The following is a 72,089-nucleotide window of genomic DNA, read 5'->3' as shown; positions in this document are numbered from 1 at the left end:
TAAATTGCGATGATGTAGCTAAAGTTCTAAGCTTGCCCGACTAAATTCGCCATTACTAATGTGAAAGAGAGTTCTGACATAATTGGACCTCCATGCTTTTTCTCCATCTATACAAGACATTTCGTTGGTAACATTATCATCCCGAGGTATACTGCGCAACTTTCACGGACCGTACGGTACACGATGGCATGCTATGTAGTAACCGATGCTTGCCTATATATATTTACATTAACATGTTGAACGCACGCGAAAAATGTTGGTTACATTTTTCGGGCAAGTCGTTACAGCCCCCAAATTAAATTGGGCTCCTACGCCTATCACTACACACATAGACAGTTTGCAGGCTGTTCATCCTGGGAACGCCATTTCCATGCTCACTGATATGATATGATTTCTGCTGGTTGCTTAATTACAAATTCGAATAAGTGAAATGAGACTGAAATAAATAACTTTTAACGGTAAAGATTAAGGATTTCAGTTGTTAGCAACTCTTATGTCGTGTCTGCGAGAAACCTATCACAACCCCAAACTTCTAATACATGAGAAAGGACAAGGATGAATGTTTAGTGAGGGTGGAGGTTTGAATTTGTAAAAGAAGGGAGCAAAACCATAAAGACTTAGCAAAAGTAATGTAATTTTTTTACGTCACTGCCGATCGCTTGCATTCTGAATTATAATCATATCCCGGATCTTCACCACCTGGGGGAATATTATCGTTTTTGCTTTAGTTTTATTTTTACTTTTTTTGCAATGCAGTGAATAGTTTAGGTCGAAATAATTAAATGTTCACAGAATGTTTTGCTGTGGGGTTTCTCGTAACAGGAAAATGGAAATACTGGAAAAAAATGGGACCATTGGCTGGTACAACGGTATTATCGTACAAGATTTTGCGAGCCAATGACGTAATTTTATATGAGATTAAAAAAAAAAAGAGATTAATTATCGATGTTTGTTTGAGTGTAGCTTATAGACTTTCTTAAGCATTATTGATTGTACGTGATGCAATTGAAAATAAACTTGTAGAAATATTAATAAAGACTTTAACCTGTGAGAGTCTCTGATATTCTCATCTAAATCGAAAGGTTATTTATCACATTCTGTCGCGAATGAATGATGAATAATGACGGTGTTCAAACATACTAGGGTTCTGCCAAGTAACGATCCACGTAGTGTTTATATAGGGGTTTAATAACCTTTCTGATCATATTTTTTACCTCTCATATCAGTGTATACCTAGCTGTGATGAAGTATCTAGTTAATATAAAACCAATGCCTTGCGCTGCATCGCACAAAGCACTTCATTCTAATAAAATATTTGTCATATTTCTTGTGTGTATGCACATTAAAACGTACGTAGGCTCATTTTCACATTTAGATGAAAAAGTTAAATTTATATTGAAATAATTCATCAATCAATCATTGTCTACTGTAGTCTGTAATTATAGATAAATTGCATATCGTCAAATCGTACCATGGAAATGTTGGTATGTTGCAGAATCGAAGCAGACGTTTCATATATGCAATTTTGACCGTAGACTGAATTCCCAAATGCTATTTGCAAAAGTAGTATGATAAATATTTTTCAGTCCATGACCAGGATTGCATAGTGGGTATGTCAAATTTAGCATTTGCGTAAAGAGAACAATTAGGATCATCAACCGCATTTACATTATAAAGAAAAGTATTAGTAACTATTAACAGGCGCGTATCCAAGGTTTTCTAACCCGGGGGCGCGAATTACTATCTAAGCGGAGCGCCACCATCGGTTGGCACGCAACGTACAAGAAAAATTCTGGTTTTGATAACCCCCAGATCACCGGAAATGGCACTTCTCGGGCTTGAAAATGACCAACCAGATGTACACTTTTGTCTGAGAACCAGGTATTTCCCAATAGTTTTTTTTCCATCCATAACCATTTTTGTAGATTGTCACCAGTCACACATCATGTTCGACCTCATCGCATCTCTCGTGGATCATTGCTTTTGTAGGTGACTCTACGTCGCGGCCCACAATACCCGTCAGCCCCATTTTCAAGGTTTTAAGCCCATTATTTGTTCAGAATTTGAATAATAAATTCACTTCATTAGATTCCCATAATGCTGCACATAACTCATCTATGGACAATCAATATAGAAAAACCTCCTTCCACCCCTTACAAACCGGTCAAATTGCACGAGTTGAGGTAAGTATGATGAAGAATGTTGGTCAGGGAATTTTCGAAAATGCAAACACAATTAATTTATTGGTGTACAAATATTATAACCTCTTATTACGGCTACTATAAGAATTCGTTGAAGGAAAAGAAAAAACTACCAAATATTTCGGAAACCGAACACTACACACATAGACAGTTTGGGGGCTGTTCATACTGGAATGCCATTTTGATGCTTACTGATATGGTATGATATCTGCTGTTTGTTTACAAATTCGAATAATTGAAATGAGACTGAAATAAATAACTTGTATCTGTTTGATTGTGCAATGCCCCACATTCTTTTCATTTCGAAAGACGCACATTTTCAAGAACATTATACACTGAAGGCTTCGATTCTCTATCTGCCTTCAGTTTAGGGAAGATCTTGGGATTTTCATACCTAGATATCGCTACATATTGCTAGATATCCATACAGTTCAGTGTCCTTGGGATTTGTTGGGATTTTTCGGGGCCTGATCTTGGGAAATTGCAAAATCGGGAGTGGTCACACTCCATGTAGGTCAGTGCACGACCTCTGAACGTCACTAATACACAACCCGATCACATGTTATCAACGAAGTGGCGTGTAGCCGGATTTTGTCAAGGTCTTGGTACTACGGGCGAAGGTCATTAATTATCGGGAGATTTTGCTAAGATTTGGTCGTGTAAATGGCTTATTATTGTTAAACCGTTGAGGACTGGTAAACTGATTTCAAGTTAGGCAATTGAGAGCTTCCTTTATGTTTACTGCCCCCCCCCTCCCCCCTCACTCAAATAATGAACCATCATCTTTGTTGTCATAATCATCTTGTCCTGTCAGATTGTCATCCTTTAGGGAGACATCTTTACAGTCTAGGAGCTATGTGACGGAATAAATATGTGTCACTACAAATCTGTGTTTTTTTTTGTATTCACGATAGTCTAACTAGACCTAGAAGCATCGATGAGTTCACTACAAGGACACATATTGTAACTGTCTCAGCATTAGGGGCTACAGGATTATTAGGACAACAGAAGGCATTCGTTGAGCCACATTTGAGCAATTATCCCAGTTTGCTCCACTAAAGTAAAGATATTTCCTTTGGCAAAACTTATAATTCCGAGCTCTGAAAACTAGGTCAACATCTTTTTCTATTTCATCTCTACACGTTGTGTACTGGGTATGATGTTGTACTCTATTTATAATTGTTTATGCAAAAATTGGTACTTTAATTGCTGCACACCTTACACAGGCGCGTATCCAGGGGGGCGTTGGGGGCGCGCGCCCCCCGGGTATGAAAAAGAGGAGAGGAAAAAAAAGAGAAGAAAAAAGGAAAAAAAGAGGGAAAAAAGGAAAAAAAGAGGGAAAAAAGAGGAGGAGGAGAGAAAGAAAGGGAAAAGAAAAAGAAGGAGAGAAAAAGGAGAAAAGGAAGGAGTAAAGATAAAAGCCAAGACACCGGGAAGAGAAAGAGGAACAGTGACATCATTACAGCGCTGAACCCTATCATATACACATGGTCGGGGAGCCAGTGACGGATCGAGGATTTCGGAAGGGGCGTGCGCCTCACCCTACCCCTTACACCGACAACTCCATTTTTGACGTTTCCATTTTTCCTCTCTTACTAATGTATCTGTATATATATATATACTATATATGGTCTATCATAACGCGTGTGTGTGTATGGACGCCTTAAACAATTGTGCTATGAAACCAACTGTGGCTGGTCTCGAACTCGACCGAGTCGTCGGGGAACATGACGCATTTCGGGAATAGGGCGACCGCCGCCCCCCCCCCCCAGCATATTTTTTTTTTTTATGATATCGCTATAGTAAATTCGAAATAGAAAATGCTTAGATGCAACTTACAAGGCATGGGAAATGTCATTTCCGGCGATCTGGGAGGCATTTTCGGCCAAAATTTTCTTGTACGCTTCGCGGCGCTACGCTTAGATAGTTCGCCTACAGGCTTCGCCCTCCCTTGGCAAATTATTCGCTACGCGCCTGTTCGAATTTGTAGAGCAAACAGCAGATATCACATCATATCAGTGAGCATGAAAATGGCGTCTCAGGATGAACAGCCTCAAAAACTGTCTATGTGTGTAGTCAAAGGCGGAGGCGCTCAATTTGATTTGGGGAGCTGTAACGACTTGCCCGAAAATATAACCAACATTTTCGCGCGCTCCGCGTGCGTTCAACATGTTAATGTCAATACCATATAAGCAAGCATCGGTTATTACATCGCATGCCATCATGTACCGTACGGTCACTGAAAGTTGCGCAGTATACCGCGGGATGCTCGTATAAACAACGAATTGTCCTATGAAGATGGAGAAAAAGCATGGAGGTCCAATTATGTCAAAACAATTATGTCACAGTGGGCACGTGCCCCCGCCCACTTTTCCTTAGGTTCAAAATGTGCCCTTTTTCTACATAAAAATTGAGGTGTCTCAAGTTAGCAAGAGAGCCAGGGAACCAGAATGAACACTCGGTAAGGGCTGTTTCCGGCTATCTGAGGGGTTTGTAAAACCAAAAATTTTCTTGTACGCTCCGCGCCAACCGATGGTGGCGCTCCGCTCAGATAGTCGTGCATACAACTTTGCAAATCCTGGCTACGCCCCTGACTTTTAATGAATTTCTGTGGGTCAAACTCAAAGATATTTCGAATGGAAAAATTGTTGAGATATTAGCAAGAAATAAGCTCTAATTCGGAAGATTCCTACATTAGCAACTAGCATGATTTCACATCATTTTGTCTCAAAAGAAAACTTCCTTGTTTCCCAATTTGCTCATTGGATATTGCAGTGCTAGTATGCATATTTTCCTTGAGGGGGGAGGGGCGTTAATGGAGTGATGTGTAAACGCAAATAAGATAATACAATAAAAGTTATAAAGGGTACTAAATATCAGTCAAATTGAAATTCTGCAAAGTGCCCTTTGATGTCGGTGCCATACCACCCCCCCCCCCAGATTAAATGTGCTTCCGCCGCCCTTGATGGTGAATTAGTCGGCTAAGCTTAGAACTTTATTTCAATTACCAAGGAGATGATTTTTAAACTATTCATTTCATTTAGCTACATCATTGCAATGTATTTTTCTTTCAGTATAGGTGCCCCAAAAATTCTCAGCATATTGCCCGAATTTTCAGAAAGAAATATTTCGTTAGCCCCCGCCCCCGCCCCCGCCCCCACCCCACCCCCACCTCCTTGACCTATGTGTGTAGTGCTCGGTTTCGGAAACATCTGGTATTTTTTTCATTTCCTTCAACGAAGTTTTATAATAGCCGTTGTAGGAGGTTTCAATATTTGTACACCAATAAATTAACTGTGTCTGAATTTTTCGAAAATTTCCTGACCAACATTCTTCATCATACTTCCCTCTTCTCGTGCAATTTTGACCGGTCTGTTAAGGGTTGAAGGAGGTTTTTCTATATTGGTTGTCAGTAGATGAAATTTTTTGCAACATTATGGGTATGTTTGAAGTGAGATTAATCACGAGAAATGTGAATTTTGAAATTCTGAACGAAAAATGGGCTTAAAACCTTCAAAAGTTGGGCTGTCGGGTATTGTGGGCCGGGACGTAGAATCACCTACAAAAAGCAATGATCCACAGGAGATGCGATGAGGTCGAACATGATGTGTGACTGGTGACAATCTTCAAAAAGGTTATGGATAGGGAAAAAACTATTGGGAAATACTTGGTTCTCAGGCAAAAGTGTACATCTGGTTGGTCATTTTCAAGCCCAAGAAGTGTCATTTCCGGTGATCTGGGGGGTATCAAAACCAGAAATTTTCTTGTACGCTGCGCGCCAACCGATGGTGGCGCTCCGCTTAGATAGTAATTCGCGCCCCCCGGGTAAGAAAATCCTGGATACGCCCCTGCCTCAAGATGCACTGACTTGAAACTTGGTAGGTCTGTCTGACTTAGGTACTAGCGAGTAACAGAATAAAATGTGAGAAACAAGTTTTGATGTGGGGGGCAGAAGATAATGTGTGTTGGTGTGTTTGTATTCTGACTGAGACTTGAACAACGGTTTTCCAAGTCCTTAGACTTCGTTTTAAAAATAATCACCACGCCCTCAGAATTTCTATTGTTAATGAGTGTTGCTGAGGTTAGGTTACGTGGATTGAAACAATGTCACTAGTTGACAAACAATACAGAACAATAGTCATCGGTAGTTCAGACAAATGATTAAAATCAACGAATCTCAAATCGAGACAAATAATGGACAGATGGCGTCGCAGCCTTCAATCAACAATGAGAATTAATTAAAGTATCAATATCTAAATGGATCAGTTACACAATCATATTTAGATTAATTAGATATAATTAGTTATTCCACATGAAATGTGTATAGTTATGGTAATGGTAACGTATAGTTATGGTGAAGTTATGGTAATTTCGTTTCAAGTGAAGCGTCATACAACCTGCCCATTATCAATAGTTTCCCGTTTGAAAGGAGTTGGTATTCTGAATCGATTCATTTCAAGTCAAATGGTGGATTTGTAGTCTTATAGACATCTGCAAATTATCGGTTCACTTTAATATCACATTATTTACTGCTTTGGATATTTCAAACACCATCCCTACTACCAAGTCGCCTACTGTAGCCTTTAGTTATTAAAGCCTAAAATGTTCCATTGTCAAGTGTGATTGCTAATTTCTATCAGTACCATGGGAAACCACTCAAAGTTGTCTGGAAGTATACTAGTACAGTACACTAGTATGATTTAACACTTCTCAATGTCTGGAAGGACACTGGTAAACTACAGTAGTATACTTTAACACTTATCAATGTCTGGAAGTACACTAATACAGTACACCAGTATAATTTAACACTTATCAATGTTTGGAAATACGCTAGCACACTACACTAGTATAATTTAACACTTCTCAATGTCTTGAAGGACACTGTTACAATACAGTAGTATAATTTAACACTTCTCAATGTATGGGAGTACACTGGTAAACTACAGTAGTATAACTTAACTCTTCTTAATGTCTGGAAGTACACTACACTAATAAAATTTAACTCTTCTCGAAGTCTCTCAATACTCTCAATACTCTAAGTGCGAATAAGAGTAAGTATTAACCCTGTCCTTTTACGTCATGTACTAGATTTCCGAAGTGCATAGAGTCCCAGTATAAATCCACGGGGTGTGTTATAGAGACTACGAGTACTAACATATACGTTTGAATACGAGTTCAAGTGTGACTACGCATGTACGAAACCATGAAAGGTATTGTCTGTATACCTGTATACAGCGTGAATGTAGTTTGAGTACAATCATTATGCCTGATATATGTTTTCTTCTTTTTATGTCTTCCTTTCCCAGGCTGCAGTCAGCGCTGTCCAGTAGAATTATTCAGCGCTGAGCCAAGTAACGTTAATATGCTGGAAACCTCATGACGAGTGTCTTATAAGAATTTAACAGCGATCTTACTATTATGATACTTGTTGCGTTTGGTAAGGAATGCCTGTAATAGCTTTATCGTTTTGCTAAATAGATTGGTCAAATTGTCTAAGCCATGGAAAGGTGGAATTCACAGCTATGTATCCTTGGTGCAGGGGTGATTCGATACAGTATGCACCGTACTCAGTATTATGGGTAATCTACTTTATTACATATTTTTATTATATATGTCGTTGACTGTATACCGGATTTCAATATTTTAACGTGTGATTTGAAATGAGGCAAATTGTTTCTCACTTTTCAATAAAGCTAATTATGTAAATAACTTGAACCAAATTAAGCATCTTTTAGAAAATATAACCTTGTGTCACCAAAACCATTTCAACTTATCATCCTTGTTTCATCAACCCAAAAATATATAAATAGAAGTAAGAGAACGAAGAACATACAAGCACCCGTCGAATTGGTCTCGACTACAAGTCTCTCATAAAATGGAAGGGCGTCCCCAGTCATACGGTACAGGGATATGTTAGTGAGATCATGACATACAACAATTTCACACAAACCAAAAAAACCTCGCTAATCGATCGACTGGATAATCCTTTCCATTTTCAAGCTGATTCATAGGTTTTATAAATCACAACATTTCAGTTTTGTGTATTTCATGTTTTTCTTTCCGGACAAGCGCCCTCTAACCAGTTGAAAATGCTATCGAATTGCCCGTTGTTACGTGTAAAGGTTCTGATGGATTAGTTTTGAGATTATTTTTCTCGTAATGTCCTCATTATACTTTCCTAATGTCTTTATTTCATTCTTTTCTTTTCTTGGTTTCTTTTAGATTTATAACCATCAGTAGCCCACATGGGCGTCAATCCAGGGGGGGGGGGGACGGGGGGACACGTCCCCCCAACATTTCGATGGGTGGTGGAAACAATATCAAATGTCCCCCCCCCCCCCCCCCTCCACACACACATTTGGAAAAAGAGTAATGATGTGGCTCTATTAGGTTCGGGCTTACACATCTCAGGATTCATATCATCGAATATCACTCAATGTTGCTGAATGGAGGATTCCACCCATATCTCGTGAGTTGGTACCCTGAGCTCTCCGACAATCTTAAGCTTAGTCTGCCTTTCTTTCGAGGCCAGTTCCAGTTGTTGTCGGTTGAAGGGAATAGACAAATATTCAAGTCGATGAATCCAGCGGTACGGGCTATGTCTGGTGAAGTCGAAGCTCTCTTGTGGTTGCTCCTCGTCTCCTCCGCCAGTTCGACGGGAGCCGAGTGATCTTTTAGTGCTTTGAGGCGTTTGAAGACAAGGCTACGGAGCACCATGACTCAGCATAGGCTGAACCATGTGATGGTGTGCCATATTCACCGCGGACGTCTAGCCCAGTTGAAGCCTGAGGAGTTAGCAGAGAAGTTCGTTGGTTCCTCGGATTACAGACGCCGCATCTTCGGGCGATTCCAGTAGAAAAATAGTGCGCTCCGTCATTGTCATAAGAGACAGCACTTCATAGCTAGAGCCAAAGCTTGTACATAGTTGTTGTTTAGTTGTAGATGGTGTTTCAAAGACGGTGCCCGTTCCCTAATATTGGGGAAATGAAATAGGGAGCATATTCCGTGGCAGCGCATTCCATGTTACCTTGTTGTTGAGTGAAACGGAGTTTACTTCACAGTGAGAACACTGGGTACACGCAGGGACGTCGCTAGAGGGGGTTGTGGGGTGTGGGGGTGTCTCACCCCAAACTTAGTAAAACTGACGTTAGTTTGAAAATTTGGAGTGCGACAGTCGGAATTTCCGACTGTCGCACTCTAGTTTATCTAGGCCTATTCATTTATTCCTGTGATTGTGACCTAAAAATTGAAAAATTTCGGTCAAAATTGACCTTGAATCTGTCATATTTACCACGTTTTCCTTGCCACTTTGAGCAATTGTATCTCGCGATCCTTATACTCCACCGTGCAAAACTTCGTATGATTTTGAATACTCCAATCAAAAAATGCCTAACAGAACTACCGTCATAGGCGTAGGAGCCCAATTTGATTGGGGGGGGGGGGGGGGGGGGGTTGTAACGACTTGCCCAAAAAATATAACCAAAATTTTTCGCGCGCTACGCGCGCGTTCCACATGTTAATGTGCATATCATATAGTCATGCATCGATTTTTAAATCGCATGCAAATAGCATACGATCATTTCCGTCTTATTACCCTTCCATATTGGTTAGAGTTATTTGGAAGTCGTTAAAATATTAATGGTAATAATAATATAAATTTTGCTACTGAAAAACACATTGCAAATTATCTTTCTTTCAGTAGGTGCCTGAAAAATTATCAGCATTTTGCCCGAAATTTCACAAAAATATTTGGTTGGGGGGGGGGGGGGGGGGCTAATAAACTTGTGAAATTAGTGCCAGTGGGTACAAATGTATCGAAAAAAAGTTCAGAACAAAAGTGCAGTTACGATTGGGTGTCTGACACTGACCGTATCGTAGACGAGTAGCGCGAGGGTGGGGGCGGGTGTACAAATCAGCAGTCGGAATTTTCTGGCTCCAAAACCCATCCAGTTGGATTTTCAGCCACTACACGCTCTCCCCCCCCCCCCCCCCTCTCAATCATCAGGCCTTAGCTACGTTCCTGGGTACACGGTGGTTACATAGTATGCTCCGACCAGAATTCTACCGATTACCAAATGCAGATCCACCTAGCAACCGAGGTAACTTGCGTGAGTACTCCAACGAACAACCACTGATTAATTTGGATGCCTTCATCACTTTAGCCACCACTCACATGGGACCCAATTTAAGTCTTACGATACATGCGCATGTGTGAGGTCCTGAAAACATAATTAAAGTGGTTTTCTTGCCATCCTTGTTTCAAATTTCATAGAAATGAATTCTCGTGGGGTGGGCGACTACGGCCCGCGGGCCACATACTGCCCGCCAGTGATATTTACATCATCACAAAAACGAACTAGCTGCCTAGAATTTATCTGCACTTATGATGCTGTCAGGTAGGTCTATTATCACCATTAATTATCAATTGGACTGCATTGACATTATGTTTCTGTGAATACAGATTAGTACACACAGGTCGTTGGTTAGGTGCGGCCCTGTCAATTTGTCGCTTCTAAAATCTGGCCCATTCATTCAAAAAGGTAGCCCACCCCTGCTATAGGCCTATATCTGAGGCCCTGGGGTCATTCCTTGACCGACTTGGTGCAATATAATGTGCCCATTTCGAAGTAAATTTATTCACAGATTGTTAGTTGTCATGGGTTCGAACAATTGAGAGGTATTCTATCCTAAAACATATGGCAAAATGGGGTTGGGGTTCCAGTTCGCCGCATTATTTGTCAACTTGCACTGGGTTCTAATGTTCATGTCAATTGGAATCATTAATAAAAGAAATAATCCACCAAAAATGAAGGTCGCATGAACTTTATTGCAGATTTCCTGAGTGACGAATTTGCTATTTTCACCCTAAATCACGCAACTAGATGGCTGCTATCCAGCCTGGCAAGTGCCATCTCCAGCGATCTGGCAGGTATTGAAATCTGAAATTTTCTTGGTACGCTGCGCGCCAACTGATGGTGGCGCTCCGCTTAGATAGTACTTACGGCCGAAATATTTGAATCGATTACGTCCCCCCCACGTTTCAAATCGGATTGACGCCCCTGGTAGCCCATACATAATGAAACTTCAAGATTGGCAGTTTGGTTTAATAACTATGTACATTCTTTATATACGTTCAAGTACGTATCGAAATAACATGATTGATCGTGGATCTTAATTTTTGCAAAGAATCCAACTACCACCTTGAGCTTATATGTCAGTGCATTCATTAGGTCATATTCAGAACTTTGGTATATTTTTGGCATCGCCATTACAGAAAATAAACATTGTAATAAATAAAGAAAATATATAAAGAATTGAATCACATGTGTGTGTTAATTGATGTCACATTGAAGCTCAATATAGTCTTGCGTTAAAGAACATTTAGTCTGTAACATATCCCAACAATGGAATTACAATTTGTCTGAACTGTTTATGCAATGTGTTCATAACAGTTATCTCGATCACAAAGACCAATAATGATGGATGGATTTGTGTCTCCTATAATTTATGCCACAAATTTGCATGTTAAAAAAGGGGGGGGGGGGGGGATAAACAGCTTACTCCAGTGTAGTCTTACTACAGTGTAGTACCACGAATTCAACACGGTTGCATGATCACAGATGACCAGTCAAAATGCCGAAAGGGATATCCATTTATGCGCCACTTATGTACACTACCATCCGCACTGCCATGTACTTCTTTAGAAAAGCCTCTCAAGTTAGACCCTGGGAAAGACTTGATCCACTTTCAACCCCAATACCCTCTGACCTATATATTGAGACTGTAACCACGTGATCACGATGGCGTACCGTAAAGTGAGGTACCACATGTAAACATGTACATAAATTGATATTAAGAAATATTAATACATATCAGCAAAAGGTAGGCGGGGCCAACGCTATAGGCGTACTAGGCGGGGGGGGGCAGGGGGGGCAGACTGCCCCCCCAATTTCCAGAGGACAAGAAATTCGGGCAAAAGTCCTGAAAAATTCGGGCAGCCTAAGAGGAGAAAAAAATATAAATATATATATATATATGCAGTAGCTTGACCGAATCTTTTTCAAATTTTTGCCCTAAAATTCCATGGTTGTCTTTATTTAGCATCATGATGCCCGAATATTTGCGTGTAACACCACAGTAAGCGCAGCTCATCTGGGCTACCACGCTTTTTGCACGATCAATTTTTATTATAACTAGTCAACTGTTTACCTGGACATCCCCGACATGAGTGTATATAAGAAACATTTTCTTTTTCATGGGTGGTGGGGGGGGGGGGAGTGCCTACAAGCCTAGAAGTACAGGTTTATCATATTCTTTGTTATATTTTATACTTTTTTGTGAGACAAATTGCAGTCTCACCCGACACAGCGACATTATACCGCCTACGTGTCGTTGAACAATGTATGTTTTTCTGGAGGTAGCTGACTACTGTGTTAAAATAATAAATACGGTAACTAAATAGGAGCTTAAAAAATATACTGTCCTATTTTTTCCCCTTCAAAGTGATGTTACCATTTTTCCTTCTTCTAATTTACCAAATTTTTGGGGAAGTTTAAATTTCTAAAACGTGAGATTATAAAATAAAGAATGTTTAGATGCAACTTGCAAGGCCTCAGAAGTGCCGTTTCCGGCAATCTGAGAGGCATTTTTTGGCCAAAAAAGTTCTTGTACGCTAAGCGCCAACCGATGGTGGCGCTCCGCTTAGATAGTGTCACGGGAACTTTCGGGCAAACAATTTCTGCCCTCCCCCCAAACTGAAATGGTCCCGCACGCCTATGGCCAAAGCCCCACCTCCATCGTCAGTCAATCCAAAAACGAAAATTCGAAAGTATTTATTAGCACAACCTTTTCATTTAGAACTAATTTTTGCGTTATTTACAGTATAAATATGCCACAGAATGCACCATTTGAGCTCTAAACGTTGATTTTGTATGTGTGTGTGTGGTGGTGGAGGGGGGGGGGAGGGAGATGACTTCCTACGTGGGAGCTGTTTTCAGCGCCCCACAGCCACACCCATCATTCGTAACAAGTTTGATCCGTCTATGGCCCTTCCATAAAAAGTGTTCCTCTCTCTTCCCGGTGTCTTGGCGTTTATCTTCTACTCGCTCCTTTTCTCCCTTTTCTCTCTTTCTTCTTTTCTTTTCCCTTCCTTTCTCTCCTTCCTTCTCTTTCTCCCAATCTGTTTTCCCCTTTTTTCTTCTCTTTTTTCTCTCCTCTTTTTCTTACCCGGGGGCGCGCGCCCCAACACCCCCCCCCCCTGGATACGCGCCTGGTTAGGCATGTTACTCACCTCAAGAGTGCGACCACACCTGATGGCAAAGTTCTAAGCACTGAGGTATCAACACGATCGGTATGCATATTTTGATGAAACCAAGGGCGTAGGAACCGGGGGGCTGGGGGGGGGGGGGGGCGCCAGCCCCCCCAGTGAAAAATGTGGAGGGGCGGAAGTATCATTCCGCCCCCCCGCTTCGCAAGTCAGAAAACCCCTTTTTCATTTCCAAATGAGAAAAAAATCTCATTTGGAGCACCAAATTGCATCTAAGGTCAGGTGAAAATACAAAATTAAGTTTACAAAATGGAGTGGGTGTTGAAGTGTGCTATATTGCACCAAATTGCATCTGAGGCCACCTGGAAATGCAAAAAATTCCAAAGGGGAGGGGGACACCCCCTCCCCTTAAACCCCTCCCCCAGGCCGGCCATCAGTCTTCAGCCCCCCCACTCAAAAGTACCTTCCTACGCCACTGGATGAAACCGCAATGGTACACGACAGGTAGCCTTTCGAAGAACTTCCACGATGATTTGCCAAACACAACGCATCGCATGTTATGGGAGATATAATTGGATCAACCACTTCCACAATGCAAAACATTACGGTGAAGAGAATGGACCCTCGTAAGTTAAGTTACCATCCAGGGCTCTGGGTACGTGCCCAACAGATTTGTGGAACACGTCAAAAGTACACCCGTAGTCCGTATTAAAGTAGAACGATAGTGACAGAAAAAAATCTCTTATTTTCTATATAAGGTAGTTTATATGTTACCAAGCAACAAATTTTTTTAATTTTCCAAATAGCACACCGGAAAGTTATTAAAAAGGGAATTAAAACATCGTTTTTCGCCTCCGTAATTTAGGAATTTGCAAACACTGCAACCAGAGCCGTATATAGAGACGGCTCTGACTGCAACGACCTTGAACAGCCCTCAGGTCAGTGAAGGACGTCACTGTGATGATCTTTTCTGTTGTGAACTGTTCAGTACGGAGCTGTGCGTGCATTTCGTGTCAGCATAACTGTTATTTTCCGGCGTAATGTTCAAGACATAAATAGATAATGAATATCATAGTGTTTCTTGATTTCTTCACCACGTGTTTACAAGTTTTTTTTTACGAAATTTGCGGCGATTTCGCAACGATTCCCCAATATCCGAAGAGGTAACTCGCAAGCTGACCCAAAGTAACGTAAATCTCCCAAGATCACGTTTTTGGCGGGTTTTATACAGAGTGATGTATGAATGTGCTCACTTACCAGTCAAACTGGCACAATAACAATAATGATGATAGTCTCAAACGTAGATTAGTATAACATCCGAAAGAAAATCCAAAGTTCTAAACAAAGTAGATTCGCTTGTATGCACTAGGCCTACTGTAAAACATAAGCGTTCCTTGTTCCGTGCGTCATTAAATCAAACAGGAAGGTTTCATTGAGCTTGAAATACAACCGCATTTGAACTCAATCGAGTTGTTAGTCTAGCTCGAACAATTTTCTCACTACATGCAATGCCTATTGCGTTTATTCACATGCATGCCTCGTGGTTTGGGCTTCAGGAGGAATCGTATTCTAGCCCAACATCACGTAGGTCCGCAAACGGTACTTTCACACTGTGCAAACATAAGTGACAGTGTGCGCTACCGTAAGTAATACTTACACGATGTTTTGTTTCGCTCGAGCATACACACATTTCCTATTCATATTACATTTAAAGTGGTTTGGAGGGTATGAACCATGGGCGTCAACAGGTGGGGGACGGGGGGGGGACATGTCCCCCCCACTTTCAAAAGTGGAGGGGATATCATATCATTTGTCCCACCCACTTTTCAGAGTAGTTATTAAAAAAAATCACATGCATATGCGCGATTTTCTATTTAAGGTCAAGAAATCTGGACTGCCTGGGCCCCTGCTATCTATCACTTGCACCGTCATTTATCTCCCATTCTCCCAATATCCTAAATCTGCCCATTTAATTCGTTCGGGGGGGGGGGGGGGGAGACCATTCGAAAGTGTATTGAATCTTGCACACATGTTGTTTGTATGGGTTCCAAGGGATTAGGTAAGCCATACAGGTAGATGGTGATGAGTTACTATGTTCATATCACTACCTCCAGTCCCTTGGACTGGACGGACGAATAGGGGTGTTGGGGTTAAGTAATTAAGGCTACATGTATTCGCCGGATATGGTAGATCTTTATTGTTGAGTGCCGGCTAGGCGCTACACACGCTCTGCGCGCGGTGCCTTTTTCTGATTATTATTCTTAAAGTACCTGGGCACATAACAACTGACATCTCGCACCTACATGCATGTATTATATATACCACTCCACTCATCCCGGAGGTGACGGCGCCACTTTTTCAATATTTCGTTTGAGATGGACGCTGTGTAATTCGTCTCCCTTGGTGTCAGAACGGCATCTTTCTACCAGTACTTTCTGTCGGAATTTAGTTTTGTGAGACAAAATTTCTCCTCACAGATCTGGTTCTGATGTAACTAAAAACGACTCAGGAAGGCCGTCTCCTGCGATCTAGGGGGTCTTATGTACCCAAAATTTTCTGGTACGCTACGCGCCAACTAATGGTGGCGCTCCGCTTAGATAGTATAGTGTCCCCCTCACTTTCTGAAACCTGCTGACGCCCATGGTATGAACACATCTCTGCCCCAAAAAACTCTGCCTAAGCGACGTCCATGCCCCAATTGAAATTTGCACGTGGATTCTCTCCTCACATAGTCATTAGGTTGTTCACGTCTGACATGTCTTCCAGTTCCAACACTTACTGTTGCATTTATCGGGATATATATAAATAATGCGGCATAAAAGCATCAATCTTTCAAACTTTTATTACTTTAGTGACCTTGCCACATGCAAATTTCAATTGGGCCCGAGAATCATCTTCTGTGAAGTGGGCAGAACAAACTTTCACATTCTTGCCATGAGAAACTCCTGGTGCGATGAAGTCTTTCCTGGTTCTCCTCACAAATCGTATCCAGAGTTTCCGATATCTCTCACTACTTTTTCCGCTTGGAAAATTGAAAAAACTGATTGTAGAGTCCACATTCGTTCTGTTGCATCCCCCTACAACGAAATTTCTTGGATTTTGCTAGTGGTTTACGTTGTTTGTCGAGTCCAATATAGAGTAGGTTGCAACTAAACTTACACACTAAGTGCACACTGCTGAAGTACACTACGCCGAGCTCACTTTGTTATCATCATAATGACGTCACATGTCACTGTAGATCACGTGATCATCATATCGCTGTTCGCGAAAAGCCCAATTTTTGTTTAAAAAATCATCGAGCTTAGGAATTTTTTTTAAGCCTTTCCCAACATCGGATTGACTTGAATTTTCACATGTGTAATATGGAAACCAACTAGAATACTCTTGAATAAAATCGTATATTTTCGTCGATGCTGAAAAATCACTATCGTTCATCTTTAAACAAAGGCCAGGAATACGCTTATCATAGTTTAATATCTTTCGTAAAAACGAGCTTGGCGAGGTCAGCCACTATGTACTCCTGGCATTGAATGGGCACTTGACTTGCTTCTTCCGTCTTTCTATTTTTTTTTTTTTTTTTGGGTTGACTTTTTAATATTTAAACGCCCCCATTTATTTATTCGACTTCGTTTAGAGTCCAAAATTGGATGTTCAGAGGATGATGATAAAGTTCCACGTCCGTATAACCATTAGCCATACGTATTGGGAACGCTGAAGCCCCCCCCCCCCCTAATTACAAGACACGAGTCTCTCATGAAGCGGACCGTTTCGTGACAGGGACTTTTTTTAAATTCTCTACCGCATTGACTTGACAATATATTCAGCAGTTATTACATCTGGCCTGTAACTTCAAGTGACTATCCACTAGTATCTGCCTTAAATCTCTATTACATATATATTATTATATATGTACAATTCTTTTGTCACGGTCAAGCTCCATTTATTAATTTGATGGGCATCAGGACGATGATGATGGAGTTTGGGGTCAATGGTCTTCATGATTTTTGGCTTCTTTGTCTCAAAATAGGCGTAAGTTTTGAATACAGTTAGAGAACATAGGCTATGTACTTCGTTCCTGCTAAACAAACTCGGCAGTAGCTACTGTGATCAGGTATTTAAGAATAGCGCCCTCTCTTAGACCCCTGTTTTTTGTTTTTCTTAGACCGTCTGTGTAGTAGGTCACTAAACTACTAAGTGGTTTCCATATGAGCTCAAATGAACTTAGAAATGAATATGTATTACATAAAATTCCTCCTATGATCCATATAAATATGCATATCTGGAACAACATAAACAGTAAAACATTCAACATTTTGTTTGCAAAGAGTTTTGTGAGTGTTCTTTTTAGGAAGAAGAACAAACAAGCAAACAAAGCTGCCAAGAGAATAAAAAAACAATTTCCTAACTACTTTTCTTTTTCTACCAATTTTCTACAAAGTTTCATGCAAAACTACTTCTGGACCACTTCCTAACAACACTTACTTGTTAACTACATAAACTAGTAATTTCAATCAAAAAACACCAACAAATCAACTCCCACTTGCCATCGTTTCATCCCCTTTCCTACATTAGCAACTTTCCCTTTACAAAATAAAAATACAAAATACAAATTAACTGCAAATAAGTCAGGTTTTCAGAATATAATCTCCATTCATCAGGTTTACTATTTCACTCTAATGTTTCATACAGCCACTTCATGGAATAGTAAAGTACCAAATGAATAGGGTGTGTCAGTAGACATGTATTTAAGTGATGGAAAATTTAAAACAAGCTTTACTGACCACAGGGTGAGCCTTTGACATAAAGAAGGAGTACATAAGAGAAACATTTCCATTGGTTCCAACTTGGCATGTATCATGCTCTTTTCCTATAAATTGCATACTTATGTAGGCCCACCCAGCAACTGACATGATGGTGACACACATGAGTGGGAAGGCGAAGGTGCACAGTCCTCCTGTGCTCTAGCCTGGCCATGGGCCTTTACTTATGTGTCTGAATGTAGATATATTCCTATTGACATTATGTTTGTGATGTGGGATTCATGTGATCACTCATGTGGGCAAAGATTTGACCTCCAAAAGTCCCCCAAAAACTGACACAAAAGTAAACTTGAAGCTAGAATGTAAAGCCAGGTTCATCATCTGTGGCAAAAACATTGATATGAAAAGTATGAAGATTTAGCTTATGAACTTTCAATAGTCATAAATGTGAAATTTTGTGAGTTGCGGGTGCAAAGAGAAATTTTCCAACCAAAGTTTAGAGGGTCATTCTGCGGATACAATATGGAGAAAGGAGCTGTATAACTATGTGTTCCCTGAAGCTGCAATGATCCAAATGTAAAATGATTACTTGAGAACTTGATTTGACACTGAACAAACTAACAAAAATGAGGGCAGTCTTTCAGTAGCATTAAGTGTACAAACACTTTAATACAGTGTTACAAATAGTAATGAACCTTGTTTACTGTTCAATTGGGTGAATTGTTTCTTAATTCCAACGACACACAATGATGGCGGAAAAGGGGCTAAGCCACCCACTTCTGTGAAAAGGTCCCCCTTTTCATAATTAGAAGTTATCCTTTTGTTCTAAATTTTGTGCTATTTTTGTCGTGAGAAAGTGCTCGTGTATTTAGTAAAGTCATCTTGTCGAGAAATTAATAATACAACGTGACAAAATAAATGGCTGTTTTAGATGAAAAATCAAAACACAATAGTAAATTAAAAATGGCTGTTTTGTTGAGAAAAAAAAAATATTCAAATGGGGGAATTTGTGGTACAAAATGCACTGAGGGTCAATTCTGTCGAGGCATTCTGATGACAATCTTGTTGTTTGCCCCTTCGAATCAAAGTCACATCTCCCACTGCCCTTCAAAGTTTAGTGTGGGCCTCAACCCTCTTGATCCCTCCATAACTGGACCCTCCTCTGCCAACTTTGAATGTTCACATCCACAGACTGATGTAGAAGTTGAGAATCTTAGTGATGTGCAGTGCTAGATGAACTCCCCTGTAGCACTAAGACACCATGTGCTCCACTCCCACCAACCAATTGCCCCCCGCCCCCCCACCCCATCCCATTTGACATTTGCAGGAACAGTTCAAAATTAGAAAGTTGGTATGTTTTGCTGGGGAGGGATCTCAAAAGCCCCTTGACCACTGGGCCCCTAGTTAATTGCCTCAAAGGACCCACTGGATAATACAGTACTAGTATTGTTAATAGACAATCAATTAGAAATTACAGTATCTATGTCCATGATGTCATGATATTACATACATAGTAGAGACTGTATCACAATCCACTCAAAACTAGAACCCATAGAAACAAATCCACGTTGTTACTCATTTGTTGTTCAAAATATGGTCAGGACAATTCTTTTAACTGTTTGTGTAAGCATCACATGGCCTGACTGTTGACTATGCCATGCATTCATTCAATGAAAACTAACAGGTTTACATTGCGCGTCGAAAGCCACTTCTCCATTCTTTTTCCTTCCTCTTGTCAGAGCTTCATCACCCTTTCTAATCCTCCTCCTCCTCTTCATCTGGAATATTAGGGTCTCTTCCACGGGCGGGTTTAAGCAATAGAGTTCTGTAATCGATATTCTTTCCTCTTAGTTCTTCTGGTAGAGGCACAACAGATGGACACGGTACTTGTCCTGGAACCTGGCAAATACACTCCCTGGCAAACTCTCTTCCGAAATTAGCTGGATTTGTCTTCTTCTCCCTAGCTTTCCTTTCTGCAGACAGAATCTCTCTGCAAAAAGTTTAAGAAATTTGACCAAGGTTTATTTATCAAATTTGTAGACAAGTGGCCTAGATATCTGGTACACCAGGAGGGCTTTGATTAGTTGACAATGTGTCGTTAGTTCATTTGATAACAAGAATATATTTCACTTTGTCTCAAACTATTGGGATTGAAGGCAGTTGTTTTACACACTAACCAGCCATATGTGCATATGGGGAAATGCCACATCTAAGTGTATAGCTCACACTAAGCGCGGTTATCGGCCATATGTGCATACCAGGCATGCTATAGCTAGAGTATAGGTTACAGGTCTTCTTGGTGGTTTCTGGCTCTATCAGTTCTTTGGGAACAATGACATTTTATGCCCAAAAGTTAAAGATACAAATTTGGTCGAACTAACATATAGATCTGTATGGAAAAGGTTACTGCCTTACTTGGCATATTAAATACTTGGCGCATGCCTTTGATAAAGCTGTACAATATGCATAGGAAGGGGGTAGCGGAAGCTGACCCCCCCCCCCCCGCCCCCTTTTTGACAGCTTCTCAATATAAATTGATACATTTAAACAATCTAATACTTATGTGGCCAGAGGCAATTTATTTTGCAAAATGCAAACAAGATGCTTCAGAAAACATTTCATTTTCAAATTTTAAAGGAGCTGGCTATTGAGGTACCACTATAGAAATACTAACAAAGGACACATCATAAATCGTATTGTAAAAACAAATTTTGAAAAGTTATCTGACTCACTCTGATTTTCCTAAAAGTTTCTTTACATGTTCTAAAATGGATGTATTGGATTTACTGTCAATATCTATAAGCACCTCATCACCATCATCTGAAAGATCAAAAAGAAGAAAATATCATAAACTGTTCAAGAATCAACATAAATTCTCCACCCAACAGTAAGTTGAAGAGTTACTCAATAAAAAAGAGTGCAATAGTCAGTTAATGTCTACAGACATCTATGGACAGCATCATCCTAATCACTCTAAAGGCATTAGAAATCATGAAAATTGCTGCATCTCACATAAAAAAACATGAAAGATTGCCCATTCTTTTGTCAAGTCTTTTCTTAATTTCTAATTTGATTTATGAATAAAAATTAGCTAATTATGCATATTTGATGATGTAGAGGGATTGACTGCCTAATTTTCTGTTATGTTATTACTTTGTTTTTACAACCTTCATTTCAAGGACACTGAACACAGCTTTGTGGTCTAAGGCAAGTTTTGGAAATATTTATATAAAAAAAGGAGGAACATCTCATTGTGCAAATGATATATATGGGATTGTATTTAGGGGATAACTTATTCAGGCCTAAAATAAGGAATTTTGATGAGGGCAACACTCCACGTCATAATTTGCAAATATTTAATAAGATTCCCAGATTTATCAGAGACTTCAAATGTGTACTGTATATCTTGGACAGAAAAGGAGCTTTTCAAACATTTCAACAGATTTTGAATGAGTTTATGAAACACAACAAATGTACTGAATATGAGGCTAGTTGGTCTAGGTGTCCGCTGTACTTTAAATGAACAGAAATGAGCAAGTGGTTATTCCAGAAAGAAAAACACTGTATAACGATTACTTATTGTGTTTATAGGGCTATTAAACCGTAAAACTCATTTTAGTTATATTCATCTAGCACCAGTTATATTCATCTAGCACCAATTATATTCATCTAGCACCAATAGTATTCATCTAGCAGCATTTATATTTATCTAGCACCAGTTATATTCTACTGACATAGCACCAGTTATATTCATCTACTGTAGCACCAGTTATATTCATATAGCACTAGTTATATTCATCTAGCACCAGTTATATTCGTCTAGCACCAGTTATGTTCATCTATCACCAGTTGTATTCATCTAACAACAATTATATTCATCTAGCAGTAGTTATATTCATCTAGCACCAGTTATATTCATCTAGAACCAGTTATATTCATCTAGCACCAGTTATATTCATCTAGTACCAATTATATTCATCTATCACCAGTTATATTTATCTAGCACCAGTTATATTCATCTATCACCAGTAATATTAAACTACCACCAGTTATATTCATCTAGCACCAGTTATATTCATGTAGCACCAGTTATATTCATCTAGCACCAGTTATATTCATCTAGCACCAGTGATATTCATCTAACACCAGTTATATTCGTCTAGCACCAGTTATATTCATGTAGCACCAGTTATATTCATATAGCAGTAGTTATATTCATCTATCACCAGTTATATTCTTCTAGCACCAGTTATGTTCATCTATCACCAGTTGTATTCATCTAGCACCAATAATATTCATCTAGCAGCATTTATATTCATCTATCACCAGTTATATTCTACTGACATAGCACCAGTTATATTCATCTACTGCAGCACCAGTTATATTCATCTAGCACCAGTTATATTCATCTATCACCAGTTATATTCTACTGACATAGCACCAGTTATATTCATCTACTGCAGCACCAGTTATATTCATCTAGCACCAGTTATATTCATCTAACACCAGTTATATTCATCTAGCACCAGTTATATTCATGTAGCACCAGTTATATTCATCTAGCACCAGTTATATTCATCTAGCACCAGTGATATTCATGTAACACCAGTTATATATTCATCTATCACCAGTTATATTCATGTAGCACCAGTTATATTCATATAGCACTAGTTATATTCATCTATCACCAGTTATATTCATCTAGCACCAGTTATATTCATCTATCACCAGTTATATTCATCTATCACCAGTTATATTCTACTGACATAGCACCAGTTATATTCATCTACTGCAGCACCAGTTATATTCATCTAGCACCAGTTATATTCATCTAACACCAGTTATATTCATCTAGCACCAGTTATATTCATGTAGCACCAGTTATATTCATCTACTGTAGCACCAGTATTCATATAGCACTAGTTATATTCACCTATCACCAGTTATATTCATCTAGCACCAGTTATGTTCATCTATCACCAGTAATATTAATCTAGCACCAGTTATATTCATCTATCACCAGTTATATTCATCTCCCACTAGTTATATTTATCTACTGTAGCACCAGTTATGTTCATCTATCACCAATTATATTCATCTAGCACCAGTCATGATCATTTAGCACCAGTTCTCAATTCTAGTTCTCACATTAAGGTGCTGTACTCAACTTCTCAAGCATTGCCTTTTATATTTTTGGTGTCACTTATCTGAGACAAAACAGTTCTTTGAGGCACATATTGAGGCAACATCTCAGCACATGTTGAAAGCAGTGGAAACCAACATTTCGGTTTCTTGAACATTTTTTGGCACTTTCTGAAACCTGGGCAATACCCATGTTACTGTCAACTTGTCAAGCAAAAGATGGACAGGATTCACGCATTAGATAAAAATGAACCTTGACATTGAAAATCTAATCAAACACGATACTCTTGTCTGCAGAATGAAGACTATATTTTTTATAATCTCTCTAAGTATTGATCTATTTTACAAGTTAGTTTAATGACATAATGCATTATGAAATCATTATTTAAACGATACTTGATCAATAAATGTTTATAGCAGATCACAACAACTTTTTCCTATTTTGACTTTTGAAGTCTCTTGATAGAAAACAGCTTGTGTTTGATAGCAAAGCGTCTGTTATGAAAAATAAATCATTTGATAACAGATAGGAAGCATAATGATGTGTCTTAGTGATAACATCTAGACCGGTGGTAATTTAATGTAACAACATGAACTAAAACACAAGTTGAATTGTTCTACTCTTAACATCATGGTAGGGCATGGGATGGAGTTCAAAGGGTTAGGGTTAGAATAGACTTTATAACAATTACCAACCATTATTACACATTTAACCACTGTTTACTACAAAATAAATTAGTATTAACCCATCCCTTTTAGGTATGGCATGTACAATAAATGTCCTAGTTGTATTTTATGAAATATTATATTTTACTTAATTTTTCATCTGTACTGAGATACAGAGAAAGTGTTTACAAGCTTGGACATACAAAAACACACACACTATTCGGAATGCATACAGTAAAAGTAGATCACCTTAGCCTTCGTAGGTACTTTGCTCTCAGGCAAGTTACCAAAGAAAGTCCCAAAAAATGAAGAATGGATTGTTATCAGAGTATCATCCTTTGAATTAGAGTTATAAGAATTTATTTTATACATCAACTTTTTTAGATTTGTGATGGTCAATGTTTCATAGTTTTAAACATTAAAGTGGAAAATGGATTAACATTATATGTTTCATTTTGTTTGCAAATTTATGGAACCTGCAATACTATTTCTCCATTCACCACATTTTTGGTTCCATCCAAAAGTGAGATCTACTACTACATATAGCTAGACAACAATATAGATATTTACAGAACAAATTAAAGTTCCGAAAGAGGAAAGAATTTGAATGTTTCGTTCTTACTTAAGAAACAGCGAATAAAAGGTGATGGTGTGAGGTTCTTGAATGTTTGCATCTGAACATTCTGGTTCTTGTACTGCAACTGTGGTAAATTGTAAAAAACAAAATCCCTGTAGAGGAGACAAAAAGAAAGAAAAATCAATTACCTTAATTAACATTAAACCAATCTCAGAAATACTATTCAGCATTAGTATGAATATTATACACAAATTTCGAAAGACTCAAGAATCATAGGATCAAGCTGAACTAAAACCTAGTGACATAGGCTTCAGACTGCTGTACTCCGTCAGCTTAGCTAGATCTACTGTACGTATGGGATCCAAACCGTGACTTTTCACGGTACCTTTGCATTTCTACATAGCCAGGTATAAAAGCCCAGTTACATTCAATCTGAGGCAGAATGTGGCAGGAAAGGGAATTTCCAAATTCTTTCTTCGATCTTCATACTTAAAGGGTGTGAAGACTCGCGCACAAAGAAATGTCTCATGCCGATAATCTGACTTAGTTTCGAATGAGGTGCAACCGAAGTGTTAGACACCACCATCGATCCCAGAAAATACACACACAGCTTGCTACCGTCGGTAATTAGACACTAGTGTACAGTCAGTCCATACAGCTGCGGTCAATACCCACAGCACAGTGTACAAACGATACAGCGATGGACATCTCAGGTCCAGCTAAAGATAACAAGGTATCACGTTTCATTTCTGTCTGCATTTTGTAGCGACAAGCAGAAAACTTCACTTGCAAGCAACGGAAAGTTAACTTTTCAGAGTCTTCAATGCCTTTAATTGAAAGCTGTTTGTGGAGTGATCGAAATGTATCCATTATTCATTTCTATGTTAGTTTGCGCTTCAATGACCTAATATTTCAAGTTGAATTTGCTCATTAACACATACATGTCACATACCTTAAAACACTGTGACAGACACTTTATGTGCATCCCCAAATCATGAATAGATGCTCCCAGTGTTGTGTAAGTTATTTGTAAATTTGGCAAAATTATCAAGATATATCTTCCAGCATCAAATGGGCTGTTTATACAAGTTTACTACAACGTTAGGAATACATTGGGATCATCATGTACTTTATGTATGTCAAGCCTAATTAAGTACTGTTCAACGTAGCCTTAGCTACAGTGTATTGTGTAAGACTGCAACTTAGCAATTTCAATTCCACTGTCTTGTAATTGTGCACAGTAAATTGCTATATTTGTTAAAATCTCTTTGAGTTGGGAAAAAATATAGACATTCTTGTCACAAAATAAGAAAGATACTCTTGACAATGTTGGAATATCAAGTTTTCGAAAGAGAAAAGCATGTTTGTATGAAGATAAATAATCTTAATTCGGTAGGAGGTATATTAGTATAATTTTATAAAAATAATACATGCATACGTACAAGTGAGTTTATGTAACAGTCAGTTAAAACGTGTTACACCAGTCATATTTAACCTACATGACCGGGATCATTATTGAACAGAAAATTGGCTGAATACAGGCAGCCTACTGTAAATAATATCCCACCTTGTATGTCTTCATACTTGTACTCTTGAATTTTCTAGAAAAGATAACTGTGCTTTTACACGGCCTCATTGTGTGTACAGCTACTCGGGAGATTTGGAGAGCACTGTAAGATTTAGGGCAAAACAACTTGTGGGGCCTGCAGTACTCTGAATGCTGTTGTACAGTACTCATACCACAAGTTTGTGTTTTACAAATAAAACTGTTAAGCTGTAGGCCCTACATAAGAAAAATTGACCAAATTTTTGGCCAACCACTACATTTCTTCTTAGATGGATTCAAGTTGCAATCATTCACAAACTTGGTTGGCCTAGCTCACAAAGTAGGCCTAGGCTAAGCGGCCTAGTGTCCATCTTACTTAGGCCTAGGCTAGGCCATAAAGTCAAAGTACTTATTCATTTGGATTACAATGATTGCATAGACTAGATCTATATGGCAAAGCTAACAATCTTTCCTTTGGATCTAGCCTACACAGACCCAAGTGACACGTTTGTATGCAATTCTTTACAACATATAAATACCTGGCACCCTTGTGCGTTTCTCCTAACGTATTGTAGTTAATGGTTACAATTTTCACTGTGTCTCTTAGGTAGACATTTCCCCTTTCAAGATACCGCAACGTCCTTCTCAACGGAAACTTTCCTTTCATAGGCATTATTATCCTCTGTTATTGCTCAAACTCTGATAAACATTCGATTTTTAAGTAAGAGACCTATGGTCCACCAAATTGTGTCAATCTTGCGAGATTAATACGGTTCTCGTCCATAAAATCTCTCATGCATGTCGTGGAACTACCTTTGAGGCCAAACTTGGAAATGAAAGGTGAACAGATGTGTAACAGATCCTCTTCAGCCTGTGCGCAACCATTTGCCATGTGCCCTGATCACTGAAGTAAAATAACTTTATTTTATTTCAATGGGACTTCAATTGAAGTTAGCGATCAATAACAACACACCAACCAGGAACGTGATTTCGAAAAGTCTAACACACTGCTTGTGTACGGTGTTTGAGTGGCATAGCTTTGACAGAAGATAATGTGCTCTTTCAGTGTAAACTATATTGACCAATTGAAGTAGTGGAGATCTATTTCAGGTGTTATTTAGTCTATCCCTCTCTCTTTATTTATATAAATATATTTTTAGGCTTGCTGAACCGTTTCGACATCATGAATGTAAGCCTGACGAAGAGAGAGTATGAGAAAATTATGGTTACCTTTAACGTGGAACTATTACCATAGTACGGTAAAGTTTAAGTACCATAGAAGTGTTCATTGTGTGTCTTCACATAGTAGGTGGAAACAATTTCAGAGTGGCGTGTTTATATGTATAGCTGGTAGAATTAATTTCGTTCTTCGAGCTACTAAAAACAATATGTTTGCGGATTTAGCATGTACATGTTTATGATACCAGTGGAAATTGACAGTGACGGTGAAAGAGGGTTAACTATTGTGCATGGTGTTGAGGGGGGGGGGGGGTTGGAAGAAACATCACAGCTTGTGAAGGTTTTGAATGGGACATTGTGACTTTGAGGCGGCAAACCACAATGTCACCTGAAAACGTCAAGAAAAAAAAATATATTATTTGTGCATCTGCACCATAAATTGATGTGTTCGAACGTTTTTCAACAATATGGCAATTTTTTAATTCCAGCTCTTTTTATGTTGTTGTAATTTCTCAACCAATTGTAATTTCATACAAAGGCTACTCTTCTTTACCAAAACAAAGCTCTACATTATTGAAAGAGGAATTTTAAACTTTTCAGGAAACTGGCCCGAGGAGCACGTCCCACCGCGTTGTCCCAGGCTCCACAGCGTGACCAGCTCCGCTACCCCTGGAAACGACTATTTTCATTCAGTTTTAAATTGACAATTCGACATCTCCTATACGAGTCCATATCAAAGCGACGGTCAATTCCAGCTGTATTGTCGAGTTGGCATATTAGAAGCATGCATGAAATATATAGGTCGTGAGGCCGGTTCTAGCCTGGAGTGTCTGATCGGCCAACTAAGGGTAAGGTTTCTTATCCCCGGCTTTCCCTTCTGAGATCTGAGGTCTCCCCTCCACCCACCCCAACTTTGTCCAAGGCCTCTGATGCATAGATAAAAGAAATTACCCCACCATATCCGTTTACATTTTGAGCCAGAAGAGGTGAAAGGTTAGCATAGTACTCCCAAACCTTCTGCTAGCTCAAAGCTGTTCTATAGATAACTTATGCGCAGACGAAGTACGCATGACGTTACATTTTTCTATCCGGTTGTTAAGTTATTTTGTTTTCGGTCATCAGACCTGTCTCATATCCTGTCTAGTGGTGACATCATTTCCTTTCGCTGGTTGTCCACGTACCGGTATAATCCAGTATATGCTTCAACAAGAAACATGTGAAAGAAGAAGGACAATCAATTTTGTAGGCCTATATTTATTAAATTAAAGTCACAGTATAGGCCCAATTGTGCATGGTGCTATAAACAACATCGCCCACTGACTGGATGACCGTAATGTCCGACTTGCGAACAAGTAACTTAATTACACATAGGTTAATAAACGTTACCAGTTTTATACTATTTTGCTTTTTCCCTCTTATATTATATAAAAAATGATTTAAAAGCAGAAATATGAACATCTATCAAATTTTAGCCTGTATTATTTATTTTGAAACATGGTTGATGACATGTCATCTCATCACAGGTATTTCAAATTGTCCAGTCCTGACGATAATGGAAGGGTGGAAGGAGATACAGCCAAGGCCTCGTGTCAATTGTCTCCAGAGCGCATGATTTTAATGTTTGAGGAGGGCGGTGTGGGGACAAATTAAATTTCCCCAGACTGATTTATTTAAGGGACTGAACTTTTGTGGAAAGGCTGCGGGCGAACGCCTTTGTTTATATATGCAGGGATCCTGCCCTGGGTTAATTGAAGCAATGTAAGATATGTTGTGGTCCTTCCAAAAGAAAACAAACTTTGGACATCAAATGGCGCATTCTGGGGCATATTTATACTATAATTAAGATCTTTAGACTCAAACTTGTCCGTTAACATTTATGAGAGGGCCAGATGCGAATGAAGTATTTAATAAAGGCTAGGTGATGACGTTGTGTAATTGAAACCGACTAAATTGTATTAAAAATTCTGAGGCATATTAAGACTAAAAATTAAGTCTATATAAGAAATAACTTAACTCTTAAATTTTAAAATCCACGTGTTTCTTATGTTAGGCTACACGGCAAGTAAAATCATTCTAAAAATTATACAGCGGCTGCATGAATATAAAGGCCATCGTCAGATTCGACCTCAATGAGATAATTAACGGTCTTGTTTCAACTGATTAGAATGTCTGGGGAAAATGTCGATGGTTGATCCTCTTGTGAAGAGCTAGAGTGTGCTCGAAACCTTCCTTTCATTGCCATGCATCTATAATAAGCTGTGGAGTTAAGCTAAGAGATGGCATTAGACAGCATGTTAGTCTTGGTATATTCTATGTAGTCTAACACAAACAAAATGGCGGAAGGACATTTTAGTGATATCAATATGTCTACATCGTAAGTCCGGTTTATTCAGTATTAAAATATCCATAATCTCTGGAATGCTCCTTTAAGGCTTAATTGCTGATGGGATTGGTTCCCCAGTGTAGATCTAGTTGCCAATGTTGATAATCTAGCCGTATCAAACAAAATTCTAATGACTCAACCAAAGCAATGTTTCTTCCAATTTCATATAAAATTGAACAGTATAGCACCATGTTGCTGACATTGAGCACCATTCGTGATTTACCCAGTGACTATACTGAAGTTTCATACTGTACTGCGAAAGTTGTTTGGACCATATTTAGTGATTGTTAGGTTGTTGGGTATCTGAGAAAAACTAGTGCCCCAATAGTCAGTTCGTGTCTGACTAAAGTAGTCTATCCACTTTAATTCATGAGCCTCAGATATTAATGTGGTAAATTCTCAAGAAATGTTTATATAGGTTACTAAACTAATAGCAGTGTTTCTAACGGTCTATAAACTATCAAAATGACTTTTGTGCCAAAATTCAACCATTGGTGACCTCAAGGTTCATGCAAGATTTCCTTTTGTTTTGTTTTGAATTGAGTCTTCAAAGAAGAATCGGGGCTTTGAAGCCGGAAATATGATTTCACATTGAGCGGATATATGGTCATGTCATTTCACCTCAGAAGGGAATGTCGTCCTTCCAGGGCTGTCTTGTGCAAACATCCTTTAATTCACGATAGAAGCAGACATGTTTTTGTACTAGGACATCCAGCAAAAGACTCAATTGTTGGAACTAACTTTGCGTGTAACTGTATAGACTTCCGGTTCGTTTACTATACTGAGCCTACAACATAACGAGTTAACGAGAGATATTGAAATGATTTGTTATGCTTGGTGTGGTTCTGAACGAGGATAAAACTACAAGAACTATCAATACCACACCTTGGAAAGTGCTTTCTTCCAGTATGATGATGAGGTTCACCCAGGGGCTCGGGGTTGGGCATGAGTCGTAGGGCGTATATGGGGTTCTTTAGCTGTAATAAGGGTCTCATGCCGATTGGCGAGATGTGTGTCCATAAATATTTTATCAGGTAATCAAGTGTTTCCCCATTAAATTTCCATCTTTAGAGCGGTATGAATAATTTCTAAACTGACAAAAATATTTGAATTTTGTATAACAATTTACACAAACAACAAAGAAAGTTAGTTTTGTCGATTAACATAACTATTAAACTGTTGTTCGTGGGAAACCAGTAAAACTATTTTGTTCCCTTTCTCTCTTGTTTCCTGTTGTTTTTGTCTTTTAAGAGGTGCTAAAATAATTAGCGGAGCAGATAGCTTTATTTAGTTTTAGCTCCTGCATGTGGGAATCTTTTCTTACATCTCGTTACATGAGAAACCAGCAGAACCACTACGGAATCAAAACAAAAATAAGCATTATATAATTAATAGACAAACGATGGAAAAAAAAAGATCTGTGAAAGTAATTATCTATTGCAATGATTCACCGGATGGAAAACAATATGAGCTAATGAGTTTTGGGAGAAAATTGATACTTATGTACACTAGAAAGGGGCCAATGCTCTTAAAATATGTGATGGTGTAGCATGTGAAGCACTTGTAATTGCGAAAATGGACTGAAATAGCCCTTGTTTTATGGACTGATCGAAATAGTCCTGAAATGTGAGTTGATGAATTTTCCAATTTCTCTATTTCCATCCATATACATATTCCACTATTATGTCAATTCTTTCCTGAAAGTTGTATAGGCCATTTGAAAATGATATGGACAGTCATTCGATGTCGTTTCAATGTTGTAACAAATTACTTTAATTACATATCATAAGAACATTCAACATAACAAATATACACATCCAAAATGCGCTGTATAGGTCGAAATGTTAAATATAATCAAGCAAACCTCTGGTAGAGTTTAGTTAAATGTAGCCCTATACATGAAGAAAGAAAAATCATATGATATTTCAGACACCGAGAAACCTAGACTTTCAATGAGTAGGTATTTCACCTACGCTTCGACAGATTCCTGTAAAATGTACTCATCATTGCACGAATTGTATGCAGATTCACTGAGGCTGTACGCATTTTTCAGATGCTACCATATGTAGTTCAGCCTCCTCTGTACATTTAAGGTAAAATGATGACTTAATGTAACAAAATTAATTTTTATATGTTAAGAAAGCATATTCCGAAGAAGAAAAACGAAATTTCGTCAGTCCATGTTGTATTTGGTAACGGGGTGTTGTTTATTTTCTTCTACCAAGATGTCAGCAGTGATGTTGGAATAAAAGACCACATAGTCATGACGAATATGACGACGGAACAAGATATTCTGCAAATGTAGTTCACTATTGTATTGCGCAACTCACTTCGGTATTCAAGGGCGGCGGAAGCACTTTTAATCTGGGGGGCACCAACGTCGAAGGGCACTTTGCAGAAATTCGATTGGACTGATGCAGCCTGATATTTAGTACCCTTTATAACTCTTATTGTATTATCTTATTTGCGTATACACATCACTCCATCAACGTCACCCCCCCCCCTCAAGTAAACAATGCATACTAGCACTGCAATATCTAATGTGCAAATTGGGAAATTGGAAAATCATTATAAAGTCCAAGTCCCTGCACACGCGATCGGTACATGCATGAAAGCAAATGAAATATGTCAAAATACTGAAAGAAAAATAATTTTCTATGTGTTTTTCAATGGTAAAACTGATATTATTATGATCATTATTATCGTAACGACTTTCCCAATAATTATAACCAATTTGGAAGGGTTATAACACGGCAAATGATTGTATGTTATTGGCATGCGATGTAATAACCAACGCATGCCTATATGGATATGCACATTAACATGTTGAACGCGCGCGTAGCGCGCGAAAAATGTTGGTAATATTTTTCGGGTAAGTCGTTACAGCCCCCCCCCCATTCAGATTGGGCTCCTACGCCTGTGGTAGTAAACATTTAAAACTTCCCGAAATATTTCATTCGACGTGGGTTTCGCTTTGTAAACTCTTTATTTATTTAGAAATTTTTATGTAGAAAAAGGGCACATTTTTAACCTGAGGAAAAGTGGGGGGCACTTGCCCCCTGTGCTCCCCCGGTCCCGCCGCCCTTGTCGGTATTATATGCCTATGTACAATAAAGTATTAGCAAGAATGAGCTTAAACAATGTCAGATCTCAAATCTCACATTCTGAGGATAATTCTAATACCCTTGTTCTGCATTGTGTCGCAAATCTAGAATTAGCAGGAGTAGGCTATATATATATATATATATATATATATATATATATATATATATATATATATATATATATATATATATATATATATATATATATATATATATATATATATATATATATATATATATATATAAATATATATGCTAAAAGCAAACCCCGTACCGAAACATTGACGTACAAAACTCGTCAAACCAGTTCCAAAAGGGTACCATTGGTCACTGAATTCCACCCTGGTCTCCCACCACTGGCTAATATCATTCAGAAGAATTTTCACCTACTTCAAGGCACCGAACGCCTGAAATCAGTTTTCCCAGAATTACCTGTCATCGCTTTTAAAAGACCCAGCAACCTACGGGATATCTTAGTTCGGGCATCCTTTCGGGATGACACCCCATTAGGGGAAAGCAAAACAGAAACTACAGGATCATCGCCCTGTACACAAAATTGCAAAACGTGCTTACTTGTCGATTCGACCGGGGTCTTTCAGAGTAACCAAACCAAACGCACGTTCCAAATTCGGCACAAAATTAACTGCCTATCCAAAAATGTCATTTACCTCATCTACTGCAATATTTGTAACTTACAATACATTGGAGAGTCAAAAAACACTCTTAGAATGAGAATGACACAACATAGATCGGCGATCAAAACAAAAAAAATCTACCAACCTGTTGCAAATCCCTTCAATCTCCAAAATCATTCAATTGAGAATTTGCGTGTTATTGCCATTGACAAGAACGATTCTTGGACAGATAAATCTAGGAAAGCGAAAGAAAATTTCTGGGAACTAAACCTAAAGACCACGACACCATTCGGTTTAAACATCAGAAACGATTTGCCGTCCCAGATAAACCAAAACAATTCCTTTACAATTACGACGGAATCGGATTAAAACAATCCGACAAGGATTAAAATAATCCGAATTTCCAAAACTTCTGCTCAATTCAGCAGAAATCAGTAAGTCGCTTTGCCTTTACAACCACGCCGACATCTTCTCTATAAAACAGTTTCAATTCCTGCTACTCCTTGTCACTTCCGGTGATCATGCACTGAAGAAGAGCTAGTTTTGCTCGAAAGCTCTGCAAAAACCAAACATTGGCTGTTTTACTTCCAATCACTTACCTAATTCAATTATTGTATCTCACTCGAGATCCAGCCTTTCTCTAAATGCAGCATAGTTGTTTAATATATGTTTATATATATATATATATATATATATATATATATATATATATATATATATATATATATATATATATATATATATATATATATATATATATATATATATATATATATGCATATATACATATATATATATATATATATATATATATATATATATATATACATATATATATATATATAGAACATATCTATAATATAGAACCATATGCATATTAAGTCATCTTTAATGATAACTCTTTCCTAACGGTTCCTACTTAGCGCATATATTCGTGTTTTGTTTTTGTTTTTTTATTGAAAACACTCAATTTGCACACACACACTGTTCTCATTGAAACAGTGTTGCCGTAAGTCATCAAATAGGGAACAAAAGTTTCCCAAGGACACCTTTTCTTTGTAAGTGATCTTATCGTAGGGTAAAAATATACAAAATGTACGGTACGTGGTTGGCCTTGACCGTGAATCTTGCTATTCATAGAGTCACCTTGAACTACGACAGAGTATTGTTGTTGTCCTTTTGCTAAGTAATGCTTCCTGCCGATAAACTTGTTGTGTATACATATATAGTATGAGTAAGAATTCCATAGCAACTCCCTGTTCTTACTCATACTATATATGTATACACCAGGGAGAGTTGTTATGTTCCATAACAACTCCCTGGTAAGAATAATATAAACTTGAAGAAGAACTCTATTGATCCTTAACTAAGGAAACTATACTGCTCGCAAGGCAATAAAAACATAAAAGGTTAGGAAGTCAAACTAAAAAGAAAGAAAACATGGAAAAGCAGCGGCAAGAAAACAAATTAATATTATTATAAGTTTTAATAGCCCGAGGAATGAAAAATGAAGGATAGTGGTTTTTAGTAGCAATTACCGACCTGCCTATTGAAAGTGGGAAATATGCACCCTTGATGGCAGGTTTTTTTTCTATACATTATTGGATTTGGTATTACAAAATAATATTATTACTCTTTTCTCTTTTCTCCCATTTTATGAGAAAATTGAAAGAGCAGAAAGTAAGGGCTTCTAACTATTCTAATTTTCAACTATTCTGTTAGTTATGTAGAACATGTACTGGTGTTTTCAACTGTAACAGTCTGTCCAAGGTCACCATTAGCTGTCAGTAAGATGATATCATAAAAATAGTATATTCGTAATAGTCAATTGTATCAGATTATAGGTACCGCACCACAATTAGAGTAGTGTATATACATCCGCTCGAAAGCTTAACCATTGTCAACGTAAAGGGTTAAAGGTACCTTAGGTAAAGCTTGTTTAAGCATGTTATCAGTTACTGTCATCGTTTGTTCTCCCTTCTTATGAAAGAGCATAATTTAAAGTACAGATGGTGTGAAAATAGGGAGGATGGAAGGTGATATAAACCATTTTAGAAATCTTTGGTTAAATCTTGATATTATACTCCGAGCGAGCAGATGGAAGGGTGGGGGTTTAGCATGCTAAACTTGCTCCTCTTCTAGCTCAAAATCTAAATGGTCATGATATTGAAGTTTGCAAGTGCCATGATAGGCCAAGATTTCAGCTTTCATGCGGTGGGTAGAATATACCAGTTGAAAACTTCTGTCTATGCTTAGGCAGATCTTGAAAGTGACGAGTTTAGTGTGTAAGTCAAAGGAACAATTAATTGTGGTGCGAGACCTATATGATGAGCAGGTACAACAAAGCCAATATACAAATACACAAGCCAAACAGATAAACACAAACAACATTTCACACGCAACGAAGTGTAAGGAATGCAACGCAGCCAGTAATTGTCCTTCTCATGTAAATGCAGAGTACATGTGTCAGGTGCTACACTGTTGATGTGGCCGTTAATCCAGATGTCTTTCTTCCTTTTCCAGGTTGATAATACACACCTTGTGAAGATGAAATGTACGAGTCAGAAGACATGCCCAGCCGCTTCCTCCACATCCCCCAAATTTCGGATTTGACAGTGAAGGCAAGAAAAATAAAAAGTCCTTGCAATGACGTGAATATGATAAAGAGATACCATAGCCAAGGTTCATCAAACAACGCAGCAACAAAGCCAGTGACCCAGGTTAACCCTAGGATTATGAATATCTGAAGAAGCAAAAATAGAATCAAAGCATATTTTAATGATATAATAGACTATAAGTTTCAAGTAGGCATCATTGAATTGTTAATATAGAACTATCAACCATAAAGAACCTTCACGCAATCGATTCCTGTTTTCCTAGACGTATGGGATTCCGAAATTCTTTTGGGTAATACGTTTGTTTGTTGTTTGCTTGTGTGTTTGATTGGAAATTTCGATTCTTCACAGTCAGGTAGTTGTAAGGATACTACTTTCATGAATCGCACTTTTTCCTATATAGCAATTATATGTTTAGTGACTCCGTAATGTAAACAAAATTGGAAGGAAGTGTTGCTCAGAATCACAGCCTTTAACGACGTATATAAAGTTGCTGGTTATTAATTACCGACGGAAATGCCAATGACATAAAGTGTAATTTACGTTCATCTATTTTTTTGTAACTCCATACTATCTCTTTAACAATAATTTCAAAATTACGTTCGGAATAACAAGAACAGGTTTCTATATCGGTTTATACATTTGTCAAACTGACAATGTATGAACAAGCTTAAGTTTCAGAAAACTTGAAGCAGATATCAAATCTAGTCAGGAATCTCATGACTTTTCCTGAACTGGGAGGTTTTGAAAGCTTGGTGTATATTCTAGTTAGATTGACCGTGAGTCGTTATCATTGACATCAGTGCATACTAAATTAAAAAAACAAGCGGCATCTCTCACACTGTTCAAACTAATTTACAGGCACTATGAGCCATAAGAACACGGTTTCTTGAAATAATATCCACATAACAGCGTTTTTAATGAATAACTGTGATTGTATCATATACAAACGTATCCTGCTAAGGTTATGGGATGTCATAGCCACATTATAAGAAGAAAAAGAGAGGAAAAAGAGAAGAAAAAACTTCTCACCTTTGAGTAAATCACCAATTCACGTAAGTGGCTTTCCTCCTTGGTCTTTCTGATTCTCTGACTACTTCTCTTTTGAATACAAATGGAGACGGTTATGTGTATGAAGAATATCTTATTTATGACAACACTCACTGCCACCGGAATACCAAAGGCATACAAGTTAATCTTTGGTCCACCAATCCAGCATCCTGAGTTAGAACCGTACAATATTCCGTAAATGCCATCTTCATCCACAGAGTAAAGAATCAGTAATGTCCCACTGATGATACTTGGCATAACAAAACACAGTAGTATGAAAAGACATATAGATTTTTTGGAAGGTTTTACACCTCTTAATGTTTGGTTTCTGAGACTGAAAGTCTGATTCATAAGAAAACCTAATATTGAGCTAGACGAGAAGGCAGTCAGCCAAAAGAAATGTCCAAGACCAGATATTACTGAGCATAAGGTACGATGAAGTGTAGAAATACCGGCGAAGATAAGTAGTAACTGAGCCACTACTAGGCAACCACAAAGGTTCATGATTATAATGTTTGCTAGTCTGGTTCTTAATGTAGGAAATACGGAGTAGCTGATCAATGTTAAAAGCAGTGCAATCACCGAAAGAGAAATACCAACCGTGCTCAGGATACTTTGTGTTTGGGAATATTGAGGCAAAAACCTATAAGTCACAACGGTGCCAGAGGCTTCCAAAAAGTTACACACCTGTATGTCACCAGTTTGTAGTATTGTATACATATCTGGAATAAATTGAATCGATATATTCGCCGCATATACTAAAACACTGGACTCGTTTTCCAAAGGGAGAAAGACGTTTGAATCGAGTGTAATCATCGGGCATGATGATACTTCACTAGAGTTAAATACGCATCTTTGTACTAAAATGTCCTCTGATGAGATGTTACCATGTGTTGATGAAAATTGAAATAAATGTCGAATCTTTATTTGAGATACGTCAGTAGTTTCCGATGAATTTTGGAAAAGAATTCCAGCAGTAATATTACCAGATGTTCTCCACTGGGGTTCACTGTACCACTCCGAATCACAATATAGGGTCGGGTCCTCCACTTTGGATGGACAGTACGCCAAAAACTCCACAATGTTCAAACTCTTGCATGCATCTGAATTTTGCGAAGATGTACTGCCAGCTTTTTCCAAGAGACTTCCAATTATTTCTAAAGAAGTCGTGACAACTTCTAAAACAACCTGTACTTGGCTCGTCATTCTGCACGATGTATTGTAATGTTCCATGTTTGCTTGTAAAAGTAATACCAAATCCGCTGGTAGGCAATTAAAAGTTATTTCCATGTTCTCCAAACAAGAATTGTTGATAAAGTTTACGTTGTCAGCTTTCATATGTATAGAATAGTGATTACATTCTTCTGACGAATTTGTAGTAATATTTGGCAGTTGTACGCATAGTGAACTTCTCAGGACGTAACCACTAGGACATGTTAATAGTTTGCACTTAGCCTCGAGTGGATCAAAAACCTGTCCAACGTTACAAGTCACAGACATTTCTTGGATCCTTTCATTGTTTTTTGTGATTGATATACCACCAGAATTACCACCAAAATTAAAGGTTATAGAAATTGGTACGAGGGGTGGTGGTGGAGGTTGGGGTGTTGGGCATATGATTTCATCGGTTTCAATGTCTATGAAACACGCCACCGCGAAAATGGGCGGATTTACATTGAAGGAAACTCTTTCATCATATCTTAGACAGATCTCTAAAACCTCATAGTTGATATATTTATGAGAAGAATAGTAACATTCAACACAGAAGGTATTTTTGAAGTACCCTCCAATCGAAATGGGAGCTGCTATGGTCGAACATTTGTGTCTGATATCCTCGCTAGTTGTGTTGTCGTCACATGTATCGATTACGTCATCGGTAATTTCAAAACAAGGTATTAAAGATAACACGTAAAATGGATGATCTGAAGGTGGAAGGAAGGACAAGCTTTGACAGTTTTCTCTCAGTAGAAAGATTTGATCTTTAGCGGTCAGGTTCGTAGCTATTTCAAAAATATCACTGTCTTCACAATCTTGAGCCTCGAATGACCAAAGTGAAATGTCGGATAAATCCTCTCCATGACAGAGAGCACAGTAAAAATTTCTGTAGGTTAGTCCTTTCCTTGATAAAACTGGAATACTAGATAAATTATCTTCCAATCTACCCACGGTGATATCTGTGTCGTCGCCTGTGACGTCACATTCGTTAAGCCCCGTCCATGTATCTGGACATTTAGACACCATCCAGTATTTTTGCTGTGATATAACATCCGTAGCACACTGAAAGTAATCTCTCATATCGGGAAGAACTTCAGACAAAAATATTTCGGTGTCGGTATCTTTGGAACAGCGATTACTTTTTTCGATAGTATTGTAACAACAATCTTGGAATAATTCACAAGCTGGGTGACAAGAACATGTGACCGATGTCAGAGAACCACATGAAGAACTACATTCATAATCTCTAGTGCAGTACCCAGCCCGTACAGTTTCTGTAACGTGAATGGAAAAGAAAGAATAACTATAAATCCTCACTTCTAAGAGAATACTTACGTTGACAATAATGCAAATGTCAAGTAGTAATTTCCTCCGATTGCCAGATTGCATAGCTAATATTAAACATGTTCAACTGAAATCAGTGTTTGCTGGCAATGAGATATGCAAATCCGTGAATTACCTTCTTGTTTTAAGTTTTCTGACATATCCATAATTTGTTTTGGTACAACAACTGATGGCGATGTATACTGATGTTTGACATATGACAGGAAACTGATTGTTTTCACAGGAGAAGAAATTTCTAAATCTTTCTTATGTTGTTTTACCCCGTAATTCATTTCTTATTCCATTCCGATATTTTATTCGTAGTAATGTTGACTTTATTTCTGACATATTGTGTTAACAGTGTTAGCATATTTGTTTATTAATACTAATAGTTGCATTTCCATTGTCAAACGCACTGCACTCTTTAGACTATATCAACCCATAGGCCTAAGTAGATCTAATACGTACTTGGAACTGTTTTGAAATGACAGGATTTACGTGGTACGACCTTACATATGGTTAACTTCGCGGTTCCTTGTTACAATATTAAATGAATGGATCTACCACAGTCATAATCCCCACCCACCCCCCCCCCTTCTCCTCTTCCCCCATGCCACGCCTTCGTAACCAAATCGAGCCCGTATGTTGGAAGATCTAAGAATAATATGAGAGTGAACATAACGAAATTTAATTACAATATTATCATTTAAGGAAGCAGTTCGGAAGTGGACTTCACCCTCAGTCATTTAAGCATCCCTGCCCCCCCCCCCACTAAACCAACCAGGGGAAGAACATCGTCAACTACGTTTACTCTGCTCACAAAACACCGCAGACCCCATTAGCCACATAGCGAACTACGTACTTACGTACTGGAGGTGGTTCCGTTTCTGGTTCCGACTGTCCTAGTACCACGATAACGTTAATACTCCAAAGCACTGTGAAGACACTTTTCAGATTTGTATATAAAGCCATAGTTTGTTGTATATCCTTTTCTTTCCAACGAGAAATCCAATAGCAGAAAAAATACTGAAGCAGATTGTCGTAACTAACAATCGAAGTATACAAGGTTATATATGTATATTGTTGGGAATAAAGAACATCGGTTCGGATGCACAATAGAGTTCGGTTTGTTGTTATCAGATATCTTTACGGAAATGCAGGACAACTGAAGCACGATACTGGTATCACCTGTAGCTATAACCAAGTTGAAACCGGAGTAGGTTGTTCACACTATTGAACGATCGTGTTTTTATTACATAACTATATACGCACGCATGCGTATATCTTAAACGATACCACCAGTCTCATATATGAGTTTCCGTAATACTGGCTGAGTGATTACTGAAACACTTAGGTCACAAAACTTTTGTAATGATATGTTTCGACGTCATTTGCAACGTATTGCATAGATAATATTATTTTCTGTTATGATCGTCGGTGTGACAATGTAGAATCTCGCTCCTGGGTATTTTAAAGCAGCATTTTGCGTTGGGTCGCTTTTTTCCACCTTTTTAAACTGTGCATCGATTTTTTTACATGTATCAATCATAAAACAGCAAACTAAGATACCATCCAAGTTTCATCCTGCCAAGAGCGTTAATTAGCGAGTAATTAACGATTTATATCGATAACGAGTAAAATTGTCCTCGACAAAGTTTTCATATCTCCAAATCCACTAGTTTGAATTCCACCAATCAGTGAATAGTATGTTTATTCATGAGCATTTTGCGTTTGGTCGCCGTTTTCTACTTTTTTGACATGTCCATCGAGTTTTTTACATACATCAAATCACAAAACAGCAAATTAAGATATTAGCCAAGTTTTTCCCTGCCAAAAACGTTAATTAGCGAGTATTCCACATACAAAATTAAATCGCATTCCGTTCCCAAACCCACTAGTTTGAATTCAACCAATCAGAGATGCAGGTTTAGTTATGAGCCGTTGCTAAAAATAGATTCAAGACTTTGCGTTGGTACAACTCCCTGGTACAACTGCCATATAGACTGTACACAAATCAAGCGTGGTGTTATATTACGTATCTGTCAATGACGTTCGTAGTGTTTAAATATTCATATTATGGGCGAGGTTTATTGGGTTCCCAACGGAAAATATCTTGGAGAACAACACAGTTGAAAGTTGCAATTTTTTCGACTTTTATGCCACCATTTGAAGTAAAATATAAATAGATAAGCTAGTTATGTATGTCGTTATGGCATAGTGGAGTCAGTGAGGTTGAGAAATACCATAGTCGAGGACGCAAAATGCTGCTTTAACCCCGTTGTAAGTAATGCGCAGTCCTGGCGTATCCTATGATAGTTTTGATGGTTTACATTCCTAATATGTAAGTTTACGGATGGATTCAAACTGCAAACATGACGCAGTCTACGATAGTTGAAATTATACGACAGTTGAGATACCTCTCTCGCCAACCCCCCTCCCCCTCATCAGATAAATTACTCATAGCATGATCCTTCACTTCAAACTGGGTTCGTTTAAAACACCGAAGGGGAGATTATATACGTACATAGACTAGTGGCATGCACAAGTGGGGGAAGGGGACATGGTTCAGTCGGGGAATTGTCGGGGTAAAGTGTCTTAACCCCCACCATTATTCAACCTCACACAAAAATTCAAGAGTTTTTATCAGCAGATTTTAGCAGTATTAGCAATCTTGCGTTTAGGGCTGTTCCGGGTCATTAAAACTGTCCGCGAGAAAATTAAATAGATAATTTCAAATGGTGCATTCTGGGGCATGTTAAGACTATATATATATATATATATATATATATATATATATATATATATATATATATATATATATGTAACAAGTTTGACTATAATCCCACTTATGGGACCAAATGACCTCAAACATATTTGGACCACAAATTCAGGCCCAAAGAATGTGTCCCAAAATGTATTCGAGGTGGAAATAAATATTGGGCCCATCCTACGCAAAAAGGGTCCCGGATTGTTTTGCCAGCCCAGATGGTCACATCCAATTGAAACCTCTGTGTTCCAGCTACTAACCAACAGCTGTATACTAAGTTTGGCTACAATCGTACTGAAGGTTGCGGAGTTATTGCAATGTAAAGCTTTTCTATATCTGACCCCTTAAACTCATTAATATTCACAAGATCAGCACCAAAAACGATCGGGCACACCTTAATACATCTACATAGCAAGTATGACCAACATCCATCATGCATTGTTGTGCATTGTTGTGTTATTGCGGATCCAAACAAGCGTCACAGACTCACACACACACCCATACCCGCAACCCACACGTACACGCCAACATGGCTGCATAGGTTCCATTGCTCCCAGCAAGGAACCAAAAATCCTATCATTTTCCCAATAATGTACAATCATACGTTAGGCCCTTTACTAGATACAAAGGGCACAAAGTCATAGACGTACGAGGCGGGGGACAGTGGAAAGACTGCCCCCTCCAATTTCAGGGACTCAAAATTCGGGCAAAAGTTGTTGCAATATTCGGGCATCCTCCGGACAAAATATGAAACTCAATTTAAAGATTAAAAAATATATATATCGCGAAGGTTTTAATGCACGGCCGATTGCCCGAAGTTTCTTCGATTCTTGCCCGAACTTTCCCGATCCTTGCTCAGATCGTTTCCAATTCTTGTCTGAATCGTTCCCGATACTTGCCCGAATCATTCCCGATATTTGCTCGAATCGTTCCTGATAATTACTCGAATCGTTCTCAAAAAGGAAGTATCCGCCCTGGTGCTATTCTATTCTATTTTCAATAAAATTTCAATGAAATCATACTCGCAACCAGCATCAGCATGTTTCATGCGGCTCGTCTTGTGAGTTTTGACATTTCGGACAAGGATTCGGGCAAAATTCGGGCACAAAACGTTAAGCCCTGAACCCCCCCCCCCCTTAAATAAATTGGGTCTTTCACGTATGCATATGGACAAAGCCCAGTCGACTTTACTGTTCAGCATGCTCAATTTTATTACACAGCAATGCATGGAGGCGGCTTTACATAAATATTTGGGCCCCTTGGGAGAAGGTACCCCGAGTTGGAGGGGCACCAACAATTTATGGGTTGAGGGGGGGGGGCACCAATACCCATGTGCTGTTACTTGTGAAGTTTTTGTTCACATGATAGTAGGACAAATTAAGTGGTGTGGTGGGAGAGCACTTGTCTGAAAATGGAGGAGCATGCCCCCTGGACCTCGGCCTGGTTACCGGACTGCTGGGGAGGGGTTAATATTCAAATGAAGCCATACGGCCACCTTAGATAACTGCTCATTGAATGATAATACTGACATACACTGCAAAGCCATGTTAATGTAAAACATTTTATTGAACATTTTTATGGCAATTTAAGTCTATACAATAGCTGGAGCTCGTGAAAGATCTTCGAAAAATTGCTGCATTGAAGGTACCTCTTAGAAAAAAACAACTAAGATGCCGTTATTACTGTGTATAAATTGATGATGCAAGTAATTGGAAGATAGGTCTTGGATTGAACTTCTCAAAATATATTTCTCTGTACTTTCTGACTATTTTCTATGGACGTATTAGATTATCTAAGTGGACACAGGTATACACCTTGCTTGCAAAACAAAGATGGAAGAAGACATAGAGAGCCTCTCTTAAATTTCCAACTTTCCCCTACACCCTCCCTCTACCCCACCTCCCAATGCAATGGTTATAGGTTTTCAATGAAGTATGTCGTTTAATAATGATTGACACCCTGTTTCTAAGTTTTTACAATTCTCAAATGTCTTCATTGATATACGGTGACTCACATTTGCATACTTTAAGTTGTCATAAAATATTAAAATTCATCACTTCATAACCTCAGAAAGGATGTATATACATTTACCACAAACATTTAATCTTCATCGTCATTTGCTTGGAAAGCACAAAAAGGACTCCGTCGTGTTTCACCTTCAGCAGCTTAATTAGAAGTTTCAAATCAGTTAAGCCTATATAGGCCTACTTGAAAAAACATCTGTCATCGCAGTCGCAACAAAATGTGTTATCACCATTACCTGAGTTGAATTCTACATTACTCTCATAGCAATTGGATATAGCCTATGCCTATTTATTACTGCTAGCTTTAATATGCACCCTTAATGGCAGGTTGTTTCTATACATGATTGGATTTGGTACTACAGATACTATCATTCTACTTCTATTTTCACTTTCTCTCTTGGTTCATGTACAAATTTAACGCGCAGAAAACAAGGCTTCTCATTTTCAGAACTTTTAGAATTCATTGGAGACATTCCAACTGATCAAATATTGTGGTATACACATTATTGGTACAACTTGAAACTTACATAAAACAATATCTTAGCCAAAATATAGCCTATACCTATTTATTACTGCTAGTTTTAATACAACGATAACTTAATAGTTATACTAGTAGTGAGTAAGACACACAACTAGATATTTGCCCATTGAAAGTGGAAATATGCAACCTTGATGGCAGTTTGTTTCTATACATGATTGGATTTGTTACTGGAAATAATATCAATCTTCTTTCTTCACTTTCTCCCTTTTCTTATTTACAAATTTAAAGAGCAGAAAACATGGCCTCTAACCCTTCTAATTTCAGCTATTCTCTTAGTTAGGTAAAACAATATAATGATGTTTTGAACTGACACAGTATGTCCAATTAGATCATATTTCGCAAGCTTATCAGCTGACTGTAAGATGATATCATTAAAATGGCATTTTCGTAACAAACAATCTCATCTGATATCATGATGAGCAGGTCTCACCTAGCCAATATATATGTGTATATATATATGTGTGTACATATATGTGTTTATATATATATGTGTGTATATATATGTGTGTATATATATGTGTATATTTATATATATATATATATATATATATATATATATATATATAGATACAGGTGACAAACGCCTACAGTGGAATTACGACCTTCCTTACCGGTTTCGAACCTCTGGACATACAATCAGCGTCCATAGCCTAGTGGTTAGGGTGTCCGCGTACAGAGCGGGAGGCCCGTGGTTCGAATCCCGGTGGAGGCTGAAAGTTTTTTCACTGTTCTTGATTTTCCAACTCATTACGATTTTCATTTATATATATTCATTTGCCTTTGTCGTTTACCTCCATTGCATTTACATAAAGTCTGTTCAAAGTATCTCTTTCGAGATCCGGCTTTAGGAATCACAAATGATTTTCGAGTTGGTTAGCATCATGAATTTGATCTCTAGAGTAAGGCAAAATATGTCACCAAAAACAGAACTAGTATTGTTCGATACAGGTGACAAACGCCTACAGTGGAATTACGACCTTCCTTACCGGTTTCGAACCTCTGGACATACAATCAGCGTCCATAGCCTAGTGGTTAGGGTGTCCGCGTACAGAGCGGGAGGCCCGTGGTTCGAATCCCGGTGGAGGCTGAAAGTTTTTTCACTGTTCTTGATTTTCCAACTCATTACGATTTTCATTTATATATATTCATTTGCCTTTGTCGTTTACCTCCATTGCATTTACATAAAGTCTGTTCAAAGTATCTCTTTCGAGATCCGGCTTTAGGAATCACAAATGATTTTCGAGTTGGTTAGCATCATGAATTTGATCTCTAGAGTAAGGCAAAATATGTCACCAAAAACAGAACTAGTATTGTTCGATACAGGTGACAAACGCCTACAGTGGAATTACGACCTTCCTTACCGGTTTCGAACCTCTGGACATACAATCAGCGTCCATAGCCTAGTGGTTAGGGTGTCCGCGTACAGAGCGGGAGGCCCGTGGTTCGAATCCCGGTGGAGGCTGAAAGTTTTTTCACTGTTCTTGATTTTCCAACTCATTACGATTTTCATTTATATATATATATATATATATATATATATATATATATATAATATAACGAAAATCCACGTTTACTCCAAAAGAAAATATTATTAGAGAAAACCAGAGAAATAAGATATGACTCATAATTGACAAATAAGGAGTAAGTTTTAGAAAATATATTGGAATTTTCGGTCCCCCTGGGACCTTCGTCAGCAATACTTGGCAGTCGAATGAGAAGTACAAAATGTGACACAATGAAAGTATGTCGCTAGATAAGTGTAAGTTGCAATGATGGAATTAAAACCAAATAAACCATGACTTTACAGGAAGCGGATTAAGGAGCAAAGAACGGATTACATATGCTTGTAGAACTGGTAGTTGTTAAGGGGTCCCAAGTCTTTGTTGAGGCCGGTGATGTGAGACTTATTACGAAAGATCCAATCGATTTCTTTACGTTTACGTTCAGTAGTTGATTTGAAGTTCGAGGCAATTAAAATACATTTTAGGTTTTTTAGAGAATGACCATGAAGATTGAAATGTTCGGACACTGGGAATCCTGCAAAATTATCACGAATAGATTTTTTGTGATTATTAAAACGTAAGCGGAATCGGGAGCCTGTTTCACCTACATAATTGCCCTCTTTGCAAAGTACACAATAGAAAATGTAAATAACATTAATAGAATCACAAGAGAGGGAAGGGGGTCTAAGACTAAAGTCAACATTGGGAATCTTGACCACGGTGCCTGGGGTAATATGGGGGCATATTTGGCATCTAGGTTTACCGCAAGGAAAATCACTTTAGGTGATGATCTTGGTCCCATTTTACGTTTCATATTAAGTAATAATTATTTCTCTTTTAACGGGAAATATTATCTACAAATCAATGGTACCGCTATGGGCACTAAGATGGCACCTTGTTACGCCAACATATTTATGCACGAATTAGAACAGGAAATGCTATCCACTTCTCCTCTTAAGCCATCACATTATTATAGATATATTGACGATATATTTTTTGTCTGGCCACATGGTGAAGAATCTCTTAAGTCTTTCTTTGATCATGTTAATTCTTTTCATGACAGCATTAAATTTTCTGTCGAAGTTTCCAAACATCAAATTTCATTCCTAGATGTTCTGGTCAAGTTGGATGGCAATTCCTTAACCACTTCGGTCTATTATAAGCCCACTGATATTCATATGTATTTACACTTTAATAGTTTTCACCCACATAATCTCAAGAGTTCTATTGTTTACAGCCAATGCCTTAGACTTAAACGCATTTGCTCCAACCCATGTGATTTTAAACACCAGGTATCCATATTAACTGGTTATTTCTTGAACGTCGGATACCCCCTTCACTTAATTAGACAGGGTATTTCCAAGGGCCGACAAGTTGAGCCGTGAGGACTTATTAAAATACAAGTCTAAAAGTCCCAACACACGCATTCCGTTCGTTACCAGTTACAACCCCCTCATCAAATCTTTCATTCGCTCCATCAAACAGGAATTTGCTGTATTTCAAGACGATCAGTCTGTAGGAGAATCGTTTAAGGTACCCCCCATGCTAGCATTTCGTCAACCCCCCAACCTTAAATTTCTTCTCACTTCCTCCAGACTCCCCCGCTCAGTTTCCACCTCCGCAGGCAATTTTCCTTGCGGTAAACCTAGATGCCAAATATGCCCCATATGCCAAATATTACCCCAGGCACCGTGGTCAAGATTCCCAATGTTGACTTTAGTCTTAGACCCCCTTCCCTCTCTTGTGATTCTATTAATGTTATTTACATTTTCTATTGTGTACTTTGCAAAGAGGGCAATTATGTAGGTGAAACAGGCTCCCGATTCCGCTTACGTTTTAATAATCACAAAAAATCTATTCGTGATAATTTTGCAGGATTCCCAGTGTCCGAACATTTCAATCTTCATGGTCATTCTCTAAAAAACCTAAAATGTATTTTAATTGCCTCGAACTTCAAATCAACTACTGAACGTAAACGTAAAGAAATCGATTGGATCTTTCGTATTAAGTCTCACATCACCGGCCTCAACAAAGACTTGGGACCCCTTAACAACTACCAGTTCTACAAGCATATGTAATCCGTTCTTTGCTCCTTAATTCGCTTCCTGTATAGTCATGGTTTATTTGGTTTTAATTCCATCATTGCAACTTACACTTATCTAGCGTCATACTTTCATTGTGTCACATTTTGTACTTCTCATTCGACTGCCAAGTATTGCTGACGAAGGTCCCAGGGGGACCGAAAATTCCAATATATTTTCTAAAACTTACTCCTTATTTGTCAATTATGAGTCATATCTTATTTCTCTGGTTTTCTCTAATAATATATATATATATATATATATATATATATATATATATATATATATATATATATATAAACTGTTGAACAACTATGCTGCATTTAGAGAAAGGCTGGATCTCGAGTGAGATACAATAATTAAATTAGGTAAGTGATTGGAAGTAAAACAGCCGATGTTTGGTTTTTGCAGAGCTTTCGAGCAAAACTAGCTCTTCTTCAGTGCATGATCATGGAAAGTGACAAGGAGTAGCAGGAATTGAAACTATTTTATAGAGAAGATTGTCGGCATGGTTGTCAAAGCGACTTACTGATTTCTGCTGAATTGAGCAGAAGTTTTAGAAATTCGGATTATTTTAATCCGATTCCGTCGTAATTGCAAAGGAATTGTTTTGGTTTATCTGGGACGGCAAATCGTTTCTGATGTTTAAACGGAATGGTGCCGTGGTCTTTAGGTTAAGTTCCCAGATTTTTTTTTTGTGTAGGGTCACAGTGGTGTCCAGGAAGTGAACGCCATGTCCAGAAACGGTAGGGCCGAAACAAGAGGTTGGATGAGAAGATCCACGAATTTGGATTTTTTTCAGTCGCTGTACCATTACCCGATATTATGGGCGTCCCGGGATTGCCTTCTTTGTGAATTTTAGGCTACCAGGTTTTGGGTCGTTTTCAAGGAGGTTTTGGCATAACTTGCGGTCAATGGAACCGTTAGAGACTGTGATTTCTTGAGTAGGATCAGAATCCAGGAGTATGTAGTGTTGAGGGTTGCCGAGTAGTCAGTTGGCTTCCTCTCTGTAGAATTGTTTGCCCATAGCGACAATTGCAGAACCCTTGTCGGCTGGCTTGATGACAATGTCATCGCGCTTCCGGAGTTCATGGATAGCCTGTCTCTCAGTTTTGTTGAGATTGTCACGAAAGTCTGGGGCAGAGGTCTGTGTTTTTACATCCTCTTCAATTGCCGAAATAAATGATTCAAGAGGTGCACAATGGGCCTTGGGCGGATTTCACGAGCTTTTTGGCTGAAAATTGGAATGCAAGTCGTTGGTTTGTTGCGTGGTGTTATTGCCATTTTCGTCGGCAAAAAATTCACGGAGACGTAAGCGTCGATAGAATATATTTAGGTCAAGAGAAAGTTTCTGAGCGTTAACTTGCCGTGGTTTAGGGAAAAAATTTAGACCTTTGGAGAGTAAGTTTGTTTCTCCTACCGAGAGTTGGCACTCAATGGTAACAACTGCACTTTTGGTGGTGTTGCATCAGGTCTGTATCTCTTTGCGACGGAATGTGCGAGACCTGGTTCTTTTTGAGGTTTCAAGTTGGGTTTAACCAGAAGACTTAACTACCTCTCTTTGGGTGACATTATCCCTCTTCAATTTGTGAAATTGTCTTGAAGCTAGGGTATGTGAGAGGTTCAAGCATATGTTGGAGATGGCGTCAAGCTTTCTTTCGAACTCGTTCTGAGGGAGTTCTTTTTGCAGTTTTCTGGTTTTGGAATCAATTTGCTGGCTAAGTTCGTGAATGGTTTTGCGACAAATACTTATTTGCACAGCCATTAATTCAAGCGAAGCATTCTTAAGGATTCCTCTCCAATTGGCAAAGCTGTCGCTATCAGAAAGTGGTAAACCAGCACGGACCTTGATTTTAAGTCCTTTTGGTACCGTTTTGTGTTTACGGTATAGTCTGTAGTTGGAAAGGTGATGCCGATACCTAACCCGCTTTTCGGAAAGGCGTCGAAGCGTTTTCAAAGTTTCAAAGGTGCTCTCCGTTTTGTTGGATCAATTAGATACAAACAGTGAAAGATATAGATAGAAATAACGGGAAAACGGTTGAACAGCTATGCTGCATTTAGGGAAAGGCTGGATCTCGAGTGAGATACAATAATTAAACTAGGTAAATGATTGGAAGTAAAACAGCCAATGTTTGGTTTTTGCAGAGCTTTCGAGCAAAGCTCTGCAATAGCTCAGCGTAGTTGTTTAACAGTTTTTCCGTTATTCCTATACATAGGCGTAGGAGGCGGGGGGGCTGGGGGGCTGCAGCCCCCCAACCAAACTTTGTTGTGAAAATTCGGGCAGTATGCTAAGAATTTTTCGGGCACCTACTGGAAAAAGAATAATTTGCAGTGTGTTTTTCATTTTTTGGGGGGTGAAAATTCGGCAATATGCTGAGAATTTTTCGGGCATCTACTGAAAGAATAATAATTTGCAATGTGTTTTCAATTTTTGGGTGAAAATTCGAGCAATATGCTGAGAATTTTTCGAGCACCAACTGAAAGAATAATAATTTGCAAAGTGTTTTTCAATTTTTTTGGTGAAAATTCGGGCAATATGCTGAGAATTTTTTCGGGCACCTACTGAAAGAATAATAATTTGCAGTGTGTTTTTCAATTTTTTTTTTTTTTTTGGGGGGGGGGGGAATTTGGGCAATATGCTGAGAATTTTTCGGGCACCTACCAGTGGCGGAGCATCCATACAGTCAGAGAGGGCGGATGCCCCCCTGACGGACTCAAATGGACTGCTGGCGCCCTTATCAGCTTTTTACCACTTTTTACTTATTCGCGATTATTGACTTTTTTATTGCGCTCTCAAATACCTATTGATATTTGTCACATTTTGTTGGTGCACTTTTCTGACAAATGGCAATGACACCTATTTAGTCTTCGTTTATCTGCAAATTAGCAAGGCCCGGAAGCGAATTTTTTTTTCCCAAACAGGTTTGCAATTACGGAGTTTTCAGCCAATCAGATTGCTCGTGACGTCAGCATCAATAATGACCATCGCTTGGAAGTTCGAAGGCATACACTGAGTTACACACTGACACTTAATAAAGTCGTGTTACGCGGTTTCCCTGCAAACGCCCTAACTTTACTTTTAATGCTTGGATAACATGTTGACCTTACTTATGATACATACGCTACATTCTATCGGGTTCGTGTTTACGTCATCCAAGATTCGTCAGCCGTTCTATTGAAATCAGAATTCGTTTCGTGGAATGGGTAGGCCTACACCAAAATCAGCTTCACGACGCGAGTAGTCTTGAATGAATATACGCAAAACAGTATAGTGTACAGTATGATATATTTCCGTCACTGCACTGTGTAGCATGGTGGGCTCATAATTGACGCACTTAAAGATTTGATCAACGATGACTATCAAGGAAAAATCCAAATCACTCAACTGTATGTGTTTTTCATATGTGTAGTTCCTCAGAAATGTTATGATCTCAAAATATTTAAGATTCTGTGCTTATGCACCATACAATTGAGCAGAATTTGACCACAAAATGTTTGCCGTGTCAAGTTCTTTCATACCCCTAAATTGACACACTCGTCGATAAGCTAACTGTAGTGTAGGCCTCAGTATACATCCATTGACTTTAGATGCTGTTTGCTATGCTCTGAGCCTCTTAGCTCAGACAGGTCAGGTCCCAGAGAGTAGTGTTATCATATTGAGGTAATGTTGGTTATTTTTAGGGTGTAAGATTTCCAAATGCCCAAAAAGCATGCAAAACTAGTGGGAGGGTGTTAAAAGCTTACAAAGTACCACAATTTGGTCAGTAAATAGCTGAAATGGATTCAAACTCATGAAATATGTAATTCTGCTTGACTGCAAAACGTTTAAGTGGCCTGCTGTATCGTTGCTAGTAATAATTAAAGGTGCGTCAATTACGGGGGTGCGTCAATTATGAAGCCTTTACTATACACAGTTTTAATACATATAGGCCTACAGCGCATGTGTTATGTAACCCTTTACGAAACTTTCACTGTGCGATGTTATCGATTAATGCCTTCACAGAAATCTTCGATCAAAGTAGATCATACTATACTAGTGTGCTCAATATGTCTTAACCAATTCCAAACACATCTACATATATTTACGAAAAGCTGCGGGTAATTTTGAACGGGTATATCTTCGTTGCAACGAATGGATGCAGACATTTTGATAACCTCGAAGTGAAGGTTTCCATTGTTATGACGTAACTTTTCCGACCAATCATGAGCGACTATTTACACACAATTGCAAACCTGTTTGGGAAAAAAAAATTCGCGGCCCGGAAAGGGTCATTTCCGGCGATCTAGGGAGTATCTTTACTCAAAAAATTTCTGTACGCTCCGCGCCAACCTGTGGTGGCGCTCCGCTTAGATAGTGTCGAAAGCGCCCCTACAGACCATTCTCCCCCCCCCTGACCACTACCCCTAGCTCCGCCACTGGCACCTAGTGAAAGAAGAAGAATTTTCAATGGTTAAACTTATATTATTATTATAATTATCATTATTGTTGTAACGACTTCCCCAATAATTATAACCAATATGGAAGGGTGATAAGACGGAAAATGATTTTATGTTATTGGCATGTGATGTAATAACCGATGAATGCCTATATGATATGCACATTAACATGTGGAATGCCCACTCTGCGCGCGAAAAATTTTGGTTATATTTTTCGGGCAAGTCGTTACAGCCCCCCCCCCCCAAATCAAATGAGGCTCCTACGCCTATGTTCCTATATATATATATATATATATATATATATATATATATATATATATATATATATATATATCTATATATATCTATATATATATATATATATCTATATATCTATATATCTATCTATATATATATATATATATATATATATATATATATATATATATATATATATATATATATATATATATATATACGATTTTCACTCATTACGATTTTCATATATATATATATAGATATATATATATATATACACAAGCACCGATTCACACGCAATGTACAGGTAATATAGTACAGGCATAGTACAGGTGACAGGTGCTACACTGTTGATGTGGCCGTTAATCCAGATGTCTGTCTTCCTTTTCCAGGTTGATAATGCACACCTTGTGAAGATGAAATGTGCGAGTCAGAAGACATGCCCAGCCGCTTCCTCCACATTCCCCAAATTTCGGATTTGACAGTGAAGGCAAGAAAAATAAAAAGTCCTTGCAATGACGTGAATATGATAAAGAGATACCATAGCCAAGGTTCATCAAACAACGCAGCAGCAAAGCCAGTGACCCAGGTTAACCCCAGGATTATGAATATCTGAAGAAGAAAAAATATAACCAAATCACATTTAATGAATTAATAATAGACTATGAGCTTCAAGTAGTGACCAACTTGGCATAATTGAATTTTTAATATACAATTAAAAACAAAAAAAGTAACTTATGCAATCGATGCCTGTTTTCCTAGATGTATGGCATTTCAGAATTCTTTTGGGTAATGCGTTTGTTTGTTTGTGTCTTTGTTTTGGGTTTTCGTTTCTATTTAAAATCAGGTAGCTGTAAGGATTATGCTTTCATGAATCACATCTTTACTTTTCAGCAATTATATGTTTAGTGACTTGTGCATGAGCTCCGTAATTTAAACAAACTTGGAAGGAACCTCTTGTAATTTCCTGAACTGTAAGGTTGTGAAAGTTTGGTGTAATTCTAGTTTGATTGCCCGTGAGTCGTTATCATTGACATCAGTAGACACTAAATTAAAAAAAAAAACAAGCGGCAGTGGTATCTCTCACACTGTTCAAACTAATTTACAGGCACTATGAGCATAAGACATATGAACTCGGTTTCTCGAAATAATATCCACATGTTTAATTGTGGTTGTATCATATACAAACGTATCCTGATAAGGTAGTTATGGGATGTCATTGCCACATTATGAGAAGAAGGGGGTAAAGAAATCTGCCAAACTTCTCACCTTTGAATAAATCACCAATTCACGTAAGTGGCTTTCCTCCTTGGTCTTTCTGATTCTCCGACTACTTCTCTTTTGAATACAAATGGAGACGGTTATATGTATGAAGAATATCATATTTATGACAACACTCACTGCCACCGGAATACCAAAGGCATACAAGTTAATCTTTGGTCCACCAATCCAGCATCCTGAGTTAGAACCATACACTATTCCGTAAATGCCATCTTCATCCACAGAGTAAATAATCAGTAACGTCCCACTGATGATACTTGGCAAAACAAAGCACAGTAGTATGAAAAGACATATTGACTTTCTGGAAGGTTTTACACCTCTTAATGTTTGGTTTCTGAGACTGAAAGTCTGATTCATAAGAAAACCTAATATTGAGCTAGCCGAGAAGGCAGTCAGCCAAAAGAAATGTCCAAGACCAGATATTACTGAACATAAGGTACGATGAAGTGTAGAAATACCCGCGAAGATAAGTAGTAACTGAGCCACTACAAGGCAACCACAAAGGTTCATGATTATAATGTTTGCTAGTCTGGTTCTTAATGTAGGAAATACGGAGTAGCTGATCAATGTTAAAAGCAGTGCAATCACCGAAATAGAAATACCAACCGTGCTCAGGATACTTTGTGTTTGGGAATATTGAGGCAAAAACCTCACAGCGGTGCCAGAAGCTTCCAAAAAGTTACACACCTGTATGTCACCATTGTGTAATATAGTATAGATATCTGGAGTGAATTGAATCGATTTATTCGCCGCATATACTAAAACACTGGACTCGTTTTCCAAAGGGAGAAAAAAGTTTGAGTCGAGTGTAATCATCGGGCATGATGATACTTCACTAGAGTTAAATACGCATCTTTGTACTAAAATGTCCTCTGATGAGATGTTACCATGTGTTGATGAAAATTGAAATAAATGTCGAATCTTTATTTGAGATACGTCAGTAGTTTCCGATGAATTTTGGAAAAGAATTCCAGCAGTAATATTACCAGATGTACTCCACTGGGGTTCACTGTACCATTCCGAATCACAATATAGGGTCGGGTCCTCCACTTTGGATGGACAGTACGCCAAAAACTCCACAATGTTCAAACTTGTGCATGCATGTGAATTTTGCGAAGATGTACTGCCAGCTTTTGCCAAGAGACTTCCAATTATTTCTAAAGAAGTCGTGACAACTTCTAAAACAACCTGTACTTGGCTCGTCATTCTGCACGATGTATTGTAATGTTCCATGTTTGCTTGTAAAAGTAATACCAAATCCGCTGGTAGGCAATTAAAAGTTATTTCCATGTTCTCCAAACGAGAATTGTTGATAAAGTTTACGTTGTCAGCTTTCATATGTATAGAATAGTGATTACATTCTTCTGACGAATTTGTAGTAATATTTGGCAGTTGTACGCATAGTGAACTTCTCAGAACGTAACCACTAGGACATGTTAATAGTTTGCACTTAGCCTCGAGTGGATCAAAAACCTGTCCAACGTTACAAGTCACAGATATTTCTTGGATCCTTTCATTGTTTTTTATAATTGATATACCACCAGAATTACCACCAAAATTAAAGGTTATAGAAATTGGTACGAGGGGTGGTGGTGGAGGTTGGGGTGTTGGGCATATGGTTTCACCGGTTTCAATGTCTCTGAAACACGCCACTAAAATGGGCGGATTTACATCGAAGAAAACTCTTTCATCATGTCTTGGACAGAACGCTAAAACCTCATAGTTGATATATTTATGAGAAGAATAGTAACATTCAACACAGAAGGTATTTTTGAAGTACCCTCCAATCGGAATGGGAGCTGCTATGGTCGAACATTTGTGTCTGATATCCTCGCTAGTTGTGTTGTCGTCACATGTATCGATTACGTCATCGGTAATTTCAAAACAAGGTATTAAAGATAACACGTAAAATGGATGATCTGAAGGTGGAAGGAAGGACAAGCTTTGACAGTGACCTTCCAGTAGAAAGATTTGATCTTTAACAGTCAGGTTCGTAGCTGTTTCAAAAATATCACTGTCTTCACAACCTTTAGCCTCGAATGACCAAGGTGAAAGGTCGGATAAATCCTCTCCATGACAGAGAGCACAGTAAAAATTTCTGTAGGTTAGTCCGTTCCTTGATAAAACTGGAATACCAGATAAATTATCTTCCAATCTACCCACGGTGATATCTGTGTCGTCGCCTGTGACGTCACATTCGTTGAGCCCCGTCCATGTATCTGGACATTTAGACACCATCCAGTATTTTTGCTGTGATATAACATCCGTAGCACACTGAAAGTAATCTCTCATACCGGGAAGAACTTCAGACAAAAATAGTTCGGTGTCGTTATCTTTGGAACAGCGATTACTTTTTCGATAGTATTGTAACAACAATCTTGGAATAATTCACAAGCTGGGTGACAAGAACATTTGACCGATGTCAGAGGACCACATGAAGAACTACATTCATAATCTCTAGCGCAGTACCCAGTCCGTACAGTTACTGTAACGTGAATGGAAAAGAAAGAATAACTATAAAACCTCACTTCTAACAGAATACTTACGTTGACAATAATGCAAATGTCAAGTAGTAATTTCCTCCGATTGCCAGAATGCATAGCTAATATTAAACATGTTCAATTGAAATCAGTGTTTGCTGGCAATGAGATATGCAAATCCGTGAATTGCCTTCTTGTTATAAGTTTTCTGACATATCCATAATTTGTTTTGGTACAACAACTGATGGCGATGTATACTGATGTTTGACATATGACAGGAAACTGATTGTTTTCACGGGAGAAGAAATTTCTAAATCTTTCTTATGTTGTTTTGCCCCGTAATTCATTTCTTATTCCATTCCGATATTTTGATCGTAGTAATGTTGACTTTATTTCTGACATATTGTGTTAACAGTGTTAGCATATTTGTTTATTAATACTAATGGTTGCATTTCCATTGTCAAACGCACTGCACTCTTTAGACTATATCAACCCATAGGCCTAAGTAGATCTAATACGTACTTGGAACTGTTTTGAAATGACAGGATTTACGTGGTACGACCTTACATATGGTTAACTTCGCGGTTCCTTGTTACAATATTAAATGAATGGATCTACCACAGTCATAACCCACACCCGCCCCCCGCCCCTTCTCCTCTGCCCCCATGCCACGCCTACGTAACCAAATCGAGCCCGTATTTTGGAAGATCTAAGAATAATATGAAAGTTAACATAACGAAATTTGATTACAATATCATCATTTAAGGAAGCAGTGCGGAAGTGGACTTCACCCTCAGTCAGTTAAGCATCCCTGCCCCCCCCCCCACTAAACCAACCAGGGGAAGATCATCGACAACTACGTTTTCTCTGCTCACAACACACCGCAGACCCCATTAGCCACACAGCGAACTGCGTACTTACGTACTGGTAGTAGTTCCGTTTCTGGTTCCGACTGTCCTAGTACCACGATAGCGTGAATACTCCAAAGCACTGTGAAGACACTTTTCAGATTTGTATATAAAGCCATAGTTTGTTGTATATCCTTTACTTTCCAACGAGAAATCCAATAGCAGAAGAAATACTGAAGCAGATTGTCGTAACTAACAATCGAAGTATACAAGGTTATACATGTATATTGTTGGGATTAAAGAACATCGGTTCGTATGCACAATAGAGTTCGGCTTGTCGTTATCAGATATCTTTACGGAAATGCAGGACAACTGAAGCACGATACTGGTATCACCTGTAGCTATAACCAAATTGAAACCGGAGTAGGTTGTTCACATTATTGAACGATCGTTTTATATTATATAACTATATACGAACGCATGCGTATCTCTTAAACGATACCATCAGTCTCATATTTGAGTTTCCGTAATACTGGCTGAGTGATTACTGCAACACTTAAGTCACAAAACTTCTGTGATGATATGTTTCGACGTCATTTGCAACGTTTTGCATAGATAATATTATTTTCTGTTATGATCGTCGGTGTGACAGTGTAGAATCTCGCTCCTGGGTATTTTAACCCCGTTGTAAGTAATGCGAAGTCCTGGCGTATCCTATGATAGTTTTGATGATATACACAAGGGCGGCGGCAGCACTTTTAATCTGGGGGGCACCAACGTCGAAGGGCACTTTGCAGAAATTCGATTGGACTGATGCAGCCTGATATTTAGTACTCTTTATAACTCTTATTGTATTATCTTATTTGCGTATACACATCACTCCATCGACGCCACCCCCCCCCCCCCTTCAAGGAAACAATGCATACTAGCACTGCAATATCTAATGTGCAAATTGGGAAACAAGGAAAAAGACAAAATGAGGTGAAATCATTATAAAGTCCAAGTCCCTGCACACGCGATCGATACATGCATGAAAGCAAATGAAATATGTCAAAATACTGAAAGAAAAATAATTTTCTATGTGTTTTTCATTGGTTAAACTGATATTATTATGATCATTATGATTGTAACGACTTTCCCAATAATTATAACCAATTTGGAAGGGTTATAACACGGCAAATGATTGTATGTTATTGGCATGCGATGTAATAACCAACGTATGCCTATATGATATGCACATTAACATGTTGAACGCGAGCGTAGCTCGCGAAAAATTTGGTAATATTTTTCGGGCCAGTCGTTACAGCCCCCCTCCCCCAAATCAAATTGGGCTCTTACGCCTGTGGTAGTAAACATTTAAAACTTCCCGAAATAATTCATTCGACGTGGGTTTCGCTTTGTAAACTCTTTTTATTTAGAAATATTTATGTAGAAAAAGGGCACATTTTTAACCTGAGGAAAAGTGGGGGGCACGTGCCCCCTGTGCCCCCCCCGGTTCCGCCGCCCTTGGATTTACATGTTAGTTTACGGATGAATTCAAACTGCAAACATGACGCAGTCTACGATAGTTGAAATTATACGATAGTTGAGATACCTCTCTCGCCAAACCCCCTCCCCCTACCCCTCCCCTCATCAGATAAATTATTCATAGCATGATCACTCACTTCCAACTGGGTTCGTTTTAAAACACCGAAGGGGAGATTATATACGTACATAGACTAGTGGCATGCACAAATGGGGGAAGGGGACATAGTTCAGTCGGGGAATTGTCGGGGTAAAGTGTCTTAACCCCCACCATTATTCAACCTCACACAAAACTCAAGAGTTTTCATTACTAGTTTTTAGCAGTATTAGCAATCTTGCGTTTAGGGTTATTCCGGGGTCATTAAAACGTCCGCGAGAAAATTAAATAGATAATTTAAAAAAAAAAAAATATATATATATATATATATATATATAGGGTGTCCGCGTACAGAACGGAAGGCCCGTGGTTCGAATCCCGGTGGAGGCTGAAAGTTTTTTCACTGTTCTTGATTTTCCAACTCATTACGATTTTCATTTATATATATTCATTTGCCTTTGTCGTTTACCTCCATTGCATTAACATAAAGTCTGTTCAAAGTATCTCTTTCGAGATCCGGCATTAGGAATCACAAATGATTTCGAGTTGGTTAGCATCATGTTTGATCTCTAGAGTAAGGCAAAATATGTCATCAAAAACAGAACTAGTATTGTGCGATACAGGTGACAAACGCCTACAGTGGAATTACGACCTTCCTTACCGGTTTCGAACCTGTGGACATACAATCAGCGTCCATAGCCTAGTGGTTAGGGTGTCCGCGTACAGAGCGGAAGGCCCGTGGTTCGAATCCCGTTGTAGGCTGAAAGTTTTTTCACTGTTCTTGATTTTCCAACTCATTACGATTTTCATTTATATATATATTTATATATATATGTGTGTGTGTATATATATGTAACAAGTTTGACTATAATCCCACTTATGGGACCAAATGACCTCAAACATATTTGGACCACAAATGTGTCCCAAAATGTATTCGAGGTGGAAATAAACATTCCATTCCAACATTTCCAATTCTTGACTGAATCATTCCCGATACTTGCCCGAATCATCCCGATATTTGCTCGAATCGTTCCCGATAATTGCTCGAAACGTTCTCAAAAAGCAAGTATCCGCCCTGGTGCCAACTATTCTATTTTAAATAAAATTTCAATGAAATCATACTCGCAACAACCTTCAGCATGTTTCATGCGGCTCGTGTTGTGAGTTTTGAAATTTCGGACAAGGATTCGGGCTAATTTCGGGCACAAAATTGTAAGCCCTGAAGTCCCCGCCCCCCCCCTTTAAATAAATTGGGTCGTTTACGTATGCATATGGACAAAGCCCAGTCGACTTTACTGTTCAGCATGCTCAATTTTATTACACAGCAATGTATGGAGGCGGCTTTACATAAATATTTAGGCCCCTTGGGAGAAGGCACCCCGAGTTGGAGGGGCACCAACAATTTATGGGTGGAGAGGGGGGGGGGGGAACCAATACCCATGTGCAGTTAGTTGTGAAGTTTTTGTTCACATGATAGTAGGACAAATTAAGTGATGTGGTGGGAGAGCACTTGTCTGAAAATGGAGGAGCATGCCCCCTGGACCTCGGCCTGGTTACCGGACTGCTGGGGAGGAGTTAATATTCAAATGAAGCCACACGGCCACCTTAGACAACTGCTCATTGAATGATAATACTAACATACACTGCAAAGCCATGTTAATGTAAAACATTTTATTAAAATATTTAATGGAAATTTAAGTCTGCAAAAGCTGGAGCTCGTGAAAGATCTTCGAAAAATTGCTACATTGTTTAACTAAAAGGTACCTCTCAGTAACAAAACAACTAAGATGCCGTTATTACTGTGTATAAATTGATGATGCAAGTAATTGGAAGATAGGTCTTGGATTGAACTTCTCAAAATACATTTCTCTGTACTTTCTGTATTTTCTATGGACGTATTAGATTATCTAAGTGGACACAGGTATACACCTTGCTTGCAAAACAAAGATCAAGATGGAAGAAGACATAGAGAGCCTCTCTTGAATTTCCAACTTTCCCCTACACCCTCCCTCTACCCCACCTCCCAATGCATTGGTTATAGGTTTTCAATGAAGTATGTCGTTTAATAATGATTGACACCCTGTTTCTAAGTTTTTACATTTCTCAAATGTCTACAGTGATACATGGTGACTCACATTTGCACAGTTTTAAGTTGTCATAAAATATTATAATTCATCAGTTCATAACCTCAAAAAGGATGCATATACATTTACCACAAACATTTAATCTTCATCGTCATTTGCTTGGAAAGCACAAAAAGGACTCCGTCGTGTTTCATCTTCAGCAGCTTAATTAGAAGTTTCAAATCAGTTAAGCCTATATAGGCCTACTTAAAAACGACTGTCATCGCAGTCGCAACAAAATGTGTTATCACCATTACCTGAGTTGAATTCTACATTACTCTCATAGCAATTGGATATAGCCTATGCCTATTTATTACTGCTAGCTTTAATACAACGATGATACTAGTAGTGAGTAAGACACAAAACTAGATATTTGCACATTGAAAGTGGAAATATGCACCCTTAATGGCAGGTTGTTTCTATACATGATTGGATTTGGTACTACAGATACTATCATTCTGCTTTTATTTTCACTTTCTCTCTTGGTTCATGTACAAATTTAACGAGCAGAAAACAAGGCTTCTCATTTTCAGAACTTTTAGAATTCATTTGAATTCATCCATTCCAACTGATCAAATATTGTGGTATACATTATTGGTACAACTTGAAACTTACATAAAACAATATCTTAGCCAAAATATAGCCTATGCCTATTTATTACTGCTAGTTTTAATACAACGTTAACTTAATAGTTATACTAGTAGTGAGTAAGACACAAAACTGGATATTTGCCCATTGAAAGTGGATATATACAACCTTGATGGCAGTTTGTTTCTATACATGATTGGATTTGTTACTGCAAATAATATCAATCTTCTTTCTTCACTTTCTCCCTTTTCCTATTTACAAATTTAAAATAGCAGAAAACATGGCGTCTAACCCTTCTAACTTCAGCTATTCTCTTAGTTAGGTAAAACAATATAATGATGTTTTGAACTGACACAGTATATGTCCAAGATCACATTTCGCAAGCTTGTCAGCTGACTGTAAGATGATATCATTAAAATGGCATTTTCGTAACAAACAATCTTATCTGATAACATGATGAGCAGGTCTCACCTAGCCAATATATATGTGTTTATATATATATATGTGTTTATATATATATATATATAGGAATAACAGAAAAAAACTGTTAAACAATTATGCTGCATTTAGAGAGAGGCTGGATCTCGAGTGAGATACAATTAAATTAGGTAAGTGATTGAGGGGGAAACAGCCAATGTTTGGTTTTTGCAGAGCTTTCGAGCAGAACTAGCTCTTCGTCAGTGCATGGTCACCGAAAGTGACAAGGAGTAGCAGGAATTGAAACTATTTTATAGAGAAGATTGTGGACATGGTTGTAAAGTAAAAGCGACTTACTGACTTCTGCTGAATTTTTACAGAAGTTTTATAAATTCGGATTATTTTAATCCTTGTCGGATTATTTTAATCCGATTCCGTCGTTATTGCAAAGGATTTGTTTTGGTTTATCTGGGACAGCAAATCGTTTCTGATGTTTAAACCGAATGGTGCCGTGGTCTTTAGGTTCAGTTCCCAGAAATTTTCCTTTTCTAGATTTATCTGTCCAAGAATCGTTCTGTTCAATGACAATAACAAGCGAATTCTCAATTGAATGATTTTGGAGATTGAAGTGATTTGCAACAGGTTGGTTGATCTTTTTTTATTTGATCGCCGATCTACGTTGTGTCATTCTCATTCTAAGAGTGTTTTTTGACTCTCCAATGTATTGTGAGTTACAAATATTGCGGTAGATGAGGTAAATGACATTTTTGGATAGGCAGTTAATTTTGTGCTGAATTTGGAACGTGCGTTTTGGTTTGGTTGCTCTGAAAGGCCCCGGTCGAATCGACAAGTACGCACGTTTTGCAATTTTGTATACAGGGCCGATGATCCTGTAGTTTCTATTTTGCTTTCCCCTAATGGGGAACTAAGATATCCCGTAGGTTGCTGGGTCTTTTAAAAGCGATGACAGGTAATTCTTGGAAAACTGATTTCAGGCGTTCGGTGCCTTGAAGTAAGTGAAAATTCTTCTGAATGATATTAGCCAGTGGTGGGAGACCAGGGTGGAATTCAGTAACCAATGGTACCCTTTTGGAACTGGTTTGACTAGTTTTGTACGTCAATGTTTCGGTACGGGGTTTGCTTTTAGCCTTTTTGATGGCATTTTCAATAGTACCCCGAAAATACTGTCTGTTTAGGAGGAGGTGTGGCAGTTCTTTAGTGCGTAAATCAAAATCGACTTCAGAGGAGCAAATGCGTCGAATGCGCAACGCTTGACTGTACGGAATATTTCTGGTACAGTGACGTGGATGGCAACTGCTTGGTAAGAGGTAGTTGTGCTTGTTCGTGGGTTTATTGAACAAGTCTGTTTTGAGTGAACTATTTTGTAGGGTCACAGTGGTGTCCAGGAAGTGAACGCCATGTTCAGAAAAATCAGCAGTAAATTTGATAGTGTGATGAAACGAGTTTATGTCATCAATGAAGAGTTTTAGATTTGCCTCACCATGGGTCCATATCATAAAGGTATCGTCAATGAAACGTAACCACGTGCATGTGTAGTTTCAAGTTTTGTCGAGATAGAAATTCTTTCTCGAGGTTTCCCATAAAGATGTTGGCAAAAGACGGTGCCATTTTGGTACCCATTGCGGTGCCATGAATTTGGAGGTAGTGTTTGCTGCCAAATACCAGATTATTGCCGGTCAAGATAAGTTGCATCAATTCGGCCATTATTTCTTCGTTGGGGTTTTGCCACGTTTCGGTTTGAATGCTTTTGTGCAGGCCGAAATGCCCTCTTCGTTGGGGATATTTATGTATAACGAAGACACATCCAAGGTAACTAACAGAGTAAATAGGGGAAGATGTTTTATTTCCCCAGTTTTCCGGATGAAATCCGTAGTGTCCTGCACATAGGACGGTAGAGCCGAAACAAGAGGTTGGATGAGAAGATCCACGAATTTGTAATTTTTTTCAGTCGCTATACCATTACCCCATATTATGGGCCTCCCGAGATTGCCTTATTTGTGAATTTTAGGCAAAAAATAAAAGCGACCAGGTTATGGATCGTTTTCAAGGAGGTTTTGGCCTAACTTGCGGTCAATGGAACCGTTAGAGGCTATATTTTGGATGACTCTTTTCACGATTTGTGTGATTTCTTGAGTAGGATCAGAATCCAGGAGTTTGTAGTGTTGAGGGTTGCCGAGTAGACTGTTGGCTTCCTCTCTGTAGAATTGTTTGCCCATAGCGACAATTGCAGGACCTTTGTCGGCTGGCTTGATGACAGTGTCATGACGCTTCCGGAGTTCATGGATAACCTGTCTCTCAGTTTTGTTGAGATTGTCGCGGAAGTCTGGGGCAGAGGCCTGGGTTTTTACATCCTCTTCAATTGCCGAAATAAATGATTCAAGCTGCGCATAATGGGCCTTGGGCGGATTCCACGAGGTTTTTGGCTTAAAATTGGAATGCAAGTCCTTTTCCAGGTTGATAATACACACCTTGTGAAGATGAAATTTACGAGTCAGAAGACATGCCCAGCCGCTTACTCCACATCCCCCAAATTTCGGATTTGACAGTGAAGGCAAGAAAAATGAAAAGTCCTTGCAATGACGTGAATATGATAAAGACATACCATAGCCAAGGTTCATCAAACAACGCAGCAACAAAGCCAGTGACCCAGGTTAACCCTAGGATTATGAATATCTGAAGAAGAAAAAATATAACCAAATCACATTTAATGAATAAATAATAGACTATGAGCTTCAAGTAGTGACCAACTTGGCATAATTGAATTGTTTATATACAGTTCAAAACAAAAAAGTAAATTATGCAATCGATGCCTGTTTTCCTAGATGTATGGCATTTCAAAATTCTTTTGGGTAATGCGTTTGTTTGTTTGTGTCTTTGTTTGGGGTTTTTGTTTCTATTTAAAGTCAGGTAGTTGTAAGGATAATGCTTTCATGAATCACATCTTTAGAATTCAGCAATGATATGTTTGGTGACTTGTGAATGAGCTCCGTAATTTAAACAAACTTGGAAGGAATCTCTTGTAATTTCCTGAACTGTAAGGTTTTGAAAGTTTGGTGTAATTCTAGTTAGATTGCCAGCGAGTCGTCATCATTGACATCAGTAGACACTAAATTTAAAAAAAAAACAAGCCAGCGGTATCTCTCACACTGTTCAAACTAATTTACAGGCACTATGGGCATAAGACATATGCACTCGGTTTCTCGAAATAATGTCCACATAACAGCGTTTTTTAATGTTTAATTGTGGTTGTATCATATATATATATATTCATACGTATCCTGCTAAGGTATTTATGGGATGTCATTGCCACATTATGAGAAGAAGGGGGTAAAGAAATCTGCCAAACTTCTCACCTTTGAATAAATCATCAATTCACGTAAGTGGCTTTCCTCCTTGGTCTTTCTGATTCTCCGACTACTTCTCTTTTGAATACAAATGGAGACGGTTATGTGTATGAAGAATATCATATTTATGACAACACTCACTGCCACCGGAATACCAAAGGCATACAAGTTAATCTTTGGTCCACCAATCCAGCATCCTGAGTTAGAACCATACCCTATTCCGTAAATGCCATCTTCATCCACAGAGTAAATAATCAGTAATGTCCCACTGATGATACTTGGCAAAACAAAGCACAGTAGTATGAAAAGACATACTGATTTTCTGGAAGGTTTTACACCTCTTAATGTTTGGTTTCTGAGACTGAAAGTCTGATTCATAAGAAAACCTAATATTGAGCTAGACGAGAAGGCAGTCAGCCAAAAGAAATGGCCAAGACCAGATATTACTGAACATAAGGTACGATGAAGAGTAGAAATACCGGCGAAGATAAGTAGTATCTGAGCCACTACAAGGCAACCACAAAGGGTCATGATTATAATGTTTGCTAGTCTGGTTCTTAATGTAGGAAATACGGAGTAGCTGATCAATGTTAAAAGCAGTGCAATCACCGAAAGAGAAATACCAACCGTGCTCAGGATACTTTGTGTTTGGGAATATTGAGGCAAAAACCTATAAGTCACAACGGTGCCAGAGGCTTCCAAAAAGTTACACACCTGTATGTCACCATTCTGTTGTATTGTATACATATCTGGAGTAAATTGAATCGATATATTCGCCACATATACTAAAACATTGGACTCGTTTTCCAAAGGGAGAAAGACGTTTGAATCGAGTGTAATCATCGGGCATGATGATACTTCACTAAAGTTAAATACGCATCTTTGTACTAAAATGTCCTCTGATGAGATGTTGCCATGTGTTGATGAAAATTGAAATAAATGTCGAATCTTTATTTGAGATACGTCAGTAGTTTCCGATGAATTTTGGAAAAGAATTCCAGCAGTAATATTACCAAATGTACTCCACTGGGGTTCACTGTACCACTCCGAATCACAATATAGGGTCGGGTTCTCCACTTTGGATGGACAGTACGCCAAAAACTCCACAATGTTTAAACTTTTGCATGCATGTGAATTTTGCGAAGATGTACTGCCAGCTTTTTCCAAGAGACTTCCAATTATTTCTAAAGAAGTCGTGACAACTTCTAAAACAACCTGTACTTGGCTCGTCATTCTGCACGATGTATTGTAATGTTCCATGTTTGCTTGTAAAAGTAATACCAAATCCGCTGGTAGGCAATTAAAAGTTGTTTCCATGTTCTCCAAACAAGAATTGTTGATAAAGTTCACGTTGTCAGCTTTCATATGTATAGAATAGTGATTACATTCTTCTGACGAATTTGTAGTAATATTTGGCAGTTGTACGCATAATGAACTTTTCAGGACGTAACCACTAGGACATGTTAATAGTTTGCACTTAGTCTCGAGTGGATCAAAAACCTGTCCAACGTTACAAGTCACAGATATTTCTTGGATCCTTTCATTGCTTTTTATAATTGATATACCACCAGAATTACCACCAAAATTAAAGGTTATAGAAATTGGTACGAGGGGTGGAGGTTGGGGTGTTGGGCATATGGTTTCACCGGTTTCAATGTCTCTGAAACACTGCACTGAAATGGTCGGATTTACTTTGAAGAAAACGTCATCATATCTTGGACAGATCTCTAAAACCTCATAGTTGATATATTGATGAGAAGAATAGTAACATTCAACACAGAAGGTATTTTTGAAGTACCCTCCAATCGAAATGGGAGCTGCTATGGTCGAACATTTGTGTCTGATATCCTCGCTAGTTGTGTTGTCGTCACATGTATCGATTACGTCATCGGTAATTTCAAAACAAGGTATGAAAAATAACACGTAAAATGGATGATCTGAAGGTGGAAGGAAGGACAAGCTTTGACAGTGTTCTCTCAGTAGAAAGATTTGATCTTTAACAGTCAGGTTCGTAGCTGTTTCAAAAATATCACTGTCTTCACAACCTTTAGCCTCGAATGACCAAGGTGAAAGGTCGGATAAATCCTCTCCATGACAGAGAGCACAGTAAATATTTCTGTAGGTTAGTCCTTTCCTTGATAAAACTGGAATACCAGATAAATTATCTTCCAATCTACCCACGGTGATATCTGTGTCGTCGCCTGTGACGTCACATTCGTTAAGCCCCGTCCATGTATCTGGACATTTCGACACCATCCAGTATTTCTGCTGTGATATGACATCCTTAGCACACTGAAAGTAATCTCTCATCTCGGGAAGAACTTCAGACAAAAATATTTCTGTGTCGTTGTCTTTGGAAGAGCGATTACTTTTTTCGATAGTATTGTAACAACAATCTTGGAATATTTCACAAGCTGGGTGACAAGAACATTTGACCGATGTCAGAGAACCACATGAAGAACTACATTCATAATCGAAAGGGCAGAACTCAGTCCGTACAGTTTCTGTAACGTGAATGGAAAAGAAAGAATAACTATAAAGCCTCACTTGTAAGAGAATACTAACGTTGACAATAATGCAAATGTCAAGTAGTAATTTCCTCCGATTGCCAGATTGCATAGCTAATATTAAACATGTTCAACTGAAATCAGTGTTTGCTGGCAATGGGATATGCAAATCAGTGAATTGCCTTCTTGTTATAGTTTTTTGACATATCCATAATTTGTTTTGGTACAACAACTGATGGCGATGTATACTGATGTTTGACATATGACAGGAAACTGATTGTTTTCACAGGAGAAGAAATTTCTAAATCTTTCTTATGTTGTTTTGCAGCGTAATTCATTTCTTATTCCATTCCGATATTTAATCGTAGAAATGTTGACTATATTTAAAAAAAAAAAGTAAATACTTTTTTCAATTGTATTGTAACAACAATCTTGGAATAATTCACAAGCTGGGTGACAAGAACATGTGACCGATGACAGAGAATCACATGCAAAATGGCATTCATAATCACTAGTACAGTAGTCAAGTATGTTAAATATTACTGGAAAAGAAAGAATAATTAAAACCTCCGTTGGCAGACAAATTTAATACTAACATTGAAGAGAAAACTATTCTACACTGTTAATTAAGAACACCTCCTTAATACATTGTCCCTAACTCGCAAAATGGGTGATTGTATATAGCCTACTTTGGCTGGCTATAGTCATACACTATCTTTCTCCAGGAAGGGGACTTAAGAAGATGGACTGTGATATTTTAGGGTGGATTTACTCCAAGAGTTTTATAATTTTCTCGTTGATATATTTAATATGTTGCTAAGCTGTTAAAGGTCTCTGCTTTTTGTTCTTTGTGGATTAGTGATATATTGTAAAGGAAAGTTAGGAGACTATCATATAAATTTATCTGATGCTTCTTTCACCCTGCGATTGTCAGATGCATATACAAAATAAGAACAAATTTATCACATCTTGGTGTTATACAAAATACAATGAAGATGTGGTTTGACCTAAAAATACATAATTTTCAAGTAAACAGCTGCAACCATCACACAGTTCCAGTCAAGAGGGGGGGGGGGGGGGGGGAATTAATGAAATGTCAAAAAGTGTGAATTAATTGTATCCTGCAGTTGCATTATCACGTATGGAACAAAGGGTAAAGTGCTATGTCAGGTAGTGCATCAGTCAAATAAAATATTAAAAGCATCCTTGTGTACTAAGTGGCCGGGTGGAAGGGAGCATTCCCCGTCCCCCTCCCCTCCCCTCCCGCCCTTCCCAATAACTCTCTTCTAGAGTATTGCAATCACGTGTCAAGTGTCCGCATACCAGCTCTACAATTCACGCAAACTTTATTGCACTGAAATTTGTCTGTGAAATTACATTATTTTCTAGGGAAGAGAAGGAAAATCAATTTCCGCTTGCTAAATTGTACCAAATTTTCCATCTCAGTAGAATGTTCTTTCGCAAATGCACATCAGTGAGAAGCGCCGTCTGTTTCACATGCGTATTACAAATTTATCAGATTAGGCATATGTCACGAACGGTAACCGGTATCGATTTGTGACCGATTGGTAGCTTCAATGATCCAGTATACCTTAAACTACTGTGACGAAACTATGACAAAAGTAGTAACATATCATGGGCTTGATCGGGAGAGTTGGTTTCTATAATGTTTACCGAATGCACTATCACAACAGTGGCATACAATGTTACAAACTATATAAGAACAAGTTCGAAGTGGATCACATCAGAAGGAAGGTCTGTGATTTCATCATTGCAGACGTTCTTCAAAAGATTTATTTGCCTCTCATAATTTGTGTTGATATTGGCGCTAACATTTTCCTACATTTGGAATGTTGGTTTCGTTAATATTGTTAATTTCATTTAGAAATTCTTTCACTAGTCTGTGAGAATGCTCCTTCAATCCGTAGCGGATAAGTGCATGCATGACTTACATATTGGAAAAGAAAGACATTTTCAGTTCAATTGACATATGATAACATCATTAAAATCTGCTGTAGCAATACAAATTCATAACAAAAATCCCCTAATTACAAAACAATTTAATCTCTACGATATAAATTGTTATCAAGACGTAAAAATTGAGCCGATTTGAAGGCAAATGTCCCGCAAGTTTGCTAAACAATGAATTTCAGTCACACGAATATCCCTGTGATGCGATGAACAAAAGGTGTCGTGGCGCGGTTTTGTGATACAAACATCAATGTCATCCCCTGTTTACAACAACAATTGTTCGCCACATATACAATACAAATGATTAACGAGATAAAATTGATTATTTTAGTTAAACGAGTACTTATTTTTTTTTTAAATCATGACAATATTTTGTTAACGATATGAATTCAAAGTTATTTCATTATGAACACTTGTTACTTCCTCTTGTTTATTTCCTCAAATCGTTTTTTTAAGGACAAAGAAAACCAAATTATCCCTACGACAATATATCTGACATACTTATATCAAAGTGTTAACAACTTGGTGTATTAACACCAATGATTGCACTTCCATTGTCACACAGACGGCACGCCTCATGCTATATTCAAAACATAAGTAGACCTAATACGTACTTGGAACTGTTTGAAGTGACAAGGCTTTACGTGGTACGACCTTGTTAGCCTACATATGGTTACCTCAACTTCATTCGCGGTTCCTTGTTACAATATTTAATGAATGGATCCACCCTAATACAAGTAATAACCCCCACCCCGTCTTTCTCCCAGCCACGCCTCCGTAACCAATCGAGCCCGCATTTTCGAAGATCTTAGAAATAATATGAAAGAGAATATAACGAAACTTGATTACAATATCATCACTCAATGAAGCATTTTGGGTTGTGGACTTTACCCTCGGTTAAGCATCCCTCCCCCCACCCCTACCTCACCATACCAGCCAGGGAGAGAACACCGGCAACGATACGTTTATTCTGGTCACAAAACACCGCAGACCCCATTAGCCACAGAGCGAACTGCGTACTTACGTCTCCAAGGTGGTTCCGTTTCTGGTTCCGACTCTCCTAGTACCACGATTACTTGAATACTCCAAAGCACTGTAAGGAAACTTTTCAGATTTGTAAATAAAGCCATGTTTTGTTGTATATACTTTACTTTCCAACGAGAAATCCAATAGCAGAAAAAATACTGAAGAAGGTTGTCATAACTGACAAACGAAATATACGAGATTATATGTGTATATTGTTTGGAATATATAAGATCGGTTCGTATGCAAAATAGCGTTCGGTTTATTCAGGGAGTTGTTATTGAATAACAACTCCCTGGTTTATTGGTATCAGCATGGAGGTAAACAGTTCTGTTTTACCTCCATGGTATGAGATACCTTTACGGAAATGCAAGACAATGGAAACACGAGACAGGTATCGCCTGCAGCTATAACCAAGTCGAAACCAGGGTATGTTTTTACCACAATGTGTAGAAGATATACACAAGTTGTGACGACATGATAAGAAGACACCACGGTGAAATGAAGCTTAGCTTAGATATGCGTATCCATAGGCGTAGGGGCTGGAGGGCTGCTGCCCCCCCCCCCCAACCAAAATTTTTGGTAAAAATTCGGGCAATATGCTGAGAATTTTT

The 72,089-nt window shown here is 38.3% G+C and overlaps 3 protein-coding genes and 1 long non-coding RNA gene across 7 annotated transcripts; all 4 read right to left on the bottom strand.

The window, feature by feature from the left end:
• Positions 1 to 19,206: 19,206 nt before the first annotated feature.
• Positions 19,207 to 27,063, bottom strand: LOC139960889 (small ribosomal subunit protein mS25-like). Its single transcript, XM_071959561.1, has 4 exons — positions 26,698 to 27,063; positions 24,658 to 24,764; positions 20,960 to 21,047; positions 19,207 to 20,217 (listed from the first exon to the last, which is right to left on the bottom strand). The coding sequence occupies exons 1-4, from the start codon at positions 26,829 to 26,831 to the stop codon at positions 19,983 to 19,985; spliced, it is 564 nt and encodes a 187-aa protein (XP_071815662.1). The 5' UTR covers positions 26,832 to 27,063; the 3' UTR covers positions 19,207 to 19,982.
• A 7,196-nt stretch (positions 27,064 to 34,259) lies between these two features.
• Positions 34,260 to 42,117, bottom strand: LOC139960877 (uncharacterized). The gene is made up of 3 exons (XM_071959541.1): positions 40,529 to 42,117; positions 37,107 to 39,613; positions 34,260 to 36,202 (listed from the first exon to the last, which is right to left on the bottom strand). The coding sequence occupies exons 1-3, from the start codon at positions 40,632 to 40,634 to the stop codon at positions 35,933 to 35,935; spliced, it is 2,883 nt and encodes a 960-aa protein (XP_071815642.1). The 5' UTR covers positions 40,635 to 42,117; the 3' UTR covers positions 34,260 to 35,932.
• A 5,238-nt stretch (positions 42,118 to 47,355) lies between these two features.
• LOC139960895 (uncharacterized) lies at positions 47,356 to 53,283 on the bottom strand. The gene is made up of 2 exons (XR_011790655.1): positions 48,066 to 53,283; positions 47,356 to 48,009 (listed from the first exon to the last, which is right to left on the bottom strand). It is a non-coding gene; the product is annotated as an uncharacterized lncRNA (long non-coding RNA).
• A 202-nt stretch (positions 53,284 to 53,485) lies between these two features.
• On the bottom strand, positions 53,486 to 71,824 carry LOC139960884 (uncharacterized). Of its 4 annotated transcripts, XR_011790653.1 has the most exons (5): positions 71,477 to 71,824; positions 65,984 to 68,478; positions 65,233 to 65,303; positions 57,934 to 58,261; positions 56,830 to 57,017 (listed from the first exon to the last, which is right to left on the bottom strand). XR_011790653.1 is itself a non-coding variant. In XM_071959554.1 (4 exons), the coding sequence occupies exons 1-4, from the start codon at positions 71,580 to 71,582 to the stop codon at positions 56,990 to 56,992; spliced, it is 2,700 nt and encodes an 899-aa protein (XP_071815655.1). In that variant the 5' UTR covers positions 71,583 to 71,824; the 3' UTR covers positions 56,830 to 56,989. The 4 variants fall into 4 exon arrangements, 3 of the variants coding, with proteins under 3 accessions (XP_071815656.1, XP_071815655.1, XP_071815654.1); XM_071959554.1 differs by lacking the exon at positions 57,934 to 58,261; XM_071959555.1 differs by lacking the exons at positions 65,233 to 65,303; positions 65,984 to 68,478; positions 71,477 to 71,824 and adding an exon at positions 53,486 to 53,863 and having other exon boundaries at positions 54,521 to 57,017; positions 57,934 to 65,108.
• Positions 71,825 to 72,089: the final 265 nt, after the last annotated feature.

The sequence above is a fragment of the Apostichopus japonicus genome, chromosome 20, assembly GCF_037975245.1.
Source record: "Apostichopus japonicus isolate 1M-3 chromosome 20, ASM3797524v1, whole genome shotgun sequence".
Classification (NCBI taxonomy): Eukaryota; Metazoa; Echinodermata; class Holothuroidea; order Aspidochirotida; family Stichopodidae; genus Apostichopus; species Apostichopus japonicus.
The sequence above is the reverse complement of the archived record's forward strand: the minus strand, read 5'-3'. Positions and strand labels throughout refer to the sequence as shown.

Bases quoted from the DNA above. Each gene is read 5' to 3' on its own strand.
- LOC139960889 (XM_071959561.1), bottom strand. From the start codon at position 26,831: ATGCCTATGAAAGGAAAGTTTCCGTTGAGAAGGACGTTGCGGTATCTT. The intron at 24,765-26,697 runs GTATTTATATGT...TCTCCTCTACAG, and splicing joins GAAACGCACAAGGGTGCCAG to GGATTTTGTTTTTTACAATT. The intron at 21,048-24,657 runs GTAAGAACGAAA...TTGATCTTTCAG, and splicing joins TTTTATTCGCTGTTTCTTAA to ATGATGGTGATGAGGTGCTT.
- LOC139960877 (XM_071959541.1), bottom strand. From the start codon at position 40,634: ATGGCTTTATATACAAATCTGAAAAGTGTCTTCACAGTGCTTTGGAGT. The intron at 39,614-40,528 runs GTAAGTACGTAG...TTCACGTTACAG, and splicing joins AACGGAACCACCTCCAGTAC to AAACTGTACGGGCTGGGTAC. The intron at 36,203-37,106 runs GTGAGAAGTTTT...TTGCTTCTTCAG, and splicing joins AATTGGTGATTTACTCAAAG to ATATTCATAATCCTAGGGTT.
- LOC139960884 (XM_071959553.1), bottom strand. From the start codon at position 71,582: ATGGCTTTATTTACAAATCTGAAAAGTTTCCTTACAGTGCTTTGGAGT. The intron at 68,479-71,476 runs GTAAGTACGCAG...TTCACGTTACAG, and splicing joins AACGGAACCACCTTGGAGAC to AAACTGTACGGACTGAGTTC. The intron at 65,304-65,983 runs GTGAGAAGTTTG...TTTCTTCTTCAG, and splicing joins AATTGATGATTTATTCAAAG to ATATTCATAATCCTAGGGTT.